The sequence below is a fragment of the Rattus rattus genome, chromosome 3, assembly GCF_011064425.1.
Source record: "Rattus rattus isolate New Zealand chromosome 3, Rrattus_CSIRO_v1, whole genome shotgun sequence".
Classification (NCBI taxonomy): domain Eukaryota; kingdom Metazoa; phylum Chordata; class Mammalia; order Rodentia; family Muridae; genus Rattus; species Rattus rattus.
This window is the reverse complement of record NC_046156.1, coordinates 99332958-99405046: the sequence shown is the minus strand read 5'-3', so window position 1 is coordinate 99405046 and position 72089 is coordinate 99332958. Positions and strand designations below refer to the sequence as shown.

At 44.3% G+C, this 72089-nt stretch overlaps 1 protein-coding gene across 7 annotated transcripts; it reads right to left on the bottom strand.

Moving 5' to 3' along the window:
• Positions 1 to 21848: 21848 nt before the first annotated feature.
• Ccna1 (cyclin A1) lies at positions 21849 to 67892 on the bottom strand. Of its 7 annotated transcripts, none has more exons than XM_032898391.1 (9): positions 67874 to 67892; positions 31814 to 32002; positions 28424 to 28670; positions 28122 to 28246; positions 27374 to 27597; positions 26088 to 26292; positions 25070 to 25183; positions 23822 to 23955; positions 21849 to 23543 (listed from the first exon to the last, which is right to left on the bottom strand). In XM_032898391.1, exons 2-9 carry the CDS (start codon positions 31976 to 31978, stop codon positions 23492 to 23494), a joined length of 1266 nt encoding a protein of 421 aa, XP_032754282.1. In that variant the 5' UTR covers positions 31979 to 32002; positions 67874 to 67892; the 3' UTR covers positions 21849 to 23491. The 7 variants fall into 7 exon arrangements, with proteins under 7 accessions (XP_032754282.1, XP_032754278.1, XP_032754279.1 ...); XM_032898387.1 differs by lacking the exon at positions 67874 to 67892 and adding an exon at positions 32439 to 32581; XM_032898388.1 differs by lacking the exon at positions 67874 to 67892 and adding an exon at positions 32439 to 32539 and having other exon boundaries at positions 31814 to 31999.
• Positions 67893 to 72089: the final 4197 nt, after the last annotated feature.

Here is a 72089-nt window from a genome sequence, read left to right as displayed (position 1 = left end):
TGCAATTAAGCTTTAGGTAGATTTTATTCTAATCCACTGGGGACACTAATTGCTTCCCATGATTTTGTAACTTTAACAAGCCAACATTTTCTGAAAATACTTGAGATGTGCAGTGCCACAAAGCTTTCTCCTCAATCGTTTTAATTAAAAACTCTAGTTTGAAGATGATAAATGTGGCTTGAATAAGAATGGTCCCCAATAAGATCATAGATTTGATTACTTGGTCACCAAAGGGTGGCACTGTTAGGAGGTGTGGACTCGTCAAAGGAAGTGTGCCACTGTGGGTAGGCTTGGAGGTCTCAGAAGCTCAAGTCAGGCCCAGTCTCTCTCTCTCTCTCTCTCTCTCTCTCTCTCTCTCTCTCTCTCTCCTGCCTGCTGATGTGGATGTAGAAATCTCATCTATCTCTCCAGCACCTGCCAGGCTGCATGCCTCCATGTTTCCCATCATAATGATATGGGACTAAACCTCAGAAATTGTAAGCCAGCTCCAATGAAATGCTTTCCTTTGTAACAGTTGCTGTGATCACAGTGTCTCTTCAGCAATAGAACTGTGACTCAGACAATAAAACTATTGCATAAAGATATATAATATATACATATATGTATATGATCAATAGATAGATAGATTGATAGATAGATAGATAGATTGATAGATGATAGATTGATAGATAGAGATAGATAGAGATAGATAGATAGATAGATAGATAGATAGATAGATATTCAAGAGTGCCCCAGAGTCTCTAGTACGAGAAACACATTTTTAAAAGTTTAACATTTAAATTCTTAAAAGACATTTGAAACTTTATTTATTCAACCTAATGATTTTCTTTAATTGGATATTAGTTGACACCAAGGGGAACATAAATCAGAAGGTATTGGAAGGACTTATAACCAACTGATCTCCGTGTCTGTGCCTAGAGCCTTCCTTTCCTCAGTACCACAGTGCTCTTGCAGAGCTCATGAAAGAGGCTGGCATGGAGTTTGTTACAGCGGGAGGAAAGTTGTCTGTCAGCATTGCGGATGTAATGAAAGTGCGGGGAAGGCAGATTCTGCCCAGGTCCCACAGAGATGATGCATGTGCCATCTTGGCATTCTTCCTACAGCCTAATCACAAGACTAAAACTTCAACTACAGTTGGGCTCAGCTTGAGGTCCAAAGTGTTGTTTCTCTAAAGGGGGTGAGATACAACAGTCATAGGTGATTGGTTCGTTCTCAAGCAAACAACTGTGATCATGTAACCACCAGGCCTAAAGCAGTCATCACTAGTATCTACCTCCTGTATTCAGTCCTCTCTTCAGAACATTGCACCAGGCAGGCAGAGACCCCTCCTTACTTCCTGGAGCTCTGACATACTCACAGCTGAGGTAACTCATGCTTTTGCCAGCTGAGCCTTGGGAGTAAATAGAAGATTCTTCTCCAGCTGGGTTTGCTGCTCAGCACATAGTAATGAGGATAGCTTGGGTAGGGGGTGGCTTTCTAACGCTTCTGTTTGTCCCAAACCCCTAGGAAAGGCTATTGTATATCATCTTCCCAAAGTGTTCCTGCAGAAATGGAAGGCCCCTAGACACCTAGCATGATTGCCATTGAATTTTCATGTGTCAGCAGCTATAACACTTGTGGTGCTACCTCCCTTAGACAGTCTGTTGTGTCTTTATATGCCTGTTGGACCCCACTATTCAGGTTATAGTTTACCATGTCTGGAAAGATCTCCTGAGGTCATCACAGAGTAGAGGACTCCCTTTTCTTAGCGGGGCTTCTTCTCGTCCTGATCTGGGGAGCCCAACCTGAGGAATGTCACATGGTCCTTGGCAAAATTGCAAGTTTAACTGCCTCTCTTCAGATAAGAACCATCTCAGTCGGCACCTGGGATTCCTGGAATGCCTCTCTATGCAAATGAGGCATCCCCAGTATGTTACACTCCAGCCAATGATTTCCATTCACCCTAAACCCTAACCCCTTTCCACGCTCCAAGGCTTATCGTAGCCCTTGTTCACTCCAAATAAAGAGAATATGCTATTTTACTGAATATCATTCAAGAGAGCTGTAACACTAAAGTCCCAGGAGAAGCCCTCCCCACACCTCCAACCAGACCCGTGATCCTACTAATCCACCTGTTCCAGACCCCACTTCATCCTCTCCTGCCTGGACACCCCAGGGATGAAGCAGATACGAGGAACCACATCCGTCTCCACAGCAAGGACATCCACGTGTTCTTGCCTTTAGTAAGCCTCTCTCTTGTGACCAAGAAGAAAAGTTTGCCTTACAGGAGCGAGCCCAGCCCTGTGTATGTGTCTCCTCCATGCGGCCGTCCTCACCCACTGTGCCCTCTTACCGCCACCTCTGAGACACTCAGTTGGAGACTGAGTCAGAGACCCACCAGCACTCCCATGGTGGAAAAGCCTTCTCCATCCTACTCGCTACTAACATCTTCCTGACATGATTAGACCGCTAATTAAACTGACAGAATTTGTATCTTCCAAACGTGTGCCATTTGCCAGCTGTGATAATTTGTGCCATATCCATAGGTTACACATGCTGCTATTTTAAATAGACTCACTTTTAAATGAATAATTGCTGTAATTGTTCTAATTATAATCATAATTTCTTTGAAACAAACATTTTTATGTTGTTCTTTATTTAAATGTTTATTAGAAGAAATGCAGGAGTAAACTATCAAAACCAATTGTGAATCCTTAACAGGAATATATATGCGTTCATGCTTGTAATCTCAATAATCTAGGAGGCTGAGGCAGGAGGATGGATGCAAGTTTGAGGCCAGGCTGGGCCACAGAGTGAGCCCCAGGCCAGTCTTAAAATGATAGCAATAAACCAATCATCATGTGCCACTAAAACTCTCTCCTTTCTAGAACATGGGTTCTGCTGCCTTTCTATAAGCAATGCCTGCATTAGAATCTCAAGTTGGTTCTCTTCTCTGGGACTTGACCCTCACAGAGTAGCCAGTTCTTCCCCCCAATCACGAGATATGAGCCGCTTCCATTCAGTTTGCACCGTCAGAGTCTTCTGGAAGCTTCCGTGGGTAGTGGCAGCCTTAACCTACCTCCATTGACCCTGCCAAAGGGCCTGAGTAGAAACATTTTCACACTTTCCACTGACGTTATTGGGGGAGACAGAACTTCTTGTTTGCTTTGAATCTGGAGACAAGTTAAGGAGCAATAGAGTGAAGAGAATGTGGTATGCCCATGAGCTGCATAAAAAATGTCCCCAACGAAAGCTAATGTTTCACAACAGAAACAGAGTACAAGCCAGGAAGAATGTTGGATATGGTTGCACACCCCTCAAGCCTCCTGCAGTTTGAGAGACTTCATCTCCGAACTTTCATGTCCTGAAAGGTTGAAGAAGCAGGAGAGAGAGGCCATTCTGACAAAAATGCTTAATTGTAGGCTGCTTTAGTCTTTCTGCAGCCTACAGATTTATCACAACTCTGTAAAAAGCACATCTCCATCCAACTGTTCTAGTGCCGGAGTCTATGCTGACTCTTCCCTTTTCAGATAACAGATATGCTCTGTAGATGCTCCCTCTGAGTCTGTCTCCTGTGGGTGCTCCCTCTGAGCCTGCCTCCTGTGGGTGCTCCTCTCTGAGTCTGCCTCCTGTGGGTGCTCCCTCTGAGCCTGCCTCCTGTGAGTGCTCCTCCTGAGCCTGCCTCCTGTGAGTGCTCCTCCTGAGTCTGCCTCCTGTGAGTGCTCCCTCTGAGCCTGCCTCCTGTGGGTGCTCCTCCTGAGCCTGCCTCCTGTGGGTGCTCCTCCTGAGCCTGCCTCCTGTGGGTGCTCCTCCTGAGCCTGCCTCCTGTGGGTGCTCCTCCTGAGCCTGCCTCCTGTGGGTGCTCCTCCTGAGCCTGCCTCCTGTGAGTGCTCCTCCTGAGTCTGCCTCCTGTGGGTGCTCCTCCTGAGTCTGCCTCCTGTGAGTGCTCCTCCTGAGTCTGCCTCCTGTGAGTGCTCCCTCTGAGCCTGCCTCCTGTGGGTGCTCCTCCTGAGTCTGCCTCCTGTGAGTGCTCCTCCTGAGCCTGCCTCCTGTGGGTGCTCCTCCTGAGCCTGCCTCCTGTGGGTGCTCCTCCTGAGCCTGCCTCCTGTGGGTGCTCCTCCTGAGCCTGCCTCCTGTGGGTGCTCCTTCTGAGCCTGCCTCATGTGGGTGCTCCCTGAGCCTGCCTCCTGTGAGTGCTCCTCCTGAGCCTGCCTCCTGTGGGTGCTCCTCCTGAGCCTGCCTCCTGTGGGTGCTCCTCCTGAGCCTGCCTCCTGTGGGTGCTCCCTCTGAGCCTGCCTCCTGTGAGTGCTCCCTCTGAGCCTGCCTCCTGTGAGTGCTCCCTCTGAGCCTGCCTCCTGTGGGTGCTCCTCCTGAGTCTGCCTCCTGTGGGTGCTCCTCCTGAGTGGGTGCTCCTCCTGAGCCTGCCTCCTGTGGGTGCTCCTCCTGAGTCTGCCTCCTGTGGGTGCTCCTCCTGAGCCTGCCTCCTGTGGGTGCTCCTCCTGAGCCTGCCTCCTGTGGGTGCTCCTCCTGAGCCTGCCTCCTGTGGGTGCTCCTCCTGAGCCTGCCTCCTGTGGGTGCTCCTCCTGAGCCTGCCTCCTGTGGGTGCTCCTCCTGAGCCTGCCTCCTGTGAGTGCTCCTCCTGAGTCTGCCTCCTGTGGGTGCTCCTCCTGAGCCTGCCTCCTGTGGGTGCTCCTCCTGAGCCTGCCTCCTGTGGGTGCTCCTCCTGAGCCTGCCTCCTGTGGGTGCTCCTCCTGAGCCTGCCTCCTGTGGGTGCTCCTCCTGAGCCTGCCTCCTGTGGGTGCTCCTCCTGAGCCTGCCTCCTGTGAGTGCTCCTCCTGAGCCTGCCTCCTGTGGGTGCTCCTCCTGAGCCTGCCTCCTGTGAGTGCTCCTCCTGAGCCTGCCTCCTGTGGGTGCTCCTCCTGAGCCTGCCTCCTGTGAGTGCTCCTCCTGAGCCTGCCTCCTGTGAGTGCTCCTCCTGAGCCTGCCTCCTGTGAGTGCTCCTCTGAGCCTGCCTCCTGTGGGTGCTCCTCCTGAGCCTGCCTCCTGTGGGTGCTCCTCCTGAGCCTGCCTCCTGTGGGTGCTCCTCCTGAGCCTGCCTCCTGTGGGTGCTCCTCCTGAGTCTGCCTCCTGTGAGTGCCTCCTGTGAGTGCTCCTCCTGAGCCTGCCTCCTATGGATGCTCCTCCTGAGCCTGCCTCCTATCCTCCTATCACCACGGCTCATCTGGACTCCCACAAAATTCTCCAAAGTATCTTGTCTTCCTCAATATGTGTGCCCTGGCATTGGAAATTTAGTAAAGAAGATTCCAACATGGAGTAAATGTGTCAACCAGCAAAAAGTGTGTTCTGTACATCATACTTTTTAAAAAGCAAGTTGCTTTTCACAGAGTGGAGGTCTGTGTCTGGTTGCAGCACCAGGCTTCCTTCTCTACTGTGCTCCATTTTAACCTTGGGTAGATGGGTTCAGTTGCAAATGCCCATTCTTTGTCTATAATCTTCCTTTCATCAAAAATTAAAGATAATTAGGTGTGTCTGTGTGTGGGCTTGTACAAGGGCACACAGGTGCCTGTGGAGGCCAGAGGTGTCACATCCCCTGGAGCTAAAATCACAGGTGGTTGTGAGCCACCTGATGGAGTGCTAGGAATTGAGCTCAGGTCCTCTTGAAGGGTAGTATGTATTCTTAACCACTTAGCTGTTTCTACAATTCTCTTTTTAAAAAAATAATTTGGGGACTGGAGAGATGGCTCAGTGGTTAGGAGCCCCGACTGCTCTTCCAGAGGTCCTGAGTTCAATTCCCAGCAACCACATGGTGGCTCACGACCATCTGTAATGAGATCTGATGCCCTCTTCTGGTGTGTCTGAAGACAGTGACAGTGTGCTCACATACATGAAATAAATAAATCTTAAAAAAAAAAAAAAATAATTTGGGGCCTTGCTATGAAGTCTCAGTTGGCCTGAATTTATAATCCTCTTGCCTTCAAGATACAAACTATAGCCTCCTGATTTGCTACTTGTAAAATATGCCATAAATTATTGTGAACTGGCTATCTTACTGTGCTATAGACTATTATAACTCATGTCTCCTGCCTAACTGCTTTTTTTAAGTATGTGTAAATGTGAGTGTATGGTGTACATGTGTATATGCATGTTTGTGTGTGTGTGTGTGTGTGTATAAAACCCAAAAGTTAATGACAGGTGCCCTCCTTGATTGCTCTATGCTGTTCTAGCTGAGGCCAGTTCCCTTGCTGAACCTATAGCTGACTGACAGTCTAGCTAGCCAACCTGTCTTAGGCATCCCCAGGCTTCACCTCCCACCCACCCATCTTCTATCAAACACAATTGACTGATAAGGTCCTCATTCCCCAATTTGTAGCTGGAATTTTGGAGGGGGGCTAGCCATTGCTAACTTCCCTTCATTGTTTTTCCATCCTGCCCTTTCTAGGCTCTCGTAAGCACTCCCCTGAGGTCAGTGTTCTCAGCTTCTCCGTGTGAGCTGTACCATGCAGTGCATCCCTGGCTGCTGGTTTGTAGTGTTCACCCCACTGGCCCTTTGTTTACTCAGTGGCCGCTGAAAGGGGACAGGACAAAACCCTCTGTCTGCATCATAGAGAGTGGTCCATTTAGTTTTCCTTTTCAAGTGCAGCTTCTTTCATCTTAAAGGCAGTGCTTCGGAGTGAGGGCCTTTCTTTGGAATGGGAGGATGGCAAACTCTGGCCTTTCATTTCCTGTCTCAGTACAATCGTGCTATTTTTAGAAAACTCCAGAATGGCTTCCTTCCTCCTCTGAATGTTTTTCCAATATTTTCTGTGTTCAACTTACAAGAAAAGGTTCCTCGGTTGGTCTTTATATCTGGCAGCATGATGGAATCAGAATTTAATTAATTCTGCATGTTAAGCAGCTGCAATCAGCTCGGACTCCCTTATGCTTCTAGGATTCAGACCTTTTCAGAATCCTTGGATAACATGAGTGATGGACATTTCATTTTATCACCTCATATCAGGATAATAAGAGGCACAGGTTGTGAAATTAGATTAAGTTTATTCTTCTGCCCAAAACTAGAAGGAAACAGAGGGAAATTTGAATTATCCCCCGGAACAGTTCCCATTTGAAACTTGGGAATAACACCTTACTACATCTATCTACCTTTTGTATTTCTGTTTCCTCAAGACCTTAAACAGAGCTTCTCCTGAAAGCATTTTAATTTCACCAAAATCCCACTGTCCTGGGGTCAAGATGATGACTTTATCTGCCGCATTTTTACAGAGCACAAGTCATGTGGTATCAGTGAGTATGCGCTCACTGATAAGTGGACATCAGCCCAAAAGCTCGGATCACCCAAGATACAATCCACAGACCACACGAAGCTCAAGAAGAAGGATGATCAAAATGCAGATGCTTCAGTTCTTCTTAAAGGGGAGGACAAAAATATTCATAGGAGGAGATATGGAGACAAAGTTTGGAGCAGAGACTGAAGGAATGGCCATTCAGAGCCTGCCCCACCTGGGGATACAGTTCATATATATACAGCCACCAAAACTAGACAATATTGATGAAGCCAAGAAGTGTATGCTGACAGGAGCCTGATATAGCTGTCTCCTGAGAAGCTCACTCAGAGCATGACAAATACAGAGGCAGATGCTAGCAGCCAACCATTGAACAAGAACAGGGACCCTACTGGAGGAGTTAGAGAAAGGATTGAAGGAGCTGAAGGGGTTTGCAACCCCATAAGAACAACAATGCCAACCAACCAGAGCTCTCAGGGACTAAAGCACTACCCAAAGACTACACATGGACAGACCCATGGTTTTTAGCTGCATATGTAGCAGAGGGTGGCCTTGTTGGGCACCAATGGGAGGAGAAGCCTTTGGTCCTGCCGAGGCTGGATCCCCCAGTGTAGGGGAATGTCAGGACAGGGAGGCGTGCATAGGTGATGGTTGGGGAGGGGGAACACCATCGTGGAAGAAGGGAGGAGATGGGATGGGGAATTATGGATGGGAAACTGGCAAAGGGAATAACATTTGAAATCTAAATAAAAAATATCCAATAAAAGAAAAGAACACAGAACACAGGTCATGCAATAGATTTTAAGTGAAATCACTATAATTCTCTGATTTTTTTTTTTCTTCCACAGTTTCTGGTGCTGGTTTCTGTGAGAAAAAAAATGGCTTTCCTTTCATTTCCGGGTACCATTGGAGCAAACAAAGATAGGAGCAGCCATTTACCCATCATGCACCTAGGTAGAATGAAAAGAATGTCCTCAAAGATGGTGGGAATCAGATCCCCTCTCTCCTGTCTTGGATTGGAAGGCAGAAGCCTGCTGTGGAGAGTGGAGGTCGGTGGGCCTTCTGCTTTTCCTTTCTGAGTCTCTGTGGCTACAGAAACTCCATCGGTGAAGAGGGCTTTGGGCCCACACCACTCTCCTCACTGCAGCCGACGGGAGGTTTCTAGGCAAATGTGCTCATGTCAATCTCAAGCTTTAAATTATTCACCAACTCATCTTGGAATACAGTCTAAATTTTTCAACATCACTTCAGAATTGTTTCCTACTCCTTCCACACGAGTTACCGGCTTCAAACTTTGCTCTAGTGAGAATTCTGAATTTTGGTTTCTTTTAAAATGCAGAAACATAAGAATGAACTTTCATTTTAATGTCAGGTGTAGGGAAAGGAGAGATGCCTCGGACTGTCCGCAGCAGCTGGCCACGATTTGCCTTGTGCTCCAGCAGAGGCACGGTTCTGCCAGCTGCAGATAATTCCTGTGATTGTGTGATTGTGGCTAACGGGAACGTTTTAGAGAGTACATAAGTGTGAGGGCCCTAAGGTTATCTAGGGAGGTTGGTTACAGTTTGTTAGTGGTCATATTCAAATAGAAAACAAAAGGAAATAAATTAGGGCTCTCTCTCTCTCTCTCTCTCTCTCTCTCTCTCTCTCTCTCTCTCTCTCTCTCTCTCTCTCCTTTCTCTCTCTGCCTAGGACCTATGGATCAGATGTGAGGTCTCAGCTACTGCTCCAAGACCAGGCCTATCCCCTGCAGCCATGCTCCCCACCTTGATGGTTGAGGACTAGCTTTCTGAATCTGTAAGCAAGCCCCCAGTTGAATGTTCCCTTTTAAAAGTTGCCTTGGTCATGGTGGTATTTCTTCACAGCAATAGAACCGTTACTAAAGCGTCCCCTGTCTCAGCTATGCTGTGGTGCTCCTTTAAGAGACTTTTCTGACTTCCCAAGGCTGAGGTTTAGACTCCTCTATGCTCCCCTAAACTCCAACCCTTATCTCTGTTACGGTATTGACCGCCATCATTCAGATTCTGTCAACCTTCCCATATCCTTGTCTTCTCTGCAGCCTTGTTCAGCACAGCACAGTCATGCTGCTGTGACAGCCACTCACACTCAACAGTAGACCTCACGCACAATGGAAGTCCCATTGGTAGTGTACTGATGGGTAACACTGTGTAGCCCGGTCGCTCTGAATAAGTATGCTCTACAGTAGCCAAACAATTATGATCTTGTCTAACGACATCACAGTGTCCGCCTCATTCTTGAGTGACTTGTGGCTTTATGAGCATGAAGCTGGTGCCTAGTCACTGCTTACTAGACAAGAAATAATAGCAAACAGAGAGTGTGTCCACCTGTGGGACTTGGTAACAAACACGCTGTCCTGTTTGCTTCCCATCTAAGGGCCAGACCTCTCCATTGCACCACTGATGTTGGGTAAACATTTTGGAGGTCAACTCTCCGAAGTTTTCCAAGATGGCAAAGCCTTTGCCCTGCTCCTGGATGGAGTGTAAAGCTCATCTTTTCTCCCACTGTATACCCAAGTGGTCCCAGACTCCCAGGGCTTGGTAAAGCACCTCTCCAATTTTACCATTGCTATCACGACCTTATTCTGGGATCAGTGTTTATCTTCTGCACTGAGAAGATAAGGCTGAGGTCTACTTTCCCAGGCCTGTGAAGGTGTGGTTGGTTAGACTACGGAGGCCACATTGCTTCCTCTTTCTTTCCTTTCATACTTCCCATAGCTCACCTTCTTATGGTATCCTATGGTTGTTGTACATTTAGCCTATCCCTGAGAGCGAGCTTTCTCTTAGCACAAAGGTCAGTTCCTCTGCCTCTTATTAAATGTGTCGTAGAATCCAGAATAATGCTCATCAGAGTCAATATACGCTTGTGTTTCTGTATGAAGAAAAAGAGATTCACTCTAAGTTTTCCAAAGGATCAGACATAACACTAAATCTGGATTAAGATAGGAAATGTTAAGTGGGGCTTTCTGAACTGTACAAGCTTCTCAAGGCCTTCTCTCCCTATAAGAGTGACAGCCTTGTTTTTTGATGTTATGTTAACGTTTTTTAATGAATTTGAAATGTTACACCTACTTTGCCTTAATTTGAAAAATCATAAGCAGATTAGACTTTACACGGTTTCCACGAGAGCTTCGTCAGCCACTGAAAGACAGGTGTGACGTGTAGGTCAAGGACAGGACCCAAGCTAACCATGAGCTCCTCAGAGCCATTTTGAAATCAGTCTGTAACCCAGTCCACAGCAGGCTCGGGTGATCATTTTCTCAGACACCTAATGTTTCAAAAATGTTATGCTATTAATTTTAATTATGTCTGTAGTTTAAATTGGCTCTACAATTTGAAAAAAAATGATTGCATAAAATCATTGATGTGATGTGAGAAGCACATTTGGCTGACATGAGTGGGTTTTAAATGAGGACACATTCCTCTCACTTTGGGAGCTGCAATAAACTGGATAACATGGTCTGTTACAAACAGTCCTAATCCCATGTACTCTCTGCACATCCATGTATTCATCTGATTTCTTGAGTGGTCAGTGGTGCTAGGAGGAAAAGGTAATAGAGATTCTCATTTGCTTGGTTTTTTTTAAAATTAATTTATCTTATTTATTTACATCCCAAAAGTTGCCCCTTCCCTGTCCTTCCCCCCTCTGAGTTCTTATCCCTGTTCCCCTCATCCTGCCTCCGAGGGGGTGCTCCCCTACCTGCCCACCCACCCCTACCTCACACACACCCCAGCATCCTTCTTCCCTGGTGCCTCATGTTTCCACAGGATTAAATGCATCCTCCCCCACTGAGGCTATACAAGGCAGTACTCTGCTACACCTGTGCCCAGCACCACAACAGAGTTCATGTTTGCTCCTTGGTTTTTGGCTTAGTCTTGGGAGCCCTGAGAGGTCTGAGTTAGTTGACACTCTTGTTCTTCCTATGGGGTTTCAATCCCCTTCAGCTCCTTCAGTCCTTCCTCTAACTCTTCTATATTGGTCCCCAACCTCAATCCAATAGTTGGCTGAAATTTTATTGCTTTGGTCAGAAAAGCAACTGTGAAGTTGGGTGTTGAGAAAAGGCATATGTCCAACAAGCTATTTTGAAAAGCCAAGTATAATGAATAAAGTCATTAAAAAATGACTTAAAGGCATCTCAAAATTGAACAGGCTTCACTCTTGATGTGATCAATATATGAACCAGAAAGGGTATTTTAAAACCCTTCCTCTGAGAAAAGAATACCTCTGGAGTACCTGCTTTGTAAGGGCACCTAGAAGTTCTTTTCTAGATTTGTGTCACCGTGCTCAGCATCTCAAATAGTCAGGGGCTGACACAGTACCATTCTAAGGTCATCCAGACATTGCTCAACCTGGTAGCAGACCATGACATCATCTACATGGTGCTACTTCCCCAGACATGCCGAATGCAAGAGTTATATAGGGTCATAGACTATTCTATCAGATTATTGTGAGGCCTGAAAAGCCAGGCAATGCATGGCAGGTTTGTAGTCCCAGCAAGCAGTCTCTTACATGGTAGGGATGTGAGACTGAAGCTAGAGATGCCCTGGAGGTGCCAGAAAGTTGGAAATGCCAGGAGCATGGAGCTCTGCAGAGGAAATCAGGCAGTGAGTGGAGCCAGCCAAGACAGAGGCCACGTGCTCTGCAAACGCAAGGCCTTATGGGCAGACCTGAAGCTATAGCAATGAAGATTTTATATTTTTGGTTGTGAGCCTAGCTTTTAATGGCTGAGAGGACACTGCCGATAGCACAAAATGTCAACCAACAGATTGGGACAAGATCTACATCAGATAGAGGGTTAATATCCAATATATACAAAGAACTCAAGAAGTTAGACTTCAGAGAATCAAATAACTCTATTAAAATGGGGTACACAGCTAAACAAAGAATACTCAATTAAAGAATATTGAATAGATGCAAAGCTCCTAAAGAAATGTTCATCATCCTTAGTCGTCAGTGAAATGCAAATCAAAACAACCCTGAGATTCTACCTCACACCAGTCAGAATGGCTAAGATAAAAAAAAAACTCAGGTGACAACAGATGCTGGCGAGGATGTGGAGAAAGAGGAACCCTCCTCCATTGTTGGTGGGATTGAAAACTGGTTCAACTACTCTGGAAATCAGTCTGATGGTTCCTCAGAAAAATGTACACAGTTTTACCTGAGGACCCAGTTATACCTCTCCTGGGCATATACCCAAAAGATGCTCCAACATACAACAAAGACACGTGCTCCACTATGTTCATAGCAGCCTTATTTATAATAGCCAGAAGCTGGAAAGAACCCAGATGTCCTTTAGCAGAGGAATTGATACAGAAAATGTGGTACATCTACACATAATTACACAAATGGATGGAACTAGAAAATATGACCATGAGTGAGGTAACCCAATAACAAAAGAACACACATGGTATGCACTCATTGGTAAGTGGATATTAGCCCAAAAGCTCAAATTACCCAAGATAAAATTTACAGACCACATGAACTCAAGAAGAAGGAAGACCAAAGTGTGAATGCTTCAGTCCTTCTTAGAAGGGGGAACAAAATATGCATAGGAGGAAAGACAGAGACAAAGTGTGGAGCAGAAACTGAAGAAAAGGCCATCTAGAAACTGTCCTACCTAGGGATCCATCCCATATACAGACAGCAAACCCAGACACTATTGCTGATGCCAAGAAGTGCACGCTGACAGGAGCCTGATATAGCTGTCTCCTGAGAGGCTCTGCCAGAGCCTGTACAGAGGTGGATGCTTGCAGCCAACCATTGGACTGAAAACAGGATCCCCAATAGAGGAGATAGAGAAAGGACTGAGGTAGCTGAAGGGGTTTGCAACTCCATGGGAAGGAACAACAATATCAACCAACCAGACACCCCAGATCTCCCAGGAACTAAACCACCAACCAAAGAGGACACATGGACGAACCCATGGGTCCAGTCGCGTGTGTAGCAGAGGATGGCCTTGTTGGGCATCAGTCAGTGGAAGGAGAGGCCCTTGGTCCTGTGAAAGCTTGATGCCCCAGTGTAGGGGAATGCCAGGGTGGGGAGGCAGAAGGGAATGTGGGCGGAAGCACCCTCATAGAAGCAGGGGGGATGGGATAGGGGATCTCTGGGGGGTGACAGGGAAAGGGAATAACATTTGAAATGTAAATTTAAAATCCAATTGTAAAAGGGAAGAAAAGAAATGATGATTTTGACTGCTGGGTTTGATCCCAGTGTCCCCATCCTTCCATTTGAAATGAGAACCATATTTATTCTATGTCTTTGTTGAAAGTATGGAACTTTTATTCTATTATGGTTCACAACTAAGAATTTTCCTCAAGCCTCAGAAGAAATGTTGGAATTAGAATATTAAATGTTGTAGCTGTTGGTTTTCTGAAGAACCTTGAAGTCAGAGTGCACTTGTTGAGAGGTGACCATGACCCTCTAGGGGTCAGGGGTGGAATGTTGCCATTGAACATGAAATAACCAGTCTCCTGTCTCATGTGCTTGTTCTGTTTGTGCTCTCTCTCTCTCTCTCTCTCTCTCTCTCTCTCTCTCTCTCTCTCCTCCCCTCCCTCTTTGTTGCCTTCTTTCTCCTCACTCTCCCTGTCCCCCCTCATTTCCCCTCCATCTCTCTCTCTCTCTCTCTCTCTCTCTCTCTCTCTCTCTTCCACAGGATGAAAACAGGAAGGGGTTGGTTTCAAAGCACAGTGATCGGGAACATTGGTTTGTCAGAGTCTCTTCAGCAGGACATCTGAGGAGTTCTTATTATGGCCTCCACAACTACTCAGCCTGTCCAAGGCCCCGGCAAGTTGCAATGGAAAGCCCATTTAAAATATCAGAACCTTCACTCATTTGCCCATAAAATACTTCCCACGTGTTTCCACCCTTTCTCTCAGTAGCTCAATAGACAGCTTGGAAACTACTCCTCCAATGGAAACCATCCATTCCTCTCATACTTTTCTAGCTTACCCTTCCATTAGCAGTGTTCAAAACTCAGGGCTTGAAAGAATAATCTTTCTCCTTCAACTACAGGCCAATACTTAGAAACATGGCTGTTTCTAACTCCTAACTCTCAGACTGATTGACCGAGAATCCAAACGCTGGAGATGCTGTTGCAGTCTGTGATGTTTCTTTTTTATTGGACTAGAAGTTAGGTTACTTTTCCTAGGATCTAGATAAACACTAAGATGGGCTTAACTGTGGTAGCTCACTTCCAGGGCGGTGCCCACATCATTAACATATCCAAAAACATGCCGGTTCAAGTTGGCAGAGCTGAAGAGCCAAAACCTGCCATTGAAAACACACACATCACTGCTATAAAAGATGTGCACCTCAAGGTGGTCCATTGTTTTAAGCCACTAGTCACTGGGCCTCATTTATTATTTCATAGTCTAAGGAGACAGGCCATACAGTGCAGGACTCCTAGAGAAATCTGCAAAACATTAAAACCCAATGCTAAGGTTTATGTTGTTCTGGTGGGAAAGCTTGCTCCCTCCTGGAAACCTCCATACTGTACCCTGCAGGAGTTCTCCCAACAACTGAAAAGCCCATGCCCCACACTGCCTGGATGACCAAGAGCCAGAGGCTGGATAGGCCAGAGACCTAGGGTGCACAAACAAACAAACAATTTTTCCTAATGATGTTCTATACTCAATAGATAGGTGCCTAGCCCAGTCCTCATAAGAGAGGCTTCTTCCTCCAGAAGTTGATGGGAGCAGACGCTGAAACCCACAGCCAAACATTAGTGGGAAAAAGAGACCAAGTTAAAGGTTTCTATTCAGTCCTTCCCTTGGAGCTCAGGAACCCATATAAAGGAGGAGGGAGGAGGAGGAGGAGGAGGAGGAGGAGGAGGAGGAGGAGGAGGAGGAGGAGGAGGAGGAGGAGGAGGAGGAGGAGGAGGAGGAATTGTGGGAGGCAGAGGGGTGGAGCACACCAGGACAGCATGGTCTGCAGAATCAACTACAGGGCTTATGGGCGTCTCACAGATTCTGTAGCAGCAAACGCAGAGCCTGCGTGGGTCTGTCTCTTCTGCATGTATGCTATGGCCGCTAGGTTAGTGTTTTGGGGGACTCCTGACAGTGGGAGCAGGGATGCCTGTGACTCTTTTGCCCGCTTTTGAGACCCTTTCACTCCTAGTGGGTTGCTTTGACAAGCTTTGATCTGAGTGTTTGTGCTTGATCTTGTATCTTGTGCCAGGTTTGGTTGATGTCCCTGGGAGACCTGCTTTTTTTCTAGGGGGAGACAGAGTGGGGATGGAGATGTGGATCTGGGGGGAGAGGTGAGGTATTGGGGTAAGGGTATTGAGGTGAGGAGTGGAGAGAGGGGACGCTAGAGTCCAGATGTGTTATACGAGAGAAGAATAAGAACTTTGAAAAGTGTTGTTCCCCACTGCGGTCTTTCCACACACCCAAGATGGCATTTCTCTTATGCTTAGTCTGGTTGCCCTGGCCTTTGCGGTTCGACTGCTCCATAAGCACAGACAGTGATTTTTTTTTTTAGGTCATTCTTTCTCTGAGGTCCTGAGGAAGATGTCCCTTCTGCCCTTCTGCTGGTATCCAGTCCTTTGTGTCATTGCAAACTGATTGTTTTCAAAGTTTGGAGAGAAAAAAATAATCCCATTAAAGGGGCTTTGGTTTCTACATTTCAGAAGCAGGTATATCTGAGCAGTTTAAAGCAGGTATAGCAGGAACGCTTCTTAACTGAAGGAAAATCTTCCTCTACAACAGATTTGACATACGTAAAGGCACAAAAGATTTTTTAAAAGCCTTGATTCTGCTTCTCTGTTCTCACCTCTAAAAACGCTCATTTCAGGCCTTCAGTAAAAGCTCTCTTATGTACAAGTGGAAGAACCAGGACGCAAACTCTGTTCAGTGCGCTGGTCATATCTAGCCTGGCCTTCCATTGAGGATTTTTCCTTTTAACCTCGTTTTATCTAAATGTGCTTGGCAAACCTTCATACTCTCCAGGTATAGCGCTTCATAACTGGCTCCGTTAAGAGTTAGCAACTGTCTATAAAAGAGCACGGTCCTTCCATTTGTTAAACAACATCACTGAATCGCCAGCATGCATCCAGACGCTGAGGGCATGGGACGATATGTGCCCTGTGGGATTGAGGAGGGGAAACAGATGAGTCGGCCTGCAGTTGTCCTCAAAGACATGTATTAGAGGCTTATGAGAGAGCAAGAACCAAGGATTATTTTAAGGAGCCACCCATCTCGGAGGTGGCCAAGTGGCCCCAGGAAGTAGAAAGCAGCAAATAAAGGGCCAGAAGACTCTGTAGAGGGATAGAGTGGAGAAGGTGGGCCATTTAAGCATGGGGTTTGTGAGGGTCTGGCCAGTGATGAGTTTATGTACCCCGTATTTTATCCACACAGTGCTAAGATGGGGAAATTAGATGCAGGGAAGTGATGTCAGCAGCTTCATTTCAGAAAATCTGGAATGGGGAAGAGGAAACTGAACAGAGAGATTGCTGCAGTGTTCGTCCAAATATGGCTGACAGAATGCTGGGGTTGTGACAGCATGGTGTGAGGACAGAGAAGGGACCAGACAGCAGGACAGAGCTCCACTGTGTACTCTGGTTTGATGAGTCACCTCAACATAAGGCACCGTCCCCAGTACAGTTCTTGCCCTAAATGTCACAACTGTCACATCAGATTGTCCATTTCTATAAGACATGCCAGACGTTCCCAGCTCCTGCTCTCAGTGCCTGATGTGGGAGAAGGAGCAACAGCAGTAAGGCTGAAGTGCAATGTCGTCTCACAACTTTCTAGTCTGTGACCCCTTCCTGCTGCCCTAAATCATCTTAAGATGTCACCATCAAGGGAAAGTTGCCACTTGTGACTGGCCTTCTAGCTCCTGTCTCAGAGGTCCTTGAGTAACATATGTATGATGGAGTGGATATACACGTGTGTGGGTGCATGTGCAAACCACGGCACACAAGTCAGGGTCAGAGGACAACATCAGGTGTCAGTCTTGCCTTCTACCTTGTTTGAAACAGGGTCTCTTGTTTGCTATGGTGTGCCCCAGGCTAGCTAGCCTGCAAGCTCCCGAGTCTCCTGTCTCTGCCTCCCTATCTCTCCATAGGAGGTCTGGGATCACAGACATACTTCACAAGCCCATATTTATATGGGTTCCGGAGATGGGGACTTAGGTCTTCACATCTCCCCGGACTCTGTCCACTTGCTTTACATTTTAGAAAATCTCCCACAGAATTGGGTGAATCCCAGATCACTGACTTCCGTGGAGTGAGCCACATATCTGGTATTTTCATCATGCCGCATTCTATAGTCTCCTTTTATAATATGTACAAAGAAGAAAGTAATTAGCATGTCCCCTTCATTCACGTAGTAATGTTCTGTTCAGAAGGGATTACTGTCTAGAAGTAATCGTTTGGAAAATGTTATCAAGAGACATCAGAAACAGCAAACATGGATCGAGTAATTGAAAACTGGCGAGTGCTGATCAAATTCATCCTTCACAACAAGACACGGAAGTGTTTAGTATCAAAGATATAATCCTTATAGACACAGAGCATAGAGATGACTTCCACATCCTAGCTCCTACCGTGAGAAGGGGGTTGTCTTAGGGTTTCACTGCTGTGAACAGACACCATGACCAAGGCAACTCTTATAAGGACATTTCATTGGGGCTGGCTTACAGGTTCAGAGGTTCAGTCCATTATCATCAAGGCAGGAGCATGGCAGCATCCAGGCAGGCATGGTGCAGGCAGAGCTGAGAGTTCTACATCTTCATCTGAAGGCTGTTAGTGGAAGACTGACTTGCAGGGTATTAAGGCCCACACCCACAGTGACACACCTACTCCAAGAAGGTCACACCTATTCCAACAAGGCCACACTTCCAAATAGTGCCACTCCCGGGCCAAGCATACACAAACCATCCCAGGTACAAGCTCATATTCTTCCTCTTTCCTCACCTGCCCCATGAGAGCCCTGTGAGGATTCCTGAAGAAAGACCTTCCTGTAGAGACAAGAGCTCCCTTCCTAACATAAGCTGCAGATGAGCTGGCATGAAATATCAACAATGAAGTGAGTTATAGAGATCTGGGGATGGCCAACCTAGCAGCTTATCCAAATATAGCCAGTGCCCCACAACCAATGGCCAAGCTGGAGTGAAGCCCCTGGTCTGGTGTGCAGGGATCGCTAGGAAAAAAAATAGATTCTTGGGTGATCAAAGACAGGCAGGACTGGGACCTTCTGCATGGCCTAAGTAACGGCTACCCAGTCACTAACACTGTAGTGGGTTAGGAGACGGTGGGAGTCTGACACGCATGCTCAATTCTGCAAGCTGCTGTATGAATGATATTCTCTCTGCCATTACAGACCGAGCTGTGGGCATAAAGCCCAGTAGGGCTGAGCTTAGATGAGCTCAGGTCACGTCTGCTTCCTCCTCTCAGCACCTAGTCCCGATGTTTACTTCATCGGTGACCTGCAGTTTACGTTGATCCAAAGCAGCAGTTGGGCACTCAAGGGCACTTCTCTTTTACCACTGAGTCTCACTGTGGTCTGAGTGGCTTGTCAGGCATGCCTGAACAAGAACAGACTTGCTGCTGAGATTGGAGATCACAGCCTTCCACTCTGGTTTTGAATGTGACCGTTCAACTTACCATCTTCAGTAGCTGGACCTGGGCTTGGTGCTCAGACCCAGACTTACTGTCTTCCAAGGCTTAGCTTCTTACAACTACCCAGACAATCGCAAGGCATTCTATGTGGCCCAGCAGCAGGGGCAATGTATTTCATGTGTGCCCAACAGAAGGGTTCCTGCTGGGAATAAAGATTTGGATGTTCTTTCTCCATTTTCTTACTAACCAGGGAGAAAAGGTCAGTTTTGTCTTTGACCTTGATGGTCCACGCGGCGAACGCAGAGATGGATATGAGTGATGGATGCAAGTCCTCATTCCCACACAGGTCATATTTGCTATTTCAGAGAAAGAGCACCCAATATGAGAAAGCACGGCTGAAACCTTGGGCAAGCCAGCTGGTTAACTGCTAGATTTAGAGCAACAGAAGAATGGCTTTCTCTCCTGCTTGTTAGCAAGGAGGTCAAGCTTGTAGAGAGCAAATGAATTGGGGCAGATAATAAACAGCAAGTTGGTAGATATAAGCAGACCATGGGCACGCTGAGCAGGAGAGCAGGCAGAAGCAAGGGGAGACAGCTCTGGAGATGGGTGCACTGGGACCCTGCACCAACACCCAGCCTGGCCAAGTTACTTGCCCCGAAAACCTTTAATTCACGAAGGACATTTTATCCACAGACTCTGCTCTGTCTCGGTTTCCACAAACCTCCTGGCCGTTTACCCGGTCTCTGCCTGTGCTCCTCCCCGTCTGGCCTCCCACTCTCATCAATCTGGTGAGCAAGCACTCACCATTTCTCAAAAATTGTCAAGACTCGTAGTCGTTTGTGAAATGCATTGTAGAAACTTATACCTCACTGCCCAAACCCATTTACACCCTCCATGACAGGCAAGAAAAAAACCGCATTGTCAGGGTGAAAGCGTATCTTGGAGACCTGTTGTGGGGGGTGAGTATGAGTAGCCCCACCACAGGCTCCTATATTTGATTGTTTAGTCACCAGGGACTGGAACTCTTTGATAGGATTGCAAGGATTAGAAGACGTGGCCTTGTTAGAAGGAGTTTTCACCAGGGGTGGGTTTTGAGGTTTCAGAAGCCCATGCTAGGCCCAGTATTTGCCCATGAATGTAGAATTCTCAACCCCTGCTCCAGCACCCTGTCAGCCTGCCATGCTCCCCGCCATGATGGTAAAGGACTAAACCTCTGAAACTCTAAGCAAGCCACTAGTTAAGTGCTTTCTTTAGTAAAAGTAGCCTTGGTCATGGTGTCTCTTCACAGCAATGGGACAATGACCAAGGCAGCTATTCTCTCTCACACTGTGCTTCTCTCTGGAGCCAGGATGCTACATGGGCTTAGGGTTTGTATCCCTGAGCCCCTGAAACCCTTCTTTACAGTCAGGACACATGCAACAGAAAGTCTGTGGGTGGCCACAGGCTGGATCCCTCTTCAGTCACAGAGTGCCCACTTGTATTCTGTAGTTTTATGTGAAACCCACATGGAGGGCAGAAGCGTGCTAACAAACAAACCATGTGGGTAATTCATCTCATCATGGACTTCACACCCGATATGTGCCCCAAAACTGGGTTCCCATCATTCTCTCATTAGTACCACGAGGCTCTCACGCCAAGGAGCTCTCAGCTTATGGTCATGCCTAACTTCCTCAAGCGAGTGTGTGTCTGTCTGAAATGGCAGGTTGGGGAGACTGGAGAGGTAGAAGAGGTAGCATTGCCTCACCCTCAGCCCCGCCCAGAGCATTCTCCTAGTCTGCAGACAGTGAACAGTGTTGGGTGAGTAGAAATATGGAGAGAAATCACAAGAGCAGACAAATCTGTTGATCACAGAACTGTGTTCCATGCTCATGTTATTATACGAAATCTTAAATAAGATTCTACTGGAGAGATGGCTCAGTGGTTAAGAGCAGTGGCTGTTCTTCCAGAGGTCCCAAGTTCAATTCCCAGCAACCACAATGTGGCTCACAACCATCTCTAAATGTATTTGAAACCCTCTTCTGGTTGTCTAAAGACAGTGACAGTGTATGCACATACATAAAATAAATAAATAAATAAATAAATAAATAAATAAATAAATAAATAAATCTTTTTTAAAAAGTAAGATTCTACTATTGGACTCCAATTATCTGAAAAACAGAAAAAAATCTCACTAAAGCCACTGAACAATATGGGTGGCCAGCAGTAGCCAATCACCTTTAAGTATCATCTCCTCCTTTGTAAGGAGACAGAATCCGTGCAAGGACCTGACCCACACACAGATTCAACAAATAGAGACACAACAGCAGAGCATGCAGGGGACTCCGCTCACACACAAGCTGGGTGGGAGGCGCACAGGTGACAAGTCTCGTGCTATTTTTAAAACAAAGTATTTTAGGGACACGACAGAGAAACAAGGAATGGAAGCGAGGGCTGAGGCCCAGTTCTTGGCCATCGGTGGGCGTGCGCAGGAATGGAGATGTCGTGGTGCACGCTGCTGACAGCAAAGGGCCAGGTCATAACTCCGGACCTCTGTGTCCTGCAGTGCGGCTTTGTGGCCCACAGTCAACGCCACTTTCTGTGTCCATATTTAGGAACAAACAAACAAAAAATTCCTCTGCAGAACGATTCCAAGTGGATGCCCTATTTCTGCAAGAACGCTTCTCTACTTGAAGAAGCTTCCTAAAAAAGAATGTGCTAGTAAAGACAATCTATTGTGTTTGATCCACGCTGGGACCAGATGTTACTACCCGCTCCCGTTCAGGATGGGCACACCACAGGGAGTAAGCAGCCAGCGGTGCAAACGGGTGGAGTAGAAAGGGGCCATCCCTGGCAGAGTCACTCAAATTTTAAATCTTGAAAGGGGCAGACACAGCAAAAGTCAGAATCCACTGCCCAGTGCCCCACAGAGAAGGGCGACGTGCCGGTCGTCTTGCCAAGTGCCGTTGGCTAGGAAATTCAGCACCTACTCATGGAGAGGGGAAACAGCCATGCTAGAACTAGGAAATGAGACAAATAGATCCTTGGTACAGAGAATTTAATTCCGGTGCAGGTCTTGCCTGTGAGACTATAGCCAAATATCAAAATGCTTTAGGACATGTTGGTTTCCCCATCAAAACTTTGAAAGGGTGACCTTTGGGAATGACTGGCCCTTTGAGTAGCTTGTAAGCTTAAAAGCCTTCACAAAATACCTGATTTAGCTTTCGTTACTCTTTGACAGATGTGTGTGTGTGTGTGTGTGTGTGTGTGTGTGTGTGTGTGTATAATGTGTGTATGTGTGCGTGTAAAAACACATTTTATATATGTGTTTTGTTTGTTTTATAGCTATATTTTTATTTAACATTTCAATAGTGCTTAAGACCTATAAAATGTCATGAGCTCTCATTTTTTCCAAAACCTATCTAATCTTTTCTATATAAAGACATACAATACCTGTATTTCCCCCTACAGAATCTTCTGGGGTGAGCCCCAGAGATGATCCAGACACAGGCTTCTCCTCAGGGAAGGGCACATGGCCCAGGAGGCTCATGTGTACCCCAAACCTGCTCGTTTCCAGCATGATTTTTAAAAGTCATTCAATCTCCAGCAAGTGCCACACAATCTTGAGAAATTCATTTTCTTTTCCCTTCCTGTCCCGAGGAGAGAGATGGCTCCTTTGTGTTGCTTTTACTTCCTAGACTCTCATCTGCACGATAGTGGAGAGCAGCCTCTGGGGACTGGGCAGTCTCAGCAATATAAGTAATAGTTATTCTTGACAGTCAACTTGATTAGACTGAGGTCAGTAAAGCACCCTTCTGGGTGTGTCTGAATATGGGCAGCAGCCAGGAAGAGGCTGCAGCCCAGATGGAAGGAGAAAGCAAAGTACGGAGGCCAGCTGGTGAAATCATTCGGTTTCATTCTCACACCCCGAACCCCCGCCTCCAACCCCAGGCAATGTTCAGGATATATTTCTCCCAGGGGAAATAGAGAGGTGCTGGATTCATTATCTGAAAGTGTCATTTGGTAGTGAAGCTTGCCTTTTTTCCTATTTCCCAAAGTGTCGTCTGTGATTAAAATTCATGACTGATTCTTACCTGAATCCAAGCTGGATAGACAAGATGGCAGCCCTTTACAAAAGGCCATGATACCTCTGGGTGAGAATGGATCGTGGATTGTGCCATCCCCAGAAGACACTCGAACGGAGAGATCCTTGGATGCTTGCCTCTCTACTGATGAAGGCTGTAGTGGGAAGCTGGGACGCACAGCAACTCAGGTTTCATGACAGTCCATCGGAGCGGGCCCTTCTCTCCTTCTGTTCACCAGTCTACAGAGGGCTTCACGGGATAGGAAAGGCTTGGCCGCCTCAAAGCACTTAATCATCAAAGTGTGGGATGCTTACGCAACCAACTTGGGAAGGTGTTGACACAGCCACGGTATAACTCGCAACTAGGATGCCTGATGTGTCAGCTATGCCAACTAGTAAAGAGGCCCGACACATGGCCACACAGCAAGTTGTTTATTCTTTTAAAATACCTGTCTATATCTATATAAAGTATAAACTACCGACGTCTAAGAGAACCTAACACTCATATGTTGAAGGTGACATCTACAACTGACATTAGTTGGCCCGACTGGCAGAAACCTGTAACAGGTCAGAGTAAGCCTGCTGGTGTGGCTGTTGAGTTCACTGCAGGGGAAGAACTACGGGCGGCTCCATGAGGGACACGTGCAGGTACCTGAAACGAGAGCACAGCCAGGTCAGCCCAGGGCCAAGGATGCCAGTTAGGCTACAGAAAACCTCCAGCAGTCTGAAGGGTCAGAAGGAAGCCAGCTAACTATAACTCCCAAATGCTGGCAAACTGTGGATCTAGCTAGATCTTCCTAAATGTCTTTTCTTGACTTAGCAAGCAACCTTGTTTTCCAACCTAACGGAAGATAGAATTTATTCTACTTCTTTTTGTTGTTCTGATTCCACAACAACCCAGAAAGCAAGGAAGGGAGAGTGCCCACTTACTTCGAAGCCTTGTACTTCTCCCTGATTGCTTGCTGCGGTCGATGGGGTATACTGAGGCATGCTTTATGCAGCTCACTCAGGCAAGGCACAATCTCATTTAATGAATAGCCCGTAAATGCAGCAAGTGTTTCTGGCTAATTGAAACGAAAAGGAAATTTTGCTTCACATAACTTTATAAGAGGTTAGAAATCTGAACATAACTGCTTATGAAGTGAAGGGTGAAGTGAAATTCTTGGTGAGCAAGTATATCCATCCAGAAAGATTCATAACCCCTTCCTTTAGAAACCTTACACTAGAACCAAACAGCCTGGGTTCTAAACTGGCAGGAGTATAGCTGTAACCCTCAGTGTAGAGGCAGACCACTTTTCTTGATCCTTTGTGGGTGGGGCTTTCACTGATTCTTAATAATTTACATTGAATATGAGAGATTGCATAGAATAGAGATCCCTAGTCAAAAGACAACCCTTGATAGGAGGAGAAAAGTTCTCCTCTGACCTACATCTCTCTCTCTGTCTCTCTCTCTGTCTCTCTCTCTCTGTGTCTCTGTCTCTCTCTCATACACACAAACACACACGCACACACACAAACACACGTGCATGCAGACAAATACATTTTTTAAAAGAGTTATCTAGTATCATAAGAAATAAAAGTAGATAACTCATTTCTTTTAGCACTCCGGGAGAATTTAGAATAAAATGTAGGGATCTGTTTCTGATCTTTCTGCCTTCTGAGGCAAGAAACAGTCATTACTGAACTTGGAGGGGTTTGGTGTTGTCGTTGTTACAGAAGCTGAATGCTACTAATGTTTGTTTTATTGAGATGGTCTCCCTCTGAGGCCCAGACTGGACTTGGACTAACAATCCTCCTGCCTCCACCTCACAGGCACTTATAATATAGGTGTGCACCACTCCAGCTGTCTAGGATCAACTTTAGCTTGGCATAGCCAATGGCTAAGCCTCAAGGCCCTCTGTGCATATTTTGTTGGGCACTGAGGTTCCCAGGCCTTTCCTGGCATCTTCTTGACTCCGTGCTATTTCTGCTTCCCACAGAGCAAAGCCATGACATCAAAGCCATGGTGACTGATCTAGAAGACTCAGAAACAAGCTGTGGTCTGCTGCCATGACAACCAGCTATCATGAAAAAAACTTTCCCTCAGAAGGCTTGTGTCCATTCTGAATCTTGAACTCACTGAACAGATTTTGTATGAACTTTGAATGTGTTCTACTTAGGAAGAAGACAGAAACGTACCCAGAAGTGTCTGTTCACAATATAGTTTGCCAGACAGTAAGCTGCTGCCGCTACCAAGGAAGGAAGATACTTCAAGAATGGGTCAGCTTCCAGAAGGCTCAGTTCTGCAACATACTAAGGGCAAGAGAGAAAATCTCAGTGGAGTAAGAAATTTGAGCAAGGTCCAATTTGACTAAAATTGTCAGTAAACCTGGAATTGCCAAACTCACCAATTGGTTCCTTATTTTCATTCCCTCAGAATCTAATGATGAGCCCCAAACTTAAGCCAGGTATATTTCCTAGTTCCATAGCTGCTCTGACTGTCCTTCGACAGACTAATGTTTGTGCTGTGATGATGTTCCCATACCCTATCTCACCCACACGGCATATGTGATAGGTTACTTCTCTTATCCAGTAGATCAGGCTTTATGGTGGTCAGATAAGGGAGTATTGAGCTCACATCTCAAATAGAAAGAGTCATTAGCCAGGAGGCAAAGAAACAGCCATACTGAAGCTGGTAATGGCTAGGCAAATTGATACAGTTCTCAAGCTCAAGCAATGCCATTGGAGACGTGTCAGGAGAATGCAGGGAGATCTTTGTGGTCATCTTTATTACTCTTTGAATAGCACATGTATCACAGATTTCCCATGGCAAGCTCACTGGCTAGGACAGAGTACTAATAATTCCAACTAAGTGCCTCTAGATCAAAATGGCTGCAGATTTCGTGCTGCTTTATTTCTTACTGAATTAGAATAAGATTCAAACAAAACCCAGCCACGTTTTACCTTGCTCCCAAGTTAAAAGGCGCTGCTCGCCTGCGGTCTGCATCTCTCAAGGGAGCTTACCGTGCTTAAGAGTCTTTGATAGTCGGGAGCTACATGATTGGGACCTGCCAAGTACCATCAAGAGCAAGGTCTGGTGAACAGGCGTCGTGTTTTTAAGACAACTGCCTTTCACCTCTAAGAGATGGAAACCTGGGAGGGATGGACGTGGAAGATGTTTGGAAAGGTGGCTGTCCCCAGAAGTCCTGTGGCATACCTTGGCCAAATTCTCAGTCCTGATGCACACCCCTTGCCGCCTTAAGTACTGAAGGAGGAACTGGTTGGTGGTTGGAACGGTCAGATCGAATGCCAGGACTTTCAGCAGCAGATGCTCCATCCTCAGTAGCTGTCGCTTTGTGTACGTATCGTCGGTGATGTAGACAAACTCATCGACATCGGGCGGGTATATCTCTTCGTATTTCCTGGGGGGAATAAGGAATTATCAGGGGGAAAGTTTGGAACGGTCCTCTCTAGCTCCTGTCCTCTCACATGGCCCTGGAGGCTTATTCACTTTATACTGCCATTTCCACAGAACCATCAGAGAACTGTGTGGGGCTATAAACATACTGTGAGCTTTTTCTCAGTCCGAGAGAGTATCACAAGGGTATGTTATACTAACTGCTGGGAATTGTGACAGGTTGGGGACTTTGAAACACTGACTAGGTCTAAAGGACACACGCTTCAGCTGGATCCCTGTTGGTTGAATAGATATTGGGTCACTTTGTGAGAAGAATGTTAGGATCAAACCAATAACAGAAAAAAACAATCCCATAGCTTTGGTGGCTTTAGCTGTGTTTTGTTTTGTTTCTGAAGACCATATTAAATTATTCAACTTCATTAGTTAGCAAAGGATACTGAATCACCAAGAGAAAAATAACAATATAATTTCATTATTGTCCTCCTTCCCCTCTGCTTTCTTTATGGCCAGCCCCTCCCCTCCTTTTTACACATTAACAACTAGGACATGCAGGCTAGAAGAGAAACTACCACTCAGAACAGATCACTTAAGCCAGTTTAGCTTAGCCACACCCATATCTCCTTCCCTACTCAATTAGGTGTTGTTAGGAGTCACTGACAGGAACTGGAAACAGCTTAACCATTCATCCACAAAACAAAGTGAACAAGCCGTGTTACTCAGTACCATTTGACAGATCGGTACCACAGTGCTTATGAAACCAAAACTCTCTAAATAGAATTTTTTCTTGTCTTAAAATTCAGCCAAGAGACTACAGGGTGGAACAGCCAAGCTCCATCTTGAATCTCAGCTGATGGCGGCTTCAGTTGTGAGAGCGAACCCCTTTCTACAGATTTCAAACATCTGACCTGAAGAGTTAAGTGTTTGGGCAAGATTCATTTCCTCTGTCAACCTGCGAAGACTATGGTCTCTTATTAAAAGAGCATGGATCATTTTAATTGTAGGCATTACATTTCTTCAATACATGGAGGGGGGGTTAAACCAAGTGTTTTGACAGGTGGCATTTCACAAGCTGAAAGAACGCTTACGAAGCCAGGAGAATAGCTGCTGTCCCGACAAGCTGCAATTTCCCTCTCAGAACAGACATGCAGGAAAGAAACCTGTCCAGGAAGTTGACAGCCAAGTACAGGGTCTCTGTGCGGAGTTTATATTCTTCCCCAACCTCCACCAGCCAGTCCACCAGGATGGCGCGCATGCCCTCCGTGATGTCCGGCTGCTTCCTCATGTAGTGAGCCTTGGGTCTGTGTCTTACCTGGTGGAGGAAAGAGTGTGGTTCTTCAAATGGTTGCACTAGCAAAGACCCACTCCCTAGTATTGTTCCTATTCTGTGGAGAAATCTCAGGAACCAAGACTAGGAGGATTTGATTCCTGGCCAAATAAATCTTTATCACACAACAGGGAGGAAACATGAGATTCTAGTTTTGTCATGGAATGAGCTGGAGGGGGAAACATTGATATGTGCTTGATTGAGTACTTAACTCAGATACTTGAAACCATATAGAAAGCATGTATGTATTTGATATTAGGTATTATGACATCAAGTTGAGTGTCCCTTATTCCAAGTACTTGAGCTCAGAGTCATTCATTCTCGTTTTGTTTGTTTGTTTGTTTCTTTCTTTCTTTCTTCCTTCTTTCTTTCTTTCCTTTTCTTTTATAGATTTCTTATGTCTAAAAGATCTCACATTGATGCCACTTGCTAATGCCCATGGTTAAGAGCATGTAATACAAAGACAGGTCTTATCTTCTAGAGCCTGAACCCAGGGTCGGGAAACTCACTTCAGCTTCTCGAAGGTATCGATGAATCTCCTCTGCATATTCCGTTACGTTGATCACATCTGAACCAAAATCCGTTGCTTCCTCCGACTGGGCATGGGCGGTGGAGTCAACCAGCATTGGGGAAACTGCAGAGGTTCAATGTGGTCAGGTGAGTGGTTTCATTAAAGGCTCATCAGATGCACTCACCCTCACAGGAAGCTGTGAACCATCATGACTTCGTGTCTCTGTTGCCAGCTACTCTCCTTGAACACGCTGCAGGGCTGTGAACACAGGGCACCACAGCCCTAGGGGAGCCAGATTACCTGTGTTGAAATCCAGCAGGAAGTGGAGATCTGACTTGAGCATGCTGGTGTCTACTTCATACACATCCTCAAACACTATGCCCTCTCTCCCTGGGCAGCTGTCTCTGTCCCCCTGTTCAGGATCATCCATGTAGATATCAAATCCATGCTTGACTGGCTCATTGATCCCGTTGTCAGGGAGTACTTTCTTTCCAGCTGCAGGGAAGACATTTTCTGATCCAGAAAAACATCTGATCGTTGCGATCTCCTTAAAAACAAAACAAAACGAAAACAGTTATACCTCCTGTGGGGGCCCCATCCACTGTGAGCAATGTAAGGGCATGTTGATCAAATCAGGAGCTTGGCAAAGTCAGAGCAAATTCTAAGTCGGAATATCTAAGCTGGCCATCTAATTCCAAATACGGGACGTCTGAGAAGATAATTTCCCCTTTCATTTTGTTCACATGTGTCCTATGGAAAGAGTTCTGCCTAAGCTTCGCCATCTTCCTTACATGGGTATTCAAGAGAATTCCTGGCTATAAAAGCAAGAAGAGCTGTGTGCACTCAGAAAACTGATTAGTTACAATGTGCAAGAGGAAAGTTGCAATTTGCCCTTGGCATCTAGAGCACTGCAGTGTTTTATAAGAACTCAGCAGCACCCTTGATACTGAGCGATTGAATTTCTCTAGTCCTTTGCTTAAACACTTAACTCTCCAGTGCAGGGTGAGTATGTATCTCATGACTTCAGAAATCTATGCTACAGAAATGTTCCCACATGGTATGAAAATCTTTTTGCATAACAACACACTTACTCTTGGAGAAATTTTTTCAAATCATTGCTGTACTTGATTCAAGAAGGACAGGAACAATGGCAGCCCTGTCGTAGTGAACACTCACCCTTGGGAGAGTCGTGCATGGAAGCCAGGTGAGACAGGGCAGCCTTAAGCTGGGCCTTGACTCTTACAGACACCGTTGCCATCCCCACTGTGAACATTTTATATTTAATATTTATTGGATGCCACTTTCCAGCTCATATGTCACTACTTTCCATTGATCAACTTAAACTTAAATTCAGTAAAACAATTTGTGGTGAAAATGTTAGGGAAAAAAATCCTGAGAAACAAGTTACAACCAGCCATGACTTACATGATTCATGTTACTACTGAGTTTGAGTTTTGCTCTCTCTGCCTCTGCCTCTGTCTCTGTCTCTGTCTCCCTCTCTGTCTCTCTGTCTCTCTGTCTGTCTCTGTCTCTGTCTCTCTGTGTGTATGTGTATGTCTGTGTGTGTCTCTGTGTGTGTATCTGTGTATGTGTGTATCTCTGTGTATGTATCTGTGTATGTGTGCCTGTGTCTGTCTGTGTGTCATGGACAAGGCACTGAGGAGAGGCAACATGCATTATAACACATCTAGAGAGAAAACTGCTCCCCAAACTGAGCAAGAAGAAATGATATCAAAGAAGAAAGAATGGTCAGTTATGTGGAAGGTGCCAATATATAAAGAAAAAAGGGGAAACTGAGCAGAAGATGCAGAAACAGAGAGCATCTAGTCAACAAACCCACTGTGCTCCCTTGGCCAGGCACATTACTCTTACAGACAATAGGAATACCACAGAGGTGTCATCCCGCACTGTCACCTGCGTGGACACACATCCTATTGAGATCTCTGATTTCCGAGAAATCTTGTTGTAACTGGAGCAGTGGTTGCACAGAGCCATGTAGCTGAATGAGTTTGAAGGTGGGACGATTCCCACACATCTGTACATGTTTGATGTACATGAGACAGAGCAAAGAGAAGAGAAAGAGAAGTTGTTGGAGAGCCAAGTTCTTGAAAGCCAGGAAGCCATGAGGGGCTTCGCATAGGTGCAAGAGCTGGGACACAGCAGTAACGGAACAGCATGGGAATGGCACAGGGGAGCATTAGGAATTCTAGCTGCTAACCCAAAGAGAACAAACCTGCAGTGCCAGAACTAGGAAGGCTGGGGAAGGAGGAGCCTGAAGTTGAGGCCATTTAGAGCTACATGTCAGTTCAAAGCCAGCTTTGCTAGACTCCCCCTACCTCCTGGAGTGGGGAAAAGAGAAGGTTCAGGCTATGGGATACTTCTGAGGAATCAGATTATCTTATTCCTTATTCAGAAGGAACAGGAGTTATGGAGATTAAAGAATCAAGATGACTTTGGGAGTTAAAGACACGCCCTGACAAGCCTGGTGACCTGAGTTCAAGCCCCGGAAGGAGAGAAGGAGCTTCCAAACTTGTCCTCTGACCTCCACATGAATGCCATGGCAATGCATGCTCACAGAACACAGCATGCATGTACGGTTGTACATACACAGTAATATGGAAATCAAATTATTTTAAAACCAAGATGCAAACAGATAAAAAAAAAAAAAAGAATGGGAATCAGGCAGCAGAGGGTGTGTGTGGTGTAGAGGGGCCACCAAGCAGTGGCTCCAGGCAGCACCGGTGTGAACATGAACAAGGTCATTTTAGTACAGACACCAGTTCCAATTCATAAATTCAGGTCTCGGGTGTAAGTTTAAAGAACGAACATTGCTAATCAAGTTCTACTTAAACTCCTGTCACTTATTAAAAGGATCATTTTGGGTATCTCTGACATCAGTGGATCAAGTCCTTACAAAAGGCAGTGGCCTTGAAGGAATCGATAAGGGGCCTCTACCAGAACACTTGGTACTTCCAGACTGGACTCCTGTAAGCACCAGCTCTGGGTCCATAGACTCGAAATATGGAATAGAAGCATCCTTATGTCTAGTAGCAGGCTGGGGGTGGGGGCGATTTTATTTTCTATCTGAAAAAAAAAAACCATCGTTGCAGATTCAGATTTCTTCTCTTAAACGTCTGAATTCCTGTCTTCAGTGAAAAATCGGTTTGGAGCAGACAAGTATGTAACTATCTCAGTGTCCATTCCTGGTCTGCAGTGGTAGAGATGTGTGCTCTAGAAGCAACTTTTATTTTATAAAGTAAGCTGGTGTATCCTGGCACCCACAGTGTGCCCACGGAGCACAGCACTAGCTCTCCCTGATTACTTCGTGGTGGCTTAGCTCCTCCTGAACACCTTTCTGGCCCAGAGCATCTCCGGGGCTATCGTACAGCGTAATTGCATTCTTTCTGGCTAGCCCTCGAGTCACTTAACCCAAAACAGTCCCTACACGTATGTTCTTCATGGGGGAGGCTACACACACATATGCACACATGTGCGCACACGTACACTATCACAGAAAGCCTTCTTTATCCACAGCATCTTTCCCAGCGTTTGTGACACACAGGCACGGGTGCATGACTGTACACACACACACACACACACACACACACACACACACACACACACACACACACACAAAGTACATGCCAACCCTTCTCCGTAGAGTATTTCCTGGTGCTCCTGGGTCATTACCTGGCCACAGGCCCTCCTGTACTGCTCATTTTCAGTCAACACTCCTAGCACGGTTCTCTGTGGGGGATCCTGGCCAAGCTGAGCTCGGGTGAGCATCTGACAAGCATCAGGACCTTGGCCCACTGGAGGCAGTGCGACTCCACTCTTCGAGCTGTGGCGACGCATTGCCTAGCAAGCCACAGCCTGCTGCTATCCCGGAAAAAGAAGGAGACACAGTTAGTTTACTTCTCAACCTGGGGATCCAGAAATGCAGAAAACTCTGAAAAAAAGAGTGCCAAGCCCCAGAGGTCACAACTTCTCAACAAACAAGTGACAGCTCACGCATCAGAACAACCAACTCAGAATGGTTGAATGGTTGAATAGTTGAATGGTTGAATGGTTGAATGGGCTTTAATATGACCCCAGCCTTAAAGTTGCAGAGAGAGAGCCTGCCCAAACGCCACTCACGATTCTCTGCCCACACTAATTTAGGGGAGGGGGAAGCAGAGCCTATGATTCCTGATCCTCCTTCCCCCACACCCTCTTCCTGATCTGGGGCTAAATCCAGGATCCCTGACTGGGGACAGGTGAGTCTCCTTCCCAAGCGATAAGCAGGTGCTTCTTTCCAGAAGTAAGTCCCCCAAACCTGCTTGGGAACCCACAGCCGGCCCTGCTTCTCAGGTTCTTCTCTGGGCGATTAGCAAGCGCACCCGGGCTGGGGCGGGGAGGGCGGGGCCGTGCGCAGAGGGAGGGGACCCCGGAGTGGAGGGATTCCAGGGGCGTCGGCTCCAGCGGCCTTGGCTAGTGCGCTCGCCACTGAGGACTTTCGACCCAGCCGCGTCTGTTGAATCAGCCAATCAGCAGCCACCCCGAGCCCAGCAGAGCCGCTTCCATGCCAACCGCGGCGGGCGTGCGCCCGAAGCCTCATCGCCCTGGCGACCGCTCACCTGCAGCGCTGTCCGCTGATGCTCGGCCCCCGGGGCGCTGCGGGGCGCGGCCAACCGCGCAGCCCGGGGCTCCTGAGCCGCAAAGCCAGGGGTGCCAGGCACACCGAACCGCAACGCACAGCACGTCGCCACTCGCGCCCCTTGGTCCGCGTCACCAGGGAGGGTGGATGGCGGCCTGACCACTGTGGCCGCCCTGAAAGGGACTGTTCCCCAGGAACCGGTTCCCCCAACAGACACGAACCCCTCCCGCTAACGTCTCCTGCGCGGCCCGCTCCCGAGAACCCTGGCTCGGGAGAGCGACGCGGGGCCCTCGGGCTGCGGCCGTGGCGCCCTCCTGGCCGGCCCGAGGGCGCGGCTCGCTCTCCTTCCCCATCTCCTTCTCCAGGACGCTTGCCCCGGCTCCCGATCCTGAGCAGCGGCTGGCTGGGCCACGTTTTAGCCTTCCAGGATGGCCAGGCACCAGGCGTGTGGCAAAAGGAGCTGGGAGAGATTTGGAGCCTGTAGCGTAACTCGAGGTGCCTCAGTCACCCGTGAGAGGTCTTCCTTTGGGCATACACGGGTGCAGGGAAGAGGAAAGAACGCGGGGAGCCTCTGGGACTTGGATGTTGAGAGGGCATAAGGAGAGATTCTGAGCTGAGGTCACTGCTCCGGTGACCTGGCCACGTGTGAAGGGAGAGTCTGGGGGTGGGGGTGGGGTTCAACTACAAAGAGGGGTCTAAAAAAGGCAAATCTTGAATACTGCAAACCCTGGTACCTGCGGAGGTGACAGGCAATCAGCAAACTGAGTTACATAATTGGTTAACTTCTTTTGAAAAATAATGAAAGTATTTATACACACACATACATGTACTCACATATATGTGAGCACCGGATGTATATGTATATGCATATATGCATATATATCAGATATATTCGTGTGTGCATATGCATACATGTATATATCTTCATATACATAGATACATAAATATTCTGTTACTGCTTTTGCTTAAAAATAAAAAATCCACCCCTAAATTCCCAAAACAGTCCCAAAGACCATCAAACTTTAAGCAAAGGTCATCAGCCTGCCTAAGTGTATTAATTGATGTGTTCACCAGAGGCTTACCAGCTGTGAACTGTCTCAACTGACCAGAAGCAGAAGATTCCAAGAAAAGTGTGGACTCAAAGCCATCTGATTGAGCGGCTTGTGAAGAGGGCTTTGCGAAGCATTCCACCAACCCACACTGGATGCAGAAGTGCAAAAAACTCCTTGTTCGGTATGACTGAACTCCTACATGTTGCATCCTCTAATTCTCGGTCCTCAAATATGAAGATGACACATGGGGTCCAGGAACATATTGGTTGCTGCTGGGACAGATGCTGCTAAGTCACTCAGGACCAGAGGAGGTTTGTTTGTTTGTTTGTTTGTTTTCAAGGTGCTCTGACTGGTGAAGGCATGCAGCCTATGAGATTTCCTGGAAATCTTCCAAGAAAGCAAACTGTCCTTGTGATTGTTGAAGGGCTCAGCTAACTCCTTCTGAGCCTGGCAAGTCCTTACAAGAGACAGAGAGGCTTGGGAGGAGACAAGCTTTGTTCTAGAGACTAGAGCTTTCTGCGTTCATTTTGATCTTGGTGGTTGTTTCTAGGAAACTTCTTTTCATTCTCCCAGGATTGGAGCTTAAGAACCTAGTTGGGACCTAAGGAAGATGTTTACAAAGACATCTACAGAAATGTCTATGGCCGTTAGACTGTCTTCACATAGATAAGAGGTTGTTGGAGAGAGGACAAGAGAGAGCACACGCTATTGGAGAGGGTTGAAGAAGACCCCACATGCATGGAAATTCTGAAAGAATGACTGAAAAAGAAAAGAATTGAAATAATCAAAGGGGACCCTCCAGTAAAATACACCTTTCATGTTAAAACTCACCTCTTCAAGTAGCTGTCAACTGATCAAGCCTTAATTCAAGTGGAATTTTATCATCACAGTAACACCCCTTTCTTCTCTGCACACTTCCACGTGCTTGTGTTTTCTGGCTTCTTTCTGGGCTGCTTCAGTTTCCTACATTAAATCATGGTCTTCTGATCAGACTTTAAACTAACCATGTGAACCGATTGTATGCCCTAAACAAAAAATTAAATGCTTTCCATCTTACCGAGTACGTAGTTTTATTGTGCAAACTTTTTTCCAGGGCGCTTAACCAAAACGACACCAATGGCAGACCAGCATAGCTGGGTGAAGTGGTGAGTTTATTCAGCTTGTTCTCAGGAGCATGAGGGATCCCCCAAACAGCCAGGTCACTGAGTTATCACTCCGCCTCAGAAGATGACATGTCCACAGCCTCACAGATCGAGTCCCTACAGACTGAACGTTAAATCCAATTAGAGAGTAGCTAGCTGTAACCATAACAGGACACTTCCAGGAAGCACTGAGGGAGGGACACCCTCCCCCAGTAGGTGGAACCTTCCAGAAGTTATCTCAGATACAAAGAGATCCAAAGAGGCCTAGAGAGATGGCTTATTGGATAAAAGGGCTTGCCCACAAGCTTGACAGCCTAAGCATGATCCCTGGGAATCATGTGGATCCTTGACCTCCACACACAGGAACACACACACAAGAACACACATGCACACAGGAACATACACATACACACACATGTACACACAAACACAGGAACACAGGCACAATAAAATAAGTGTAAAAAGAAAAGCAGGAAGGAGCAGGGCTGCTAGCCTAGCTTCCAGGTGACAATCTGTGTGTCTGTCCCATTCCTGCTTCTGCTATTGCTGGACTCTTCTCCCCAACACCAGAACTCCAGCGTCTTGGACCCCCTAATGTGGACTGAAGAACATTGATTCTGCAGGACTCTTCTAGGTCTTCACTGTGCAAGAAGGAAGGCAGAGGCATCTAGTTTCATGGACAGAGCAGGGCTCAGAGGCCCTCTGTGGGACCCTAATGGCCTGGATTAATGGAGGAAGAAGGGTCAAGGAAAGCTTTAACCCCATACCTCAGATGAGGATGGCAGGTGGTTCCCTCCCTACCCCCAACCTGGCCATGAAACAGGCGCCTCACTGTCCACCCTAGTAAGAATTTATTTCCTGTGTTTTCTTGGATATCATTATCCTTCTAGGGTTGGAGTTTTCCTTCCAGTATTTTCTGTAGGGCTGGATTTGTTGCTAGATATTGTTGGATTTGGATTTGTCTTGAAATATCCATTTTTTTTCCCTGCAGATGAAGTATCTTCCAAAACTCTTGTTCTGGCCAATTGTATATGGCTACACAACCTTGCCTGCAGAAACCCTGGCCACCTCCCCAGGGGCATAAATACTTCTTTTTCCCCTACCCCTTAAACCGAATCAGTTCTCTGAAGCTCTTCTGAGGTGTAGGGGTGTGTGTGTGTGTGTGTGTGTGTGTGTGTGTGTGTGTGTGTGTTCTCTGCCCTCTAACTCATCACCTACCAAGGTCCTGCCTGCACCCACCTGTCCCAAGTAAGCTCCCCTCCCTCCAGGCCAGCCTGCTGAGCAAACGGCCTGTCTACCCTGAGTGGGAGCAGACACTGGAAGACCTCAGTGTGCAGGGTGCCTCCAGGATACCCAACCCCTAGTGTGTAAGCCACTTTACTAAACTAATTTTATAACATATATCCATCCTATTGGTCCTGTTCCTCTAAAGAATGCTAACACTGTGTGATTCTTATAGCAAAATTAAGACTAGAACTCAATAGTTCTTAAAACCCCCCATGCTTTCTGTTTTGTGTGTTGGGTAATCTATTAAAAACAAAGCAAGCATTCAACTGTAAATACAACTGTATTTGATCTGATATTTAAGCACTACTTCAATAAAAATATAACCTTATTTCTCTTACAGGTTTCATTCTGGCAGATTTATAGTAATTTCCTTCTGTTGCTCTTTCTCCCTGGGTGTCCCTCATCTCTCCATAACCTCCCATTCATCCCTTACTCATCCTCTCTCCATTTGTGTAACATATATTCTATCTCTGCTCCCTCCTCTAAAACCTTTTCCACTCTTTTTGTCCCCTTTCTATCCTAAAAAAATTGTGTGTGCGTATGCTTTGTCTCCATGCATGTCTGTTTATCATGTGTATACCTGGTGCCCAACAAGTTCAAAAGAGGATATCAAATTCACTAGAACAAGGGCTGCAGACAGCCGTGTGTCATTGTAAGAGCCAGGAATCAAACGGATACTAGGGGAGAAAATCCAGTGCCTTTAATCATTGAGCCAACACACACACACACACACACACACACACACACACACAGATTCATGTGTAAGGGAGAATCAAATATTTTTCTGAGTCTGTTACCTCACTATAATAATTCCTTGTTCCCTCTGTTTTCCTAATTTCTCTTTTCAAACATAAAATCCTGTAGTGCCATATATTCCCGTCATCCATTCTTTGATTGATGGGCATGCAGGCTGACTCCATTTCCTTCTTTGAACAGAGCAGCAGTGAGCATGCATGTGCAAGCAAGCATCCCTGTGGTAGGATATAGAGCCCTTTGGGATACGACCAGCACTGATACAGCTAAGTCACATGGTGATTTTATTTTCAGTTTTTCCTATTAAACATCCATTCTGAATTCCTTGGCAGCTGCACCCGTTACACTCCTCCTTTCCACACACAGCTGTCTCTGTCGTTTTCCAGATGATAGCCATTCTGCCTGAGGTGAGATCCAGTCTCTCAAGGCAGTTTTCCTTTGCATTTTCCCAGTAGCTAAGGATGTTCTGCCGGTTAGATTTGGTAACTGCAGGCAAACTAGAGAAACCTGGGAAGAAGAAACCCCAGCAAACGGTTCCCTTTCTCGAATTGGCCTGTGGTGTTTTCTTGATTGCTAATTCACGGGAGGGGGCTCGGCCCACTGTGGGCAGTTCCACCCCTGGACAGGTATTGCAAAGGTAACTGAATGTGAGCTTGGGAAGGAGCCAGCAAGCAGCGTTTCTCACATCCTCTGCTGCGGTTCCTACCTCGGCATTTCCGCCCTGACGAGCAGTGACATGGAGGTAGATTAAATAAAGCCCTTCCTTCCCAAGCTGGCTTTGGTCAGTGTTTGATCACAGCAACAGAAAACCAACCAGGACAGTGATTGGCACCAGAGAGTGGAATCTTTCTGACAGTATTGTTCTGAGGGAGGACTGTGGGAAGCTTTTGAAGGTTTTGTCTTGAAAAGCCATCAGGTTCTCAGAGCTTCTCCAAGACAGTGGGAGTCTGGGAAATAAGGCTGAGGAAGAGGGAGATGATGGAGTCCTGGCTTGGAAGTGTCAGAGTTCCTCCAAGACACTCCCAAAGCAATTCGTATTTGTTTTGGTTTGGTTTGGTCTATGCCTGTCTTTTTTTCTAATTAATTGTCTTATTCATTTACATTTAAAATGATATCCCTCTCCACAACCCCCCATCTCATTCCCCCTCCTCCCTGCTTCTATGAGGGTGCTCCCCCACCCACCCTAGCATTCCCCTACACTAGGGCATCAAGTCTTCACAGCACCAAGAGCTTCCCCTCCCACTGATGCCAGATAAGGCCATCCTCTGCTACTGTGTGTGTGTGTGTGAGAGGGAGAGGGAGAGAGAGAGAGAGAGAGAGAGAGAGAGAGAGAGACAGAGAGAGAGAGAGAGAGAGAGAGAGAGAGAGAGAGAGAGAGAGAGAGAGAGAGAGAGAGAGAGAGAGAGAGAGCTATGGGTTCCTCCATGTGTGCTCTTTGTTTGGTGGTTTAGTCCCTGGGAGTCCTGGGGGTCCAGTTACTTGATGTTGTTCTTCCTATGGGTTTGCGATCCCCTTCAGCCCCTTCAGTTCTTCTCCTAGCTCTTCCATTGGGGTCCCCAGCTGATAGTTGACCGTGAGCATCTGCCTCTGTATTGGTCAGGTGCTAGTAGAACCTCTCAGGGAGTAGTCATCCCAGGCTCCTGTCAGCATGCACTTCTTAGCATCCGCAATATTGTCTGGGTTTGGTGTCTGTAGATGGGATGGATTTCTAGGTGGGGCAGTCTTTGGATGACCTTTTCTTCTGTCTCTGCTCCATTTTTTTTTAAAGATTTATTCATTTATTATATATAAGTACACTGTAGCTGTCTTCAGATACACCAGAAGAGGGCATCGGATCTCTTTACAGATGGTTGTGAGCCACCATGTGGTTGCTGGGAATTGAACTCAGGACCTCTGGAACAGTAGTCAGGTGCTCGTAACCACTGAGACATCTCTCCAGCCCTCTGCTCCATTTTTTGTCCCTGTCTTTATATATTTGAATTAAGAGTCTAGAAGTAAAGAATTTGCTTTACCTGGACAATAGATGCCAGTCTGGTGCGGCTGAAAACTCAGCTGCGATTAAAAAGAGACCAGCATCATTGAGTTGGAATCTTCCTCGGGGTCAGCTTACAGAAACTGTGATCCAGTTGAGTGTAGGGGCAAGGCTGTGCACCAAGCTGGCAGGAGAGCTTGGCTAATGACATGCCCCATGTGGTGCTAACATTAGTGTCATGAGGACTGCAGGACTGAATGGGTCACAGAGAGAAGCTGACACTTGCCATCGTGTGGAAGGGTTGGAACCCCTGAAGAGGCCAAAAAGGCCATTGGTGAAGGTGTTAGCCTCAGCTGCAGTGGAGGCCCCAGCATGTTAGACCCCAGAACCATGGGATGACCATCCAGGACAAGGGCAAGTGTAGTGGAGGCAGCCTAAGCTAGACAGGCTGCACACTGTGCATGGCACAGGTGGAGACGTCCAAGTCCTCTGGAGCGGGAAGATCTTGAGTGAGTCCCTGATCTGGGTTATTTACACTGTTGGGTTTTGCTTCTGCTTTGATTTCTGGCTGTAACTGTACGCTGGTTCTTGGAGTAAGAAAGTGCTTGGCTTGGTTTAGAGACAGTCATAGTTAAGAGAGCTGAACTTTGAAAGACCTTTTAAATCATTGGAAAGTTAAACACATGTACAGTGTTTTCTGTTAAGCATAGATGTGAGGTCCTGGGCACAGACAAGAAAGGCTATGGTTTCCTAGTGATGTGTCCATGCGTCAGGTTGATAAGGGGTGGGCCTGTTTGGAACGTTTAGTGGTCGTTCCTGTTTCCTCTTCTGAGAACCATCTGTTTGATTCGTTTTCCCATATTTTTTGGCCTACACATGATTTTGGTGTGTATAATTCTCAAAGTCCTTCAAATAGTCTAGATATTAATCTCCTCCCTGAAGTCTGGGTCTTTAATTAGTTTCCGATTGGTCCTTGTGCAGTTGCTCCATCACGCCCAGTGAGGAGCCAGGCAGGGATGGGCAGGTGCTGCCTCTCAGCTCAGGAGCCAGCCAGGGGCTGGCGCTGTACTCAGCAGGGAAGTCTTCCTTCATCAATCAAGACAGCCAGGATGTAGTCCCACGAGCATGCCCAGAGCCCCGTCTCCCAGGTGATTCTAGATCCTGGCAAGCTGACAGTCGACATTTTCCACCACGGAGGTAAAAGTAGGTTAGTTGCAATATGTTTCAAATATGTTTGCCTAGCACTGCTACTATAAAATAATTATTAGCAGGTAGATGACATTTTTAGAGCAAAACAAACACAAGAAACTATCAATAGCTTCCTATGTAAATTTCAGGATCCACCCTGATGTTCAAAGGGCCCTCTTCTGGATACACTTCTTTAAATCAAAGGCAGACTCTTTCTTCACCCTGAAGTTTGTTTTCTGACATAGATTACAGGATATAGTAGTCACTCAATTAATGTTTGTTCATTGAAGGAATTAGTAACAAGATATAAATTATTCTTGGCATAACCTTATGTTTCTTATTTACTTACCAATCCAATCATTTATTTGGAATCTTTCTCTCTCTCTTCTTTCTTTCTTCCTTTCTCTTCTTCTTAAGGTCTTATGTAGTTGAGGCTGGCCTTAACTGTGTAGCTCAGGCTGCCTTTGAACTTGGTTCCTCTCTCAGCATGCCCAGTGCCATGATTTAAAGGCATGCATGACCATCATACCAACTCATAAACGTACTTCTAAATAATCCAAAGCCTCTCTGCTCTGACTAAAATAAGACTCACAACCAACCTATGTTTATCCTTAACGAAAAGTAACTTGGTGACTATATTAATCCCCTAAACACTGTTGCCTTTGGTAATTCTCTGGCCCAAATGCATCCAAAGCGGTGTCACCTAGCCAGAGACCCCCCTCCTCTGATGACACTTTCCCTTTGGGCTAGGAATAATAGTTCCTCATCTCAACTGATCTCTGGACTTCCTGCCCCAGCATGCAAAGTGGTCATGGTCCCACCCACCTTGTACTGTGTGCTACTGCCACCTGGTGGTCACACCTTTTTGTCCCTGCTCTGTCTGCTGACCTCACTGCAATCACCAATTGCTGAAAGAGAAGTAATCCAGCTATTTACACGGATTTCTCAGTTCTGTGTACCACTCCCAGCACTCTGTGTTGCTGTATAAATACAAATGTCACTCATCAAAGACTCCTGAGGACAGAAACCTAGGATACTCTGGATCCATTTCTTTAAATCATGCCCTAGACACAGGTAAGAAAACAATGTGGGTCTGGGTGTCCATCAAATATAGTTCCTACCAATCCTAGCTACTTGGGAGGCTTCAAAGCCTGAGTCACAGAGTTTACGTCAAAGAGACCTGTCTCAGAAAACTACTGTGGAGAAGCCATTGAAAGACACACGCAGGGTTGGGGATTTAGCTCAGTGGTAGAGCGCTTGCCTAGTAAACGCAAGGCCCTGGGTTCGGTCCCCAGCTCCGGAAAAAAACAAAAAAACAAACAAAAAAAAAAAAGAGACACGCAACCCAAGCCCACTCTGCCCTCCTCCACAGGCGCGCGCGCACACACACACACACACACACACACGCATATATGCTTACATACAGATTATTTGGGAAAATTGCTAATAGAGTGCAATATAGCAGAAACCTGCTTTAGTAATCATGACTTTTTATAATTCATCCATATAAAATTGTGAACAAAAAAAGGCACAGAACTATTCCTAATATTTTAGGGGGTAAATTATAAGATGTGTGCTGCATTTATATGAGGAGAAGTAAAGGTGAACATTAAATATTAAATAGTTAAATATTCATCACTGTATTAGTTAACGATAGTGAAATTCGTTTGACTTATTATAATTTCTAAATTACTTCCTCTAATAAAAATGCTAATTGCTTAATAAGACAGCCAGGGCCACACAGAGAGACCCTGTCTTGAAAAACCAAAAAAAGGGGGTAGAAGGGAGTAGAGAAGACAAAGGAAAAGGAAAAGTTATTTAAGAATTAAATTATGGGGAGTGAAAAGGTGATCTAGTGATTAAAGCATAATGCTTTCTCTTCCTGCACTGTGCGGGAGGCTCACAACCACCTAACTCCAGCTCCAGCGTATCTAACACCCTCTTCTGGCCTGTGTGGGTACCTCACACACATGTACATACCCACACAGATGAACCATGCACACACGAGAGAGAGAGAGAGACAGAGAGACAGAGAGAGGCAGAGAGACAGAGAGACAGAGAGACAGAGAGACAAAGAGACAGAGAGAGACAGAGAGAGACAGAGAGACAGAGAGACAAAGAGACAGAGAGAGACAGAGAGAGACAGAGAGACAGAGACAGGGAGACAGAAACAGAGAGTCAGACAGACAGAGACAGGGAGACAGAGACAGAAACAGGGAGACAGAGACAGAGGGAGACAGACAGACAGAGACAGGGAGACAGAGACAGAGACAGGGAGACAGAGACAGAGAGAGACAGAGACAGAGGGAGACAGACAGAGAGAGAGAGAGAGAGAGAGAGAGAGAGACAGAGAGAGAGAGAGAGAGAGAGAGGGAGAGAGAGAGACAGAGAGAGATACAGAGAGAGAGACAAAGAGACAGACAGAGACAGACAGAGACAGAGACAGACAGAGACAGACAGGGAGACAGAGACAGAGACAGGGAGACAGAGACAGAGAGACAGAGACAGAGAGACAGAGACAGAAGTATAGGGTGAGATGAACCAGCAGAACATCGGAGGGATAAAACAGCTGAGTCTGCCTTGTTCAGTACAGTAATGCCTGGCTGTGTGGGACAGTGAGCATGGGATGCAGAGTGCCCTGAATGGCTGTGATTTTGTTTAACTTGTCTCATAGTTATGTATGCAGTGTGTAGTATGTTTCTATGATCACTCAGCATACGTAGTCACCACTCTAGGGCAGGGTGAAATATTTCTGGTTGAGCCCAGTCACGGCACATTAAGACAGTTATGTTATTATGGATGTAAAATGGTTCTGGGGACTGGTTTTCCCCTAAATTATTCTTATCCTGCAATTTATGGTAAGTGTGTGACATAAACCACATGCTCACTGTAGTTTCTTTGAGAAACAATTAAGGTCCTAGTAAGTCACAGTTGAAGCTAGTTAGCTGGAGAGGGGATTCTGGAGGTGCTGTGCTGCTCCAGCCCTCTGGGAAAACAGGCTGCAGATTTATTTACCGAGTCAATGAAAGCGAGGCCTTGTACTCTGCAGTGAGGTGATGTGAGATAATAAGAGGGAAAGACTGAGCTGTATCTGAGATAATTAAAATAATATTTTCATTATTTCCTCTTCACTTGCTTTGAGCACACAGTCAATATCTTACCCCCACCAGAAGCAGATATTGAACCATGCTTTCTTGTCTTTGTTTTAAAGGAAGGAAGCTTTTGATCTTTTTCACTGAGGAGAGAAAAAAAAAACACACACACACACACACACACACACACACACACACACACACACACACCACATGCACACATCAATCAAAATAGGAATTTGCTTTGTGGATAAGGAGATTGGAGAATCCAATACAGAAAAAAAATGAAATCCACATATCTACTGGGTTCAAGCTAAGAACAGAACATAAGGAGAAAAACATCTAAGGCTTCCATTTGCAGAGCCCTTTCAGTCTTCTTTTCCCAAACACCCTGTGATCCAGTCTCAGCTCTCTCCTCCATCACTAACCAAGCCGTGCTCTGCTCAGCTCATGACACCAGACAAGACTGGACAGACATCCTCTCTAACATGGGTTAGGCAGAAGGTTGAGATTAACCACCCCAGTTCAACAGTATCTCTGACTTCTGTGCAATGAGTAAAAATTAACTTTCAACTCATGCAAGTGAATTAATCATCTGCAGTGATATGCTGTCCCCTGAGTCTCAGCGGGGAGCTAAGACGTACCCACTTAGATTTTGATTTATGTCACTAATCAGAAATGTTTGGTTTAGTCATTTTTCTTTTAAGTCATATTCCATCCATCTTTTTATTTCCCCTATGAATCTACAATTTGGAGGAAAGAGCCCTGTCTTTATGAATAGTTTAAATAAAAAGTTGTGCAGCAGAATGATTACGTTCTTTTAAGGGGGGGGATCATTCACTTCCTGTTACCTTTGAAAGTCTATGACTAAAGAAACAAAACATATGTCTGCACATATATAATAAATAGGACTATTACTAAGCACCATTACCAAAAACTACTAAGTCTTTTCATTTAAAATTGTATTCTTTTAGAAACATTCAGAATATTAACAAGGCATCTGCATTCTTTGTTTTATGATTACAGAACAGTATTTGGTTAACAGAACAACTATATAAGCTACATCAGATAAAAAAAATCTGTGAATGATCTATGAAATCAGAGGGAAAATAATCTGTGGTCTCCATATATAACTGATTTGCCCTACAAGGCAAATTTATGCTTTAAATTTCCATGCACATTTACAACCCAAGACTGTACCAGCCAAGGTTAGTGGCTACTGAAAATCTCCCAGGATTCCCTGGGAACACACCAGCTGAGCAGGAAGGAGATGGGCTAACTGACTTTACCACTCCCTTCTCTCCTCCAAAGCCAACCCCCTAGGCTCATCCCCATTCTGCAGAACACATGCAGGCCCCTGCCCCCTCTCACCTCCCATGTCAACTCCTGTGGATCCCAGAGATCTCCTAACCCCCTCCCCACTCCCACTGCTTGATCCCAGCCCTGAACTCCAGCAGGCAATGCCCATTGACCCACAGGCCAGTCCTGCCAGGTAACCAGGTAGGCTGACTGCACATCACTTCTGCTCCTCCAGATACAATTCCCCTGTCTCTCCCTGGCTCTGTAGCAGAACACTGCTGTAGTCTCCCTTTCCATTCTGATCCCGACCCTCCCCCCCAGATCATGAAGATTTTCTCCTTTAAGCTTCTTTCCCCCAACGTATCCCATTACCCCAGCCTCCAACACCAGCAGGCACTCCCTGTGAACACACCAGCTGTGAACACACCAGCTGTGAACACACCAGCTGTGAACACACCAGCTGTGAACACACCAGCTGAGCAGGCTGTTCATCACTCCTTCTTCTCCTCCAAACCCAACCCCCCCAGACTCATCCCCAGCTCTGCAAGAGAACACATGCTGCAGTCTTCCTTCCCCCTCTGCCCATATCTCCTGTGCACCCTACAGACTTCCCTCCTAACCTTCCTCTCCCTACTTACTGCTTTATCCCAGCCCCCAGCTCAGCAGTCACCTTTCAGACCTGCTGGAGTGACATTCTTCTCTCTCTGTCCCTATTCCAAGGAGCCTAAATAAGTAGATCCTGGTGGAACATTTCTGCTTTCTTCCCTCATATGAATCCCCTCAGAGCCCTAGGTTAGCCCTAGTCCTAAGTGTCAGCTCCTAATACCCAGAAATACATTTTACCCAGAACCCCCAGTGGTTACACCTATCAGATCCACAGAAAATTTCCTACCAGGCAACACACAGCCACAATACTCTCTTAAAAATTCAGAAAGGAAACAGAAACCAAGCAACAAATACCCACCCAACAAAGACAACACCAGATATTACCACCTAGACCTATAAACTTCCCAATCCTAGATGCTAAATATCAGCTTTAAAATGCAATAAATAACAGCCAGGGGATCCTGTCCCTACTTGAACCCAACAACTCTATCACAGCAGGCCCAGAATAGTCCAACATGCCTGAAATACAAGAAAAAAGACATTAAAATACTGTGTGTTAAGATAATAGACATCCTTAAAGAGGAAATGAATAAATCCCTTTAAAAAATCTGGAAAACACATGAACAGTGGAAAGAAATGAATAAAAACTGTTCAAGACCTAAAAATGAAAATAGAATCAATAAGAAAATGCAAACTGAAGGAATTCTAGAAATAATAAATCTAGGAACTCAAGCAGAAACTACAAAGGCAAGCATTATCAACAGAATACAAGAGAGAACAGAAGAGAGAATCTCAGGTGTTGACGATATGATAGGAGAAATGGATATGGGGGCCAAGGAACATCTTAAATCTAAAAAAAGAGACTCCCAACACAAGTCTGGCACAAGCCATGCAGGAAAGACCATGGCAAGCAAGTGGGTTTTCTAGAGATGGCTCACTGCTTTGCATGCCTGCAATTCATAGTGTTCTCTGTAAGGCAAGGACACTAGAGACTTAATCCCTAGACTGCTTCTCCCTGTTGATATGCCTTTCCTGACACTGTATTACACAGTCTAATGATTCTTGGGCATTGGGCAAATTTCCTGCAGGTTAATATAAAAATGTACTTTCTTATAATAATAATGTTTAGATGTATTAATGACTTTATAGAATTCCTGATTTGATTCAAATAATTTCAGGAAGAAAGTTTAAAAAGATGGTTTTAGTTGTTTTGCCAAAAAGATATAATAAAGTTAGAATCAAGAATAGAATGTGCCCTCTCTCCATAGAATAGTAAGTAGAGACTGCATAATAAGGAATACAATGGGCTTTCATAAATCGCACTAAGAAGAGAAACAGACTTGGGACAGATTGGTGGCCAAGGGAAAACATTCATTCTAGGTCAGATCCAAGGATAAGGCCACAGGTATGCACTATGTGAAGCTTATGGCCAGTATAGATAAGGCCATGTGCAACTGTTGCCTTGAACTTATAATGAGCTTATAGAATGAAAGGCTGCTTTCAACTTAACTATCAACATTCTTTATAACTCTCTATTGTGTAACATTTTATCTGTGAAGTAATTTTATAAAGAACTTTTGTCTAACATGTATAAACAGTCTGAGAGAAAAGAAATAAAGTATCGCTGTTGGGGCTCTGCTCCATCCACTAAATGTATATATGTATATGTGCCTTATTATGTATATGTGTGTGTGTGTGTGTGTGTGTGTGTGTGCATATAAGGACAAATGTGTACTTCTGAAATTGATGAAACAGGTGGTCAGGCCTGTCAGTGTGTGCGTGTATGTTCTTGACTTTCTTTTCTTTGCTCTCTGGCTCACGAAAAAGTTAATGAACTCAGAGCCTTTCACATGATCTTCCAGAGGCACCTGAGTCCAAGAATAAAGAATTCAGGTAACTAAGTTTCTTTCTTTTTATAATTTCCCTATTGTTATCAGCAGGAATTAATTGACAGAAGCCATCAGCTTTTGGCCCCAATCACCAATGCTAACTCCCTGCCTTCCTCAGTACCTAGATGCTGAGCTGGCTTTCAGCATAAGACATCTAGAAAATCTGGGATACTATGAAAAGACCAGATCTAAGACTAATAAGAATGGAAGAAAGGAGAAGAAACCCAGGTCAAAGGCCCAGAAAATATTTTCAACAAAATATAGAAGAAAATTCAACAAAACAGAAGAAAAAAATTCCTAACCTAAAGAAGGAGATGCCTATCAAGGTACAAGAAGCTTACAGAACATCAGATAGGACCAGAAAAGAAAATCCCCTCAGTACATAAAAATCAAAATACAGAATGGGAAGAACAAGAAAAAGTATCTAAAGCTGCAAGGGAAAAAGACCAAGTAACATATAAAGGCAGACCTATTAGAATCAATAGACCTGACTTCTCAATGGAGACTCTAAAAGCCCTCTGGGCCTGGACCTGGAGAGATGTGCTGCAGACTCTGAGAGACCACACTACTATACCCAGCAAAATTTTCAATCACCATTGATAGAGAAAATAAGACATTCTATAAAACCAAATGTAAGCAATATGTATCTACAAATCTATCCCTATAGAAAGGGCTAGAAGGAAAACTCCTCCCTAAAGGGGTTAACTACAACTATAAAAACACAAGGAATAAATATTCTCACTTTAGCAAAATTAAAAGTAACACACACACACACACACACACACACACACACACACACACACACCACTACCACCACCACCACCACCACCACCACCACCACCACCACCAACACCAAAATAACAGGAATCAATAATCATTGGTAACTCATACCTTTCAACATCAATGGATTCAACTCTGCAATAAAAAGACACAGACTAATAGAATGGATATGAAAATAGGATTTATCCTTCTGCCAAATCCAAGAAACATATCTTAACACCAAAGACAGATATTACATCAGGATAAAAGGATGGGAAAAATGTTCCAAGCAAATGGACCACGAAGCAAGCTGGTATTACCATTTTAAAATCTGAAAAAAAAAATAGGTGTCAGACCAAAACTAATCAAAAGAGATGTGGAAAGACACTACATACTCATTAAAGAAAAATCCACCAAGAGGACATATCCGTTCTTAACACCTATGTCCCAAATATAAGGGTATCTACTTTTATAAAAGAAACATGTCTATAGCTTAAATCACATGCTGATAATGGGAGACTTCAATACCCCGCTCTCACCAATAGACAGATCGTCCAGTCAAAAACAAAACAGAGAAATACTGGAGCTAACAAATGTTATAAAACAAATGGGCCTGACAGACATCTATAGAACATTTCACTCAAATACAAAAGAATATACATTCTTCTCACATCACATGGAACTTTCTTCAAATTTGACCACATACTTGGGCACAAAGCAAGTCTCAACATATAAAAGAAAATTGAAGTTACCCAGCACTCTATCAGACCACCATGGATTAAAGCTTGTTATCCACAGTAACAACAGAAAACTTGCAAACTCATGGAAACTAAACGACTCTCTACTGAAAAAAATATGAGCCAATTAAAGACTTGCTATAATTGAATGAAAATGAATGCACAACATACCCACATTTATGGGACACATGATAGCCGTTCTCAGAGGCAAGTTCACAGCACCAAGTGCTTATGTAAAAAACTGGACAAATATCACATTAGCAACTTAACAGAACACCTAAAAGCTCTAGAAGAAAAAGAAGAAACCTTACCCCAAAGAAGTAGATGGCAAAAAAATGATCAAACTCAGGGCTAAGGTCAATAAAATAGAAACAAAGAAAATCATATAAAGAATCAATAAAAGAGTTGGAACTTTGAGAAAAGCAATCAGATTGGCAAACCCTTATCCAAATAGACTAAAAGACGCACAAAGAGAGAGAATATCCAAGTTAACGAAATCAGAATCGAAAAGGGGACCTAACGACAGACATCGAGGAGATACAATCATTCAAAAACACTTTTAAAACCTGTATTTCTACAAAATTGGAAAATCTAGAAGAAATGGATAATTTTCTTGATAGGTGCCACTTATCAAAGTTAAATCAATATCAGATAAGTAACCTACATAGACCTATAACCCCTAGAAAAATGAAAGCAGTCATTAAATGTCTCCCAACCAAAAAAGGCCCAGGGCCAAATAGATTTAGCAAAGAATTCTATCAGACTTTCAAAGCAGAAATGATGTCAATATTCCTCAATTATTCCACAAAACAGAAACAGAAGATTGCCATATTCATTTTGAGGCCACACTTACTCTGATAGCCAAACTATAAAAAGGTACAACACAGAATTACAGACCAATTTCTCCCATAAACATCAGTGCAAAAATACTCAATAAAATACTTGTAAACTGGATACAAGAACATAACAAATAGGTCATCCACCATAACCAAGTAGGCTCTATCAAGAGATGCCTCAATGGTTCAATATATGAGAACCCATCAGTGAAATCTACCATATAAACAAACTGAAAGGAAAAAAATACCATAGTCATTTCATTAGCTGCAGAAAGGGTCTTTGGCAAAATCCAACACTCCTCCCTGATAAAAGCCCTTGAGAGATTAGGGATACAAATTACAAACCTCAACATAATCGGGGAAGTTTACTGCAAGCCCAGGGCCAATAACAATTTAAATGGAGACAAATTCAAAGCAAGTCCACTAAAATCAGGAACAAGAAAAGATTGTCTACTCTCTTCTTGCCTATTCAGTATAGTACTTCAAGTCTTAGGCAAGGCAATAAAATAACCGAAGAAGACCAAGGGGATACATATTGTAAGGAAAGACATCTACGTATCTTTATCTGCAGGTGCTATGATAGTACCTGCAAGTGATCCTAAAAATATCACCAAGAAACTCCTACAACAGATAGGCATGTTCAACAAAGTAGCTGGATTTAAAATTAACTCACAAAACTCAGTAGCCCTATATACAAATGACAGAGGGACTGAGAAAGAAAACAGGGAAACTACACCTTTCACAACAGCCTCAAATAATATAAAATCTCTTGGAGTAAGTACCCAAGCAAGTGAAAGACTTGTGTGATAAAAACTTCAAGTCTTTGAAGAAGGAAATTGAAGAAGGTATCAGAAGATAGAAAGACCTATGCTCTTGGATTAAAAGGATTAGTGTGGTAAAAATGGCCATCCTACCAAAAGCAATCTATAAATTGAATGCAATCCTATAAAATTCCAACACAATTCCTCACAGATCTTGAGGGGAAAAAAAGCCTAGAATGGCTAAAACAATCCTGAACGATAAAATCTGCTGGAGGTACCACAATTCCCAATTCTAAGTTGTGCTATAAAGCTATAGTAATAAAAACAGCATGGTGTTGGCAAAAAAAACAAAACCAACATGTTGGTCAGCAGACTCAAATTGAAGACCCAGACATAATTCCACAAACCTATGATTACCTTATTTCTTGATCAACAAGCCAGAAACATACAATGGAGAAAAGAAAGCATCTAAATTCTCTGGTCAAACAGCTGCATGCAGGAGAATCCAAATAGATCCATACTTATCACCCAGCACAGAACTCAACTCCAAAGGGATCAAAGACCTCAACATAAAACCAGACACACTGAACCAAATAGAAGAGAACGTGGGGGAACAGGTTTGAACTCAGTGGCACAGGAAAAGGTCTTTCTAAACAGAGCGCCATTAGCACAGGCACCAAGATCAACAATTAATAAACGGAACCTCATGATATTGAAAAGCTTCTGTGAGGCAAAGGGCACTGTCGTTGGGACAAAGCAACACTCTACATACATAATGGGGAAAGATTTTTACCAACCTAACATTGATAGAAACCTAATATCCAAAATACAGTTTTTTAAAAAACTCAAGAAACTAGATATCAAAAAGCCTATAACCCAATTAAAAATGGGGCATAGATCAGAACAGATAATTCTCAATAGAGGAATAGCAAATGTCTGATTTCTACACCTGCAGGGCCTCCCAAGTTTTTAACCTCCCAATTCCATACTCTCTTTTTATAATTAGTGTTAACCCTCTGAGTCCAATTAGGCTCCCACACACCCATGGGCCTTTGACCATCCATTCCACAATGGGGAACTTACTAGTGGCCATATGGCTTTCCCTTCCCAAGTAGCAGTCACCTACTGGCTCCTCAGGTAGTGGTAGGGGCTAGGAAAATAGGATCTGTCACAGTATATAACAGAGACCTGGTCCCAGTGCTCACAGAATTTGAAATCTAACCCATATTTCCAATGGTGCTTACCAACTGTTTTAATTTCTACATTCAACAGTCGATTTAAAATTTACTCAGTCATCCATGCTGAACCTCCTGGAGATGTCTCGTTCCCATCTGTCATGACCGAGCCTTCCAGGTCTGCTCCTCCTTGCTGTCCATGTCGGAGAATCATCTCTACTCAGGACATAAGTTCTGTCTGGCTCAACATCCCTGTGTAACCCCAAACATTTGCAGCAATGAAATTCTAAGATCCTTTCTCTGCCCTTCACCTCTATGACCAGCGACCCTTGCCTGCGGGAAACATGGACTTTCTGTGATGCTTAGAACGTTTCTGTTTTGGTTTGTTTGTTTGTTTTTTTGGTGATAAAAAAAACAAACACAAAATAACAACTCTTTTGCTAACTTAATTTGTTATGCTCAGTGGAGGAGAATGGAGTGGGTTTTGTTCATTTGTTCCTTCTTTTGGTTGTTTCCGGTGAAAAGATACCTTTCAAAAGCATGAAGTCTTAAATAAAGCTGGAGAGAAGCCTCAGGGCATCTGGCTGTTGTTCCAGCAGGCCAAGGTTTGGTTTGCAGCACGCACATGGTGGTTCATATCCATCTAAAACTTCAGTACCAGGGGAATCTTCTGGCCTCCTTGGGTACTGCCCACATACTTATGGATACATAATACAAATAAAAACTGCTTTTGAAGTAAGAAGAAATGTTTCTAAATCAACATTATATTTAATATAATCTATGTAACTAAATCCATACTGACCAGTCCATGTAATCATTGATGAATTTATTTCTTCTGTTACCACATATTATATTTATGTATCCAAAAAGTTTTGCATGCAGTTTTCATTTAGACAATGGAAATTAGCTTGCATGTAGGGTTATCAGTAATCAGCATGTATAATGTTTTAGAATACTACTTTTCTTCAATATGTTTTTGTGAAGTCCATGAGTAATATAATCTGGGATTGTTTGACTTGTTTGTTTTTGTTTTTGGGTTTTTTTGTTTTTGTTTTGTTTTTTGTTTGTTTGTTTGTTTGTTTGTTTTTGGTTCTTTTTTTCGGAGCTGGGGACCGAACCCAGGGCCTTGCGCTTCCTAGGTAAGTGCTCTACCACTGAGCTAAATCCCCAACCCCTTGTTTGTTTGTTTTTTTTAACTTGGATTACAGGCAAGCACCAGCTCATTGTCGTCCGTGGCTTCTCTAAATCACCAGCTAACCACTCTGAAGAGTTGCAGGAGAGCCCATGCAGACTGTCATAGAGGAAAGATTTCACCAGTACAGTCCACTGCTTCTTTGTGGTGCTGGGTATGGGACCTTGGGCCTTGTTGACAGCAGACAAGTTCCTGGCCCTCAGTCATGCTATGGCATGATTAACAGCTGAAGAAGGCGACGTGGACACAAGGTCCATTGAACAAAGATTCCACAGAGGTAACTCAATGGTGTTAATTTAGATGGTTCCAACAAAGAAACAATGGACCTTTGGTGGGGAAACTGTTCCTGGCAGCCTGTGATGTGGTTACAGCTCCAAGGCTGTGTACCAAGGCTCAGGCGCTTCTGTGTTGAAAGGCCCAGAGCTGACACATGCCCTTAGCTTGGAAAAGAAGCACAGAGCTCAGGCTCCTGTGTGAGCTCAGCCATACCATAAGCTCCCTGCACATGCTGGCAACATTTAATGCTCAATTGGATAGACTTGTAATGCTTTTATGACTCTTAGTACATACGGTTGCACACACCCAGAATAATGCAAACCGAGAACATGAAAGTCTTTTACCTTAAAATGGAGGGCAAACATGTCCTTTGAGTCTCTGCACAGAGCCCAGTGTTGGAAAGATGGCATCAGTGTCTTCCTGTAGGCTGACAAAAACAACTACTTCTAAAACTACACTGGCTGACTGTGACTATTAAGTTAGTTGATTTTTACTTAGGAAACTGTATACAGCAGTCTGTGGTTGAAAATTAGTAGGCAGCATGATTGGTCTTTGAGACGAGGAATTAAATTGAGGTTGAACCCCCGCTCCTGAATGAGGACCATTGTTTTTAAAAGGGCAGATTAAAGTCAACCTCAAAGTTGGTCTCCTTTCCCCCTGATCTAAGGAACATTAATTAGTATGACAGTTTGCTAATTAAAACTTTCAGGATTAATTAAATACAAAGCTTAGTCTTCACAACCGTTCCAACTCTGCACTGCCCTCCTGGTGCGGTCGATTGGAGTGTGCCACCCACTGTGACTTTTGTGGGTGTCTGTGATAGATCCCATTCTGACAGAGCTATTTAATTCTGTGTTATTAGCCAACCAGTGTCTAAGACCAGCTAGACCTTTGTGAAGATTATATATCTATGCTTCGTGCTCTGGGTGTCTGAACTTACCCCTCTTGGGAACACGAGCTCTTCAACAATGAAAAGGCTGATTAAAGCTTAATAAAAACTGCCAACTTAATGAGATGGGTCCCTCAAGAGGTAATTTCCCTCGCCAGATTTTAGGAATGATATAGAACTCACTTTCAAATGTTTATCTGCAGAAGCTTTTTGGGTCCATTTACACTGGGGACATAACAAAGAAACTCTGGGATGAATAGCTTTGGAAGTGGAAGGCTTTGGGTTCTGTTGGTTCTGTTGCTGTCTGTTGTCACAAGGTAAAAAGAAGCATCTAGAACACGTACCAGCTCCCAAAAGCACAAGGCATCTAAATGTATTCTGAAAAATTAGAATAGGTGAAGCTGTTTAGATGTTATTTCTATTAATTGTGCAGTCGTTTTACAACTCAAACACTATCTTTTGGACAATTTAGTTGATAAAAATACTTATCTTTGAAACAAGCCACTGTTCCCAAATGAAACAATGATGCTTTCTTGATTTTTTTGACTTGACTGCATAGATTTGTTTGTTACTGGATTTAATGAAAATGTCACAGGTATCCTTGAGAGGTCAACAATGAAGGAGAAAAGCTGACTGAAATAGTCAGATGCGAATAACTGACTGGGCAGGATTCTTTCAAAACCCTTCTGCCACAGAACACTTCGATACCAGAGAAATCACACACACACACACACACACACACACACACACACACACACACACACACACACACGCACACACACACACACGCACACGCTCACACATGTGTGCAGAAGTCTAGGGAAACCAGAAAAGGGCACCAAGTGCTCTTAACCACTGAGCCACGCTCCAGTCCCTAGATGAGAGTATCTTTTATTTTTTAATGTCTTCATGTTCTTAAGAAGCCCTGTTTACACGATGCCAGGTCTTTACGACCTTCACAGGACTGTAGAGAGATGATCAGCCAGAAGCAAGAAGACAGTTCAGTTCAACACAGCTTAGCAGCCAATGTTCCTCAAACTTCTAGAGTCTGATTAACCCCAGGCGGTTAATTTTTGGCATGTTTAAGCACAGAAGGTTTTGGTGAAATGTTTCTTGTCGATAATTAACTCAGTCTCATGTCCTTGTGGAGCACATGGCCTCCACGCCACCTATGAAAGTTTATGGCCCAATCCTTGGAAATGGGAAAATGGCATTCTATAGAAATGTAGGGAACAAACTGAGGGGTATCATCCTTTAGATGGGGTCTGCTTTTAAACTCTATTGGCAGGAAATAAATCTATGTGAAATGCTGCACTTTAAACCTTAGACCGGCTGGTGTCAAGAGGCCTTTACAAAACAGTCCTTTCTCAAGGAAGATGTGTGCTGATCACACATGAATTAAACCAAGAGCTGTGGGCTGCCTGCATTGTGCCTGTGCACTCTCAGACATCAGAGCTCCAATTTCCTCTAATGATATAAAAGAGATACTTATTTAGGGTGTTTAAATTTTAAATAATAAAATTTACTATCAAGGATCAAATTATACTACCAATTTTACTCTCATATCCACTTTACCCCAGAATGTTCACCATTCCATGACTTTGATCACAAAACAAATAATTTTTAGCTACCAAATAAAATTTTAAGAAAATCATAGGCAAACACTGTTGTTTTAAAATCATGATTCTGGTTTCTGTATATATTTAATATGAAGTAGCCCAGGAGCAATGTCTGTGGGCAGACATTCATTTCAGTGATGTAGCACACACGGGAAAAGATAAACAATTCCACCCCCACCCTCACTCCCTACAAAACTGTCTCAACTGCATTTGGTTGCATTTGGCATTAAGGCTGCAGAATTAAAATGGAAGCCTCAGAAAAGGTATGACACTTGAAAAGCCAGATCCTCATTAAAATGGTGATCGTGGGATATTATTGTCACTATTCCCTCCACGTTGACTCTTACTGAAGGTAGAAGAAGAAGCAATGATGACTCTCACTTGAGAATCTTTGACTGTAAACACACACACACACACACCACACGGGCATGCACGCGCGTGGATTTATAATTCTCATACTTCCTGCAGCATCCAAGAAACCCCATAATCTCAAGGGTATTTTCAGATTTGTCGTATTATATGGAAAAGGTTTTAAAGCCATTGGAAGCCTCTGAACCTCTTCAGTCACCCCTGTAAAGAAGCTGCCGTCATCCTGTGTAACTGCAAATGCTAAAGCCATGCACTCCTTAGCTACATTACAAAACCCATAAAACTTATTAATATGAACAGCTTCCAAATTAACAGAGCTTGACACTTTAAAAAAGTTGTTAATGAGCATGCGATCCTGTAAAAGTCAACGTTGAAAACAATTATATCTCTACGGTTGTATATCTGAAAATAATCACTAGTAATTATTTTTCTTATTCCGCAACGACGGTATTAATTAGCAAATGCCAGCTGTCTATTTGGCCTCTACCATCCTGTCCCTCTCCAGCCCACACACCATTTCCAACATGCATCAGTTTACCTACTTGCATATCCCTATGCTCCACCCTGTTACAGCGGCCCTCATCTTTTCCAACCCGTTCGGCTGTCACTGGTTAAAAACCGCCGATACATTGCAACGTTAAGTTTGGTAACAGGCTGTGTTAGGGCTTAAGTAGAAGTCAGGTGATACTTTTCATGCTCCAACAATATACTCTTAGAGATTCCTCACTTATCCCTGTTCTCTTTTCCCATGGCCGAGCAAAGCTGGGCTGTGAACAGGTGGTATCAGAGTGAGCCATGCGCAAAGCCACTCAGCCTCAAGCGTCCTTTGAATCCAATTCATCTTGACCTCGCAGGCTGAGGAACGGCACTATCTTTTTAAGATCGAGTACAGAACTGCTTCTTTAGTTATAACTAGTAAGAATTCTAGGAAACTATCCAGCCAAGAAGTAATTTCTACACAAGCAGTTCCTGCCGTTTTCCTTCCAGGAATCCTTGTGTGCTATTATATGGCCTTGAAACCGTTTGTGCATGGGAGAAGCAAACAGCTCTGTTGACCTGAACAGAGGCGGGAAAACTAAGGCGGCTTTTAAACCCTGAACAGGACCGAAGTGAAGCAACTTACCACAAGAGGGCAACAGAGAGCTGCCGCCACCTGGGTGTTCATTGTGTGCCATTTCCCAGGGTTGTTAATGGGCTGGATGGATCTGTCTATGGAAAACTGTATTAGACTTTCTTTTTCCAAACTCTTGGACTGCATATGAGCTTCTCAAAGCTCTGCTGATACTTTCAATAAAGGAACTGACTTCAGTTTCTCAAACAAATTAAACATATTCTCCTTTGCCCAGTGAAATACTTTTCAGTGACTTGAGTCTTCTGTGGGAGTCTGTTTGTTCATTTATTTTTATAGTACCAGAGATTGAACATGGGGCCTCACATGTGTAGGTAATCGATCTACAACTGCCCTACAGCTAGGCTACCATGGTGCATTCTTTAAGATGTTAAGGTGAACATGTTGGGCTTTGAGACAAGCAGGCAAACAGTTCTACCCTCGAGAAAAATGTACTAAAGATATTATAATATGTAAACACGTAGGGTCTAGTGATGGAGGGAGTAAAAGATAATGAAGATGTGGGTGCTCAGATGGGTGAGGTGAGGAGCTCAAAGGATCCTTCCTCCAGAATGGAAAATATAAAACTGGATAAAAAGTTAGCAGTAATCATCGATGGAGATTGAGACTAGCGTGTGTGACAGAAGCTGCTGAGCGGGAGAGTCTGTGTATTTCTAAGTCTGTCCCTGGGCTATCTGCCCTTTCCTCAAGCTCCACCACACTGTAGCAGGATGAAGGGAGCTGTAAAAACACACCACTGGAAGATAGTTGAGTTGACTTAACCTGAGGCCCCAGCACAGGACCTCCCTTTAGACATGGCTGGGAACTGCAGTGGTCTTCCAGCAGCAGTTTGAATGGGGGAAATTAAATATATGTTCCTACCTATACCATTATAGTGGAATATTACACCAAAGACTAACTCGGAACTGCATTTTATATACCTAGAGAATGACAGACAATTTAACAATTGTTTGCTCTGCTGAACTTCATTGAACAAATAATGGCCGAATGCCCATCTGGTGAACAGGGTGCTCCCTGTGCTAGCTGATTTCAGAAGGGATAAGACAGTTGAGTGAGGCGGCCACTTCTGATTGGGGTGAGATCCAGAGCTAGAAGGCATTGACTCTAACATTTCTCCCATTCTCAGGGTTTATTAAATTTCCCCCCCCCCTGTTTTCCTCCATTGAGGAGGGTTACAAAGGTAAGTGCATGGTGCAAAGCTGCCTAGAGTAGACAACAGTGCCTCTCCCTGGGATCTGTAGGGAACATCAGCTGATCTGGAAGGAGCTTTATAGTCGGGGCTTAGCAAACAGCCTTGACCTGGAGTCCTCATAGTGTTTCAGCTATCATTTCCTTAATGAAAACTTGCAAAATGTGAGATATCAGACAACAGATCTTACATCAAGCCAGAGTCTTTCACCTAAAGAAGGCAAAAGTTTTAATAAAATTACTTGGTTTTCAGCTACTCAGATATAGAGAAGTTGGGACTTGACTGATTAGCTTTCTTTCTTCTTCTTTTTTTTTTTTAATAAAAAGTCTAGAATTTCACTGAAAACTTTTATCTCCAAAATTGTCCTTCAAGGACAAACTCAAAAGGTCTTTAGTTCTAACTTCCCTGCTTCTGGGAAGTGCTACACCATGCAGGAATTGTCTTGCTTTATGTGGCTCCACTGAAGCATTAATCATGAAATGCAAACTATTAATCACCTCATTCTTGGACCAACATCCCCACAGTAGATCCAAATGTAATAACCATATTTACATTCCCCAAAACCCTGACAGCCAATCTCCAATTCATGCAGGCAACCCTGAAAGAAAATTGAATTTTTTTCCTATAGGAAAGAGTATAAAACTGATTTCCCCAGTGCCCTCTGATTCACTAAGCCAATATTAACACATTAATATGCATTTGAATTTCAGGACTCTGGCCATTGCTTGGACTTCCTGGCCCGATTTGAGAAAGAGAAAAGATGAGAAGACAATTCTATTTTGGAAAGACATACGTGTTAAACCTAAAAAGGAATTGGCTTTATCACTTTACCTATGTTACAATCTTTGGGGTCCATGTGGGAAATTGTATCCGACAGAAAGGAACAGACAGACTCTTGGTCCTCAAGGGTAGAAGATGGATCCCCTTGGCTCTTGCCTTGCTGCCTAACTTCAAACAATTTTTGAAATTAGAGTTTTCAAAGTACCCAAAGTCAATGAATTTTGTTTGCTTGTTCAGACAGGGTCTTTTTATGTGGTGATAGCTGTCTTGTAACTCAGTGTGTAGACCAGACTTCCCTTGAACTCAGAGGTCTGCCTGTCTTTGCCTCCCCAGTGTGTGCCATCATGCCCAAGAAGGTCAATACAAATTTAAATACAGACAAAATATAAGCTTCAAGAATAGAACGTAAGCCCAAGACGATCTGCATTTATGTGTTGCTGTGACCATCTGCACCTGGAGGATACAGTAGACTCAACATCGGCAGAAGGAAGACAGACAGGAAACTATCATTCCCAAATGGACCTAGCCTCGTTTCCTATTCACTAATAAATTACTCTAAAGAAATATTTGAGCTGTCAGGGCACTTAGGATAATTTGTCAAGCAAAGAATACTTTCATTGCTTGCATATTTTCCTCAGAAGGCAATGCCTTCTCCAAGGAAACATAGGATGGTTTGTTACACATTAATAATGAAAAATCCTATTATAGCCTGATTTGTTTCATAGCAACTGTTAATGAGGCTGCCTTGAAATTCAATTGTCTTGGGATGGGAAGGGCCAGGATCAGGCCACTTGGCTCCAACCATTCTTATTCCTGAAACGTAGACATGTCACTAGACCAAGGTGTAGTTATCTCCAGCCAATGGCCTCATGCAAAATTCATCAAAAATGCCTTGAAAGTCTTACTCACCTTTCACATGATAAAGCATATGGAACTGTTATAGCCCACCCCTTTGACTGCAAATAGCTTCCAAGCAGTGTACCCAGCCTGTTTTCCACAAATGTGATAACCATGTGAAGGGCATCTTGGGAACAAACATAAAGCATAGAAGATGTGCCATGCACACCCCTCAGTGCTGGTGGTGATGCAGCAGGAAAGCCCCTGTAGGATCAGACCTAAGCCAGATGTATTCAGAGAAGAATCATCTGTCAGTCACTAGGCTCAGGAGGGAGAAAGGTTGGTAGAGGACACAACCAGGGAGCTGAAGAGAGCAGTGGAGATTTGAGAAGCTCTGAATTGCTCAGGGTTATGAATATAGTACTTTAAAAAAAAGAAAGAAAAAAACCCTACACATCACATCCTTTGGGTTGTCTGAGTGTCAGATAGAAATCAAGGCTACTTGAGCCTGGTACAGGGTAGCGCTGTAGAGCCCAGGACAAAGGCAAGGAAATTGGTAAAGAGCAGGCAAATGCATCCATACATGGGTCTCCCTGGAAGGCTCCTTCCCTACAGAGCATTAAACTGTTGCCCTCTCATTCCCCACCATGGCGCTTAAACTCTGACATCCTTTTCACAGGGGGTAAACGAGATCAAACCACAGTGCTTCAGATTTGAATCAGAGGAGTGGTTATCTGGATCTTTCAGTGGACAGGGATCAAAACACAGTTAACAAATCCTGTGGGGGAACTGCCTGGAATTCTTCTTTTTATTCCCTTTCCACATTTTAAGAAGAAGTTTTGTTAAAAGGAAATATTCTTGACATGTTATGAATTTCAATTATATTTCAGTAATAATTAGTAGTCAGGTCTTCTAGTCTAATGAGCTTTAAAAAAAAAACATAGCTATTGTCTTCCTGATTTAAGGTGACTGAGGAATTTTGACAGAAGACTTTTTAACATTTCATTGGGAAAATTAACTTTCTCAAAATGAAATGATACATTTCAGAGAGGGGGGAGGGGAGGGGAGGGGAGGGAGATTAGGATTAGGTGGTCAGAGGAGGTACTTAGAAGAATCTAATGTTCCCACTGAGGCCATGATGCCAAGGAAGTCACTGCAATGCCCTAAGACAGAAACAAAGTGACAGCTTGCTTAAGATAGCATGAAATGGCAGGGTGACAAAGAGGTACCAGCAGTCCTGGTTCCATGGCTCACGATCCTTGTGATTGACTTGTCAATGCTGGGTGCCTTCCTCAGTTGCATTCTGCCTTACTTTTTGAGACAGGGTCTCCGACCAAACCTGGTCCACAATGTACCCTGGTCCATGTCAGAGAATCCAGGCAGACAAGATGCATGAAATGAAGCAGGAGAGAGCAACAGAATGATGGGAAGATGGAGATGGTTCACTCTCATCTCACACACACACACACACACACACACACACACACACACACACACACACACACACACCTTTTAAAACTAAGGTCACAAAAATGCAGTGGCACAGAGGGTGGCACAGGAGGAAATGGTTCTGCTTGGGAACAACATCATCCATCAAACACATCCCTCATCTGCCACATGGGCTCTCAGGCCTTCTAGAAGCCCAGAGCCTCAGGTGAAGCCTGACATGTGTCTGAAGGAAGCAATCTGTGACGAAATGCAATGACAAAACAGACATACCACAGGCCACAGCTAAGCTGCTGCATGCTGAACTCAGAGCCAGCTTTCTGCTGCTGAAGAAAGGAACTCCCCTGAGAAAATGCAAACCCAGGCTATGAGCATGGCAAGTATCTTATGAGATCTGGAACTTCCTTCCCGAGTCCACCCTCTCCTGAAAGAATAGCACCAGAATCCCCATCCAGACAATAAGGATACAGGCCCCCGGAAGGCAGTCAAGGCAAAATATGACCTCGAGGCTTGGAGTGAGCCTGGCGAATGTCTATCTTCTGAACAATGCTGTAGCTAGAGCAAGCTTTAGAGATTTGGCACAAATCTCCCCCAAAGAAGTCTCAAATTGACACCAAGATTTGGTACTAAAATTGGCATTGGGGGGTAGGAGGGGGTTAGAGATGAAAGAATCGGAAATGCCCGGTGTTTGACCACAGGGAGGCAGGCTGTGTAGAGTCTGAGAGTAACCCTCTCCTTCATCTGTCATTCCCTGGGTTCATTCTGCCCCCTGCAGACCAGGACAGCAGATGTTCTCTTCCATTCTGTCAGTTGCTTCTGCTTACGATGGGCCTGAACGCCCCTGACCAAGTGTCTATATCTATAAGTTCATCAAACTGTGGGTCAAAAGTTTTCCACTGTATTATATGACAATGTACAGCTTTTTTAAGTATTGTTTTACTCTGATCCATGAAGTACATAACACAGGCCCATACAGCTTTGGGGGAATTTGTATGGGATAAGACCCAAGTTTAAAAGTGAATTTTATTAATATTTTATATGCAGGTTTATATACAACATTCTGAATGCAGGTTTGTATTAGATGATTTAAAGCAAGAGGGGCTTGGTCTGACCTTAGGAGGGACCATGTTCAGTGTGAGGGTTACTTTTGTAACTCCTGTGAGCAGATAGCCAAAATGTCTATAGAAGAAGAGAGACAGGATCCTCATGGGGCAGAAATGATTTCCATAGTCTGCAAGGGAATCTGGGAAGTGTAGTCTTTCAACAAGTAACTATCATTTTCAACCCTAAGAGGGGATAAAATTTGCAGGGGATAAAATAGCTATTTTCTGCTGATGTATGTCTCTGTTAGAGGGGTTAGTTCTGAGTCGATTGAAGAGGGGGTCCTCAGGTCAAGAAGCAGAAGGAGAGTCTTAACTTGATCAGCTGTGATGGATCAGGCCATTGTTGTCCTGTGTTCCTCCTGGAGAGATTTGTAAAATGATTATTAGAGGGCTGTAAACAGATGATCTGGCTACAGTGGAGAACCAGGAGATTTTTCTGGAAAGGTTGGTGGAGGGGGAGGAACAGAGGCAGGAGAGACAGACTAGGTTGGTGAGAGAAAGTAGACATAGAGTTGATTCAGGGTGACAGTGACTGGTCCCATTGCCAGGACTGTTGGACCACAGTGAGCTAGCAGAAGTAGCAGGCAGCTACAGATCATCAAAGGAAGTGAACAGGTGAAACCAGAGAACTAATGTAAAGAATTGTATCTGGCCTGGGGTAAAAGGGAGGAGGGTCCCTTTTAGCCAGTTTCTCCACAACATCTAAAGGGTCTTTTTTGCTCATGTGTCAGGAATAAATAAGGTGAGAACAATTAGAAGAACTTGAGTGGAACATTTTGGTATAGAGTGAAGTTCAGAAAAGAAAACATTTTTTTCAATTTTTATTATATATTTCTTTACTTACATTTCAAAGGTTATTCCCCTTCCCAGTTTCCTGTTCATAAGCCCCCATTCCCTCCCCTCCCCCTCCCCCATATGGGTATTCCCCCTATACATCCCCCTTATTGCCCTCCCCCATATTCCACTGCACTGGGGATCCAACCTTGGCAAGACCAAGGAAGACATTTTAAAAACAACCAAGGCATTGAAAGACAGTAAGTAAAACATTTTTTAAAAGTAAGTATGATGATAACAGAGAGGAAAGAGTGATGAAGAGGAGCCAGATTGGAAGGGAACCAGAAGGAAGTTTCACCTTGTCTCTGTGTCCTTAAGCTCCTTTAAAACCAGTTAGAAATTGCTGGCATGGAAACAGCACTGTTTGAAAAGGGCAAAGATCCCATTCTTAGCAGAGGTCAGATCTTTTTAATCTTGGAATACTGCAGCCAATGAGTTGAACCTTCCTAAAGGGGGTTAAGCTGATCTGAGCTGGTGAGACAGAGAGGTTAACTGATGCAAAGAAGTCCAGCTGAATTAGCTCTGAGTCCCTAAAACAATGTCCAGAGTGGTTAGAGAAGAGATGCGTTGGATGGCCCACTACTCCCCTCTTAGAGGTCACCTGAACTGCTTTTAGGGGATGGGGGCACCAATCTCGGTAACTTGCTTCATAGACAATAGAAGAACAATAACGGAAGATTCAAAAGAGGTTTCTTCTAAAGGTCTATGACAAAGCTCAGCAGTTGGCAAAGATCCTGAGTACAAGTCAGGAGGTAATAATAGCTATACAACATTAAGAAACAAAGTCGTACAAGGAAACTGTATACATCAAGGTTAACATGAATCAATATAAGATAAAGTTAAATACAGAATTTACATCAGGTTAAATGCAATTACTGGCTGAACCATGTACCAGAGTTCTATAGAAGAATAAAGTAACTGTATTAGCTATTTACTTACACCAGTCTCCAACATAGGAAAGATGTACCTGGATGCTTTGTAAAAAGAAGTCAGTAAAATTTAGCATCCAAAGAATGAATTTGAACGCAAGGTGTCTAAGTGGTATTCCGTGCTTTGACATATGATGACCTTTATATATTTGTTTCAGATATGAATAATATCAACTATTACTTAATGAACAAAACCAGATTATATCTCAGGTAAAACACTATTTTGGTTATAAACAATTTGCTAAGGTAAAAAAAAATTTAAATTGAGACCATTGCTTTAAATGATTATATCTAGTATTTGAAAACATAGCTTACACATTTTAATTAGCACCAAACTGTTACACTTATATTCCAAGATTATATAGTAAATATCAGACTGCATAGTCAATCTAAGCTGTATTCTTCAAAAAGAAGTGATTTTTCAATTTCCAATCTAAAAGTGTATTTCCTGCCTTAGTCAGGGTTTTATTACTGAGAAGAGACACCATGACTATGGCAACTCTTATAAAGGAAAACATTTAATTGTGGCTGTCTTACAGTTTCAGAGGCTTAGTCTATTATCATCATGGTGGGAAGCATGGCAATGTGTAGGCAGACATGATGCTGGAGAAGAAGCTGAGAGTTCTGTATCTTGATCTGTAGGTAGCAAGGAGACTGTGTACCACACTGGGCATAGCTTATGTATAGAAGACCTCAAAGCTCACCCCCACACTTCTTCCAACAAGGCCATACCTCCTAATAGTGCCACTCCCTATGGGCCAAATCAAACACAGGAGTCTATGGAGGTCATTCCTAATCAAAGCACCATACTCCCAAAGACAGTGACTGCCCTGTCAAGAAATGATTCATTTTACAAAGATTTCTAGAATCAACTCTATTGTCAGAATCTTTTAAAATTTCTCCACAACATTTTCCTTCCATACACTCAACCAACAGATGAAAAATGAAAGCAGTGAGTCATGCCAAATCTGTAATAAATAATTACATGTAGCAGAGACTGAATTAGCAAAGAGGTCTAAAGCCAAATCTTTATCCCTTCTACCGATGGTCAAATCTCCAAATCACCACACAGTGACAGCGGGAAGCATTATTCTTAACGTCATTCCATCTGAAATAGATTGACTGTTTAGAGGCACAATTTGTAAAGCAAGAGGACCACATTAATTGAATTTTGACAAATATTGGCTTTGGAATTTCTTAGAAAATATCCATGAACATTACTGCCAAAGTCTGTGGGTTTGACAGACGACCTGGCATCCTCCTTCAGTCAGGGAACTTGGGTGACTAGGGTGTGGATGCTGTAATTAGCTTTTGCTAAGAGGAAGAACTGAATGGCAGTGTAAACAGCATAACAACTGAACTAGCATGTAGGTTCACAGCATCCCCATGTATCCGTTAGAGGGACAGTGTGGCCAGAGCTAATTGCTATTTGCCTCTCTGTTGTTTAAGACATTTAAGATGTGGTTGCAGACTCTGAGAACCTCCGTTGGGCAATAGAATCCATTCTGCTGTCAAGTGAGACTTGAGGAGTAATTCATCTTTAGATAAAGAAGAGGATTTTTTTTTTCTGCTTTTGCCAACATGACTAGAGCCAGTCAGACCTATACAGCTAGAGCTGGCCAGGCCTATGTAGCCAGAGGCAAAAGCAGTATTCTTCTGGAAGGACCTACTTCCCATGCACCTTTGTTCTGTAATGAGGCTAACAGCATCTTACTCTGATGGGATGGTGCTCCACTCAAGGGAGCTTGTGCTCCATCCAAGGGAACTACCTAGCCTGGGCCCTTCCTGCCCTGCAAGTGTATTGTAAATTCAACCCACTTTACTTAAGAATTCAGTCTTTTATAATCAATCTTTAAAATATATGTATCTAATTTTAAATATTATTTTACATGAAACGAATTTCAAGTTTACTTTAGACTTATTTGAGCCACTTGCTTTAGGCTTCAATTTGACAATATGTAGAAAAGGCTATTTAATGGAGATAAAAATTAGCCTTGATCTTCTCTCTATAAATAATTTGCATTTGTACTCAGCATGACTGACTATTAACTTGTATAGCTTAATTATTTTTAACAGTTCAAATTAAGTTTGTTCCTTTTATAAGATTAGGATTTCACAAGTTTATCCCTGTTAAGTTTGAGCCTTAGGAAATTATAATTCTTTTTTTTTTTTCTTTAATTCAGAGCTGGGGACCGAACCCAGGGCCTTTTGGTTGCTAGGCAAGTGCTCTACCACTGAGCTAAATCCCCAACCTGGAAATTATAATTCTTAAATTGAAGATCTTTTAGTGAGAAAATAAATTTTAAGGCATAAATACAGTTCACCAAGAGACTGGGAACCTCATTTTTTCTGTTTTATAACGTGCAAAATGACTCAATTTCGCCAAATCACTAAAGTTCAACAAAGTCAGCAATGAGAAACTTAGAAATTTATGAGCCTTAATCATCAGACATACGCTGTTTGATGTTTTAAATCTTATTGTACCTTGTATGGTGATTTTACTGTGGCCCAGGGAGTGGTACTATTAGGAGGTGTGGCCTTGTTGGAGGAAGTGTGTCACTGAGGGAGTGGCCTTGCCTTTTGTGACTGCTTTAAGAAACAATTTACTTTTTAGTCCTTGTCAAGGGCAAAGTATCTTTTCCTGAGTGTTCTGTTTTGTTTTCCTTCTCCCAGTCACAGAGACATGTGACCCACGCCTCAGAGCCAGCCTTCTCAGTGGGGTCTAGGAGCATGAAAGATTTTTTTCAATATTATCCATACCCAAATGGTGTTTGATGCCCTGTAAGACTGAACCCATTGATCTACATATCCTATAATGAATTTGAGTGGATCTGTAAACGAAACAGACAACCTGACATGCCTTTACCCCTTAGCTGTTAAGGAGGACAAGCAGGATTTTCTAGGTTTGGAGAGGAAGAAACGCAAGTGGGCCAAAGCATTAGGCCAAAGAGACCTAAGACAGAGGGACTCCACACTATCTCAGGAATAAAGATGCATGTGTGGAGGACTGCAGAAGAGCTGAGCATTCTGGGTTCTTGGCGTGGTTGTAGGCCTTGAGAGAGATTAAAGTGAACAGTGAGCTATATGGGGGAAGGGCCCTGGCCCATGTTAGCATTTCACCTTGTGGAGTTACTTAAATCAGTTGATACTAAAAATCAATAGTTCCAAATTTGGGCCTGCAATAGTCACTTATCCAATGTATATGAAAGACAGATTAGGATGGGGTGTTGAACACATAAACTCGGTATAAGGTCTCCTAAACGGAACTTTTCAATTAGCCTTCAGCCAGGCTGAGGGTGTATTATTTGGAATGGAGGATTTGGAAGCCATGGCAGGGCAGAGACGAGGTAAATATCAATATCCAGTTGCTTAGAGAGAGCAGCTTCTAAGTCTTGAAATGACCAAATGCTCCTGGAAAAGTAGGAGGGCCTCTCTAACCATTACAGTTCCAGGGTTAAGGAACCGCAGGGCCAGTGGAAGGTTCTCGGGGTTTTCAGTGGATCAAGTGGCGGACCAGCGGAGAATTCCGGGTATTAGAATTCTTAGCTAAACTTTCTCACAGCTAGTGGGAAGGGGTAAAGGCATGGCTTCCAAATCTGCCTTTGACTAAGCAGGTCTCGAGATAGAAGAAAACTCCAGTGACCTACCCAGGGCACCTCTGAATTAGGTTCAATCCATTACCTCGGCCCAGTGTTCTGCTATGTTACTGCACATTCTAGCCTCCCACCTCAGTCAGACTGTCAGGGAGAGACAGTGAGAGAGAGAGAGAGAAAGGACACAGAAGTGAAAAGAAAATGTTACCTGGCCCATGGCTGAGTGCCCTATGAGACCCAGGGAGGTTTCCTGTGAGACCCAGGGAGGTTTTTTGTGAGAAGGCTTGAGCCACTATTAGGCCAGAATCTTCAGCACTTTATGTTAAATTATATTAAAGCTCCCATAGAAAGATGAAGGCAGAAAGAAAGATCTGGTCTTACCTGGGATGGAACCGTGTTTATTCACAGTAAGGGGGCGCTTTTGTAACCCACATGAACAGAGGTCCAAAAAGCCTAAGGCTAACAAGGACCCTTACAAGAGTGGATGTGAGTTCCGTAATCCGCAAGGGAAGCTGGGAAATGTAGTTTTTCATCAGGAAACTCTCCGGTTTACATGAAGTCTTTAATTTGTAAAACACAACGCACGGATGGAATTTCCATTTAGGGCAGGAGTGAGTGCTCAAAAAGCTAATGGGATGTTTTCAGATTTCAATTTTCGGATGATGGCTGCTACAGTTGAATACGTATTGGACTCGATGCAAATAGCAAGACATTTTGCCTGAGAGATTTGAGCCGACATGGGCTTTGCTATCACTGTGAATAGCCTGGAGCTGCTATCCTAGGTCTCAAAAGACAGACTGCCAAGCTAAAATTTAAATTGAGTAGATTCTCTTGACTTGCTGGGTGGTCATTTAAACTGCCTCCCCCATTACTAGAGGTTGGGGTTAAGACCAGTCTCTACCAGGCTCTTTCAAGAGGCCACCAGCCAGCATCAGAGCAGTGGGGGCCCCAGCTGCAAGGCTGCCTCTGCCAGGAGAATGAAAGAGCCTTTTCAGTGAGTTTCCTTGTTTCCCCAAGGCCAGGCCAGGCGCTGCACCCCGCTTTCCCCTCCCCCCTTCCTCCTGTGACTCACTCCTCAATTCTGGAAGGGAACCGTAAGCAAGCGGCTTGAAGGTTTCATCTTGGTGGACAGTCTCGCCAATGCTATTGTTTTACCTATGCCCCCGTCCCTAGCCTTCAGAAGTCATTTAAGGAGTAGGCGGTTTTACTTTTAGGGCTGATTCTCTGTCTACCTTCCACTATGCTCCTGTCTTTAGAAGGTAAGAGCTCACAGTGCCGGGTCCATGTTTCCACATGCAGTGAGTTCGCTGCCCTGTGCACGGTGAGGGCTGCTGCATAGACACGGAAACTCCGAGTGAGTCTGAAAGGGTAGCAACGGGAATAGCAATGTAAGAACAGGATTTCATGGGTCCTATGAATGCAGTCCTTTTACCAATTGTTTTTATTATATGTGTGTACATAATATATACATATACACACATACATACATGCATACACATACATACATACATACATACATACATACATACATACATACACACACATATGATTGTTTGCTTGCATGTATATGTACCATATGCTTGCCTAGAACCCGAGGATCCCAGAAGAGGGCATCCCTTGGAACTAGAGTTAACAGATGGTTGTGAGGAGCCATGTGGATGCAGGGAATTGAACCCCTGCAAGAGCAGCCAGGACCCTTAACTGCTAAGGCATCTCTCCAGGCTCAGCTTTGCAAAGCTAATCAGTGACCTGGGAAGCATGGTAAGGTCACCTGAAACAAAGGCTGCTGAGTCTGACTCTTCTTTAAGTCTGGCAAGGGATCTTCCATGATTCCTGAGGGAAGCAACTGGGACTGGACATGCTCCAAACCAGAATCTAAGCATTTGTCACAGCTGGCGTGTAGCAGGCATGGTTCCAGATGAAACCTAAAACCTAGAGGGGGAAAAAATCTGTAAAAATCACAGCAGGATTTGGAGGGATAGAGTGAAATAGTACTAAAAATTCTAATTTTCTGGCTGCGGATTTTGCTACAATTATTAAGAGACTAGATGGCTTACTGGGTGCTGTGGCTTTCATCCTGCCCAGGCCTCTTGCTGTTTAAAGTCTCCATACAAAAATGAAGCAGACAAAATGTCGGCACTTGGGAGAAAAGAAAGAAAGGACAGGAGGAAGAGGAACAAATCAGTGGCTGATTTAATTTGGAGAAAAGTAGAAGTATGTAGAGAAAAACTGCAACAGTATTCCTTGATGGTGATATGTAGCAGCCTATGGTGTTTAGTTTACTTTTGCCCTCAGAAATGAAAGCGTTACAGAGACTGGCTTCAATATTGAGCACTGTAACAGCCAACTGATTACACTTACAGCTTATCAGGAAGGACACACATTAGAAGTAGCTTCTCACCAGTGTTTATTACACAAGGAGACAGTGAAAATATCTGGACAGAGCATCTTAGGAATTATAGAAAAGCAGAAAACTGGTGATTAATAAACATGATTTTGAAAAATTAAGTCTTTCTCTTAATCAATGGCTCTTCAGCCCCCATCTGTTCACTGTGCTCATCCTGCTGACAGCAGGGGACATGCTGTGTTGTTCATTCCTGCACTCTCAGCAGCTGAAAGGGTAGCTAATGTGTCAGCAAACTAGGAGGAGGGAGGGCGGGCGGGACAGACAAAGCAAAGAATCTCATGTTGTTGATACATTAAAAATACTCCCAAATCACTGTCTCCTCCAAAGCAGTGTCAATGACCTTGAGAGTTAGAGCCACGAGCACCAGTTGGTAGCAAGCAATTGTGATTTTTCTTTAAAAAAATTTTCCTTGTGTATAATGCTAAGGTCTAACTTGTATTGGGATGAAAACAGGAAACACAAATAATTCATACAGCTGACACTACGTGAGATGGATGGTTATTTATTCTTATATATTTAAATATCATTGAACCCCATGCCAGATGTCTGTACCTGTGCTCACACCAGTCCATGTCACAATAACGTAAAAGCTATGCATCCCATCCCCCCAAGGGGGGATGCCAACATCTATTCACTCATCTTCCCCAGAACCCCTCCTTAAAAGGAGCGTATGAGATGGTTTTTCTCCCAGGTACACTATGCCTTTTTAAAGGTTTGTTTATTTTTACGCGTACTGGTGTTTTACCCGTACACAAGTCTGTGTACCACATGCACATAGTGTCCACAGAGGCCGGAAGAGGATGTCTGATCCCCTGGAACAGGAGTTAGAAGTGTATGCGAACTGCTATGTGGGTGCTGGAAACTGAACCAGGCTTTTCTGCAGGAGCAGCCACTGCCCTTAGCCACCGTCTGTCTCTCCAGTCTGATGGGTAACCATTCTGAAGAGAAAACACATTGGTCTCCAGCCTTTTGTAAGTAATATTTTTCAGAACTCAGTCGTGCTTAGAATATCAGCTAAATTCTTATTCTCATAAACAGAACCAGTGAGTAAATACAGGCATTGATGGGTTCCTGTAATTACTCTTGAAATATTGAGAAGTGTAGAGGGTAGGAGAGACAAATATAGGAGAGACATAGCAGCTAAGGGTAGTGCTGAAGTGGGGGGGGCACTGAGCACTGTGTGACAGTTTTGGTGGAGAGAGGATCCAGTTCCATGGAATGTGTGGCATTTCAGAGACTTAGCAAGCAAGCAGCTGGATCTCCGTGTCTGCCCTGAACAGCTGCAGGCAGGGTGTGGTGAGAGCAGGACAGAGAGAGTAAGAGTGGGGTGAGGCATCTTGGGAAGTTGGCCAGGTTTATTGACTCTTCAGAAGCATTTCGAAAGCAATAGGTTTCTTTTCCTGGCAGCGCAAAAACAGGAACCTGGTTATGAAGGCCTTGTGTTTAACAAATATCGGTCACATGGGGAAAGGAAAAGGAATTATTTAGAGTTAAAAGGGGAAGGCTTTTAGAAAAATCCACAAGAGAAAGGAAAGTGTCCTAGAACAGTGAAGGACTCTAAAGATACGACGATGGTGGAGCTCACAAGGACTAATGGTGACTCTTTGTGGAACAAGATAAGACCATAGAGAAACAAGGTGAACCCTCTACCCCCAGAAGGTGGTGGTGCTTTTTCAGAATTATGTATGTGTACTTCTCCATTCAAAAATATGACTGAACATAAAAATATTAATGCTAAGTTTAGTTACTAGTACTGACCCAGCATACACGTCTTGGTGTTGAGCATGTCCCATGGCTATGTTGAAGGTTTCTTTGAAGAAAGCTGTGGGAAGCACATGCACAGCTAGTGTCAATTGCGTTTTCTTGAAGCCTTTTTTTTTTTTTTTTTTTTCAAAATAAGAAGCTAGACACCAGGCTTCGGCGCTGTCCTGCGGATGTGCTGAGACATGTGCTATGTTGTTGGCATGCCGGGACGGGACCGCTCTGAGCCTGCTGGAGGTGTTGAGTGAACTACTACTGTGTACGGTGTTTCACAGCCACCTTCTGTGCTGATCCAATTGCAGACTAATTTCAAAAGAAAGTGACACAAACCAACACAACTGGAACACTGGTCATTCAGTGCCTTGTCTGCTCCTTTAGTTTACAAAGATGGCAGGCGGGGACTCTAAGATTTCATGGCTAAAGTCAAAG

Excerpts from the sequence above, each read along its gene's own strand:
- Ccna1 (XM_032898391.1), bottom strand. The coding sequence starts at position 31,978 with ATGCGTCGCCACAGCTCGAAGAGTGGAGTCGCACTGCCTCCAGTGGGC. Across the intron at positions 25,184-26,087 it reads GGACTGAGAATTTGGCCAAG|TATGTTGCAGAACTGAGCCT; the intron begins GTATGCCACAGG and ends TCTTGCCCTTAG. Across the intron at positions 23,544-23,821 it reads GAGAAGTACAAGGCTTCGAA|GTACCTGCACGTGTCCCTCA; the intron begins GTAAGTGGGCAC and ends CTCTCGTTTCAG.